The sequence below is a fragment of the Mixophyes fleayi genome, chromosome 2, assembly GCF_038048845.1.
Source record: "Mixophyes fleayi isolate aMixFle1 chromosome 2, aMixFle1.hap1, whole genome shotgun sequence".
Classification (NCBI taxonomy): domain Eukaryota; kingdom Metazoa; phylum Chordata; class Amphibia; order Anura; family Limnodynastidae; genus Mixophyes; species Mixophyes fleayi.
Window position 1 is genome coordinate 47,597,775 of NC_134403.1, and position 62,235 is coordinate 47,660,009.

A 62,235-nucleotide genomic window follows, 5' to 3' on the forward strand; every position below is an offset into this window, starting at 1 on the left:
AAAAACCTGTTTCACCACTCTCTTCCCTATTCCCTGTGTGGAAGCCCTCTGTGTTGGAACAGAGCTATGTTGTATGCAGCACCCTGATAATACACATGGAGCACTCAGATTAAAAAACGAAGCACTGGGACTCAATGAACATTAGTATATAGAGCCCAAAGTTGTTAAATATAAAATATTTTACATATATGTAAACTAAATGGTATGTACATTACAAATAGGCTGCATTTTTAATGTTAGTTTTTCTAAAACTACATACCAGAACACTCACATCTTTTAAAATATATATTCTTTATTGAAAGAATAATACATCTGAATTGTCTTAATATAACAGCAAGTGAAGAGGTAACTAATGAGACATAATTACTGTACCTCTACTGCTTTACTACAATTTAAATATTTCAAACTGTACAGATTATTTAACACTCAATAATTCTTTCTTCTGAAGCGCTTGCTAGCTCAGTAACCATCAATACCCTAATGTATACAATTAGGCAGCAGACACTGCCATATCTATTAATCAAGATCATTTGTCAAGTCAATTAAATCTATAACAGACTATTTCTGATTCTCTTCTGAAAACACTAAACTTAAAATAAAAATAAAATAAGGAATAAAATGAGGAATAAAGATATTAATGCAATTTATATGTTTGTAAAATACATTACAAAGAATACATGAAATGGTCACCTGCGCACTTTGAGGGCATGTAGAGTTGGATGCATTTGTGCCCCAAACGTATGCAGGAAAAGAAGCGCACATGAAAAAGCAAATGTATGAGCATATGTTCAGTCGGATGAATCTTCAGATGTTTCCGGCTGTACTATATCAGCATTGTGTCAAAAGCTGGACGCTCGGTTTTCCAGACCGAGGTCCGGTTCACTTACCTGCTCAACGCTGACCGCTGCATTCCTCTTCTGGTGGCCGCCATGTTACTTCCGGGTCTGCGCATGTGCATCCCCTTATCTCCTCCACTGCTAATTCATTTGGAGATTCATTCATTACCTATCCTATTTAAAGCACCTCCCTTCAATCCTAGGTGCCTGTTCTTTTAGTAAGCAATCCTGCATGTAAGATGTGGCTTCCTGCGCTCCCTTTTTGTTACCCTGTGTTCATCATCTAAGTGGTTACCTGTTCGCAGACTATCGTATCTGTGTGTATTGTCACAACTATACTGCGTACCTGCTATTGTTGGCGCAACTCAGAGGAAGGTGCAGAATCTAACGTGCCCCTGGTAGTCACCAGGGACCCCCACAAGGGGGTATGGACTCCGCTGCAGGGACACGCAGGTCGCGGCCCTCCCACGAGTCAACAGCGAGATACAAAGAGGTGTCGGACAGGATGGGTCGGTAACGTTCTGGTAGTAAGAAGTACACAAGGATATCCAGAGGGATGGTGAGACAAGCCGGGTCGGTAACGTTCTGGAAGCACAGTACAAGGGGAGATCCAAATTGGGGTGGTCAAACGGTCCGGGTCAGAAAGGTCACAGGAAAAACGAGGAAAGTCAGGAACAATGCAGGAACTGGTAACACACAAGAAACGCTGGAGGCAGGAAGACCTGATACTCTGGCACAGTGCATAGACAGGAAGTGCCTTATAAAGTCCAGGGGACCAATAGCAAAGTAGTGGGCGGCAGCGCTATTCAGCTGCTGCCGCGATTATCCCATAGCGTCCCGTTGCCTAGCAATGGGACACGCATGTGCAAAAGACCGCGCTGGGCGGCCGAAACTTCGCGCCTGGCAACCAGACGCGCTGGGCAGTGACGCAGACAGCCGTCCCGAGGAGACAGCGGGACGGCACCTGACAGTATTATCTCCACCATCCCAGTGGTTACCAGTCCACAGACTATTGCACCTCTCTTTACTGCTCCGCTATCCCAGTGTTTACCAGTCCACAGACTATTGCACCTCTCTTTACTGCTCCGCTATGCCAGTGGTTACCAGTCCGTAGACTATTGCACCTGTGTGTATTATCTCCACCATTCCAGTGGTTACCAGTCCACAGTCTACTGCACCGATGTATACTGCTCCACTATCCCAGTGGTTATCTGTGCGCAGTCTTTCGCACCTGTGTGTGTTCTTCCACCATCTCAGTGGTTACTAACCCACAGACTATTGCCTCATTGTGCGCCGGAGTGAATACAAGCCCTCCGTCACTTTTTCTGGAGTTCATTTCGGCTCAACACTCTTCTCTCCCTCCAAGTTGCTGCATGTTCTCTACAGGTCTCATCTGGTACTCCCTCAGAGGGTCACGACCTATCACGACCTACGGAGCAGAGGTCCAAACTTTCTTGTGGGCGTCCCTGGCGAAAACCATCTGCTTCGTTAGACTCTGCACCACTGTGAGGAGTAGCACCAAACCTGGTAGACTGATCCAACAATCCTAGTTTCTGTAACAAATTGGCACCCGGAGTACGTCAGGAGCAACTAGTGTGTAGAGCATAGTGGAAATATAGAGCTGTAGCTTCATTGAGTTAGTAGTTACCCTATTTGTGAATGTTCTGGGAACTCACTGATGAAGCAATGTAGCAGCGTACTTTAGGATCTAGGAACTTCAACAAAGGCTGTATTTAGCCATATTTATTCACATGTTTGCAGTCGAAGAAAGAGATTTATTACAAAACTGTTGTGCTTTTTTGCTGCATTCAGCGATATCCTAAACTGTTATTTATGAATAAATATGGCTAAATACAGCATTTGTTGAAGCTTGTGACTGCTCTGGTTGTCTTTCTAATTTGCATTTCCCTATTTGTACACAATATAATAATGTAATAATAGTGTAATGAAGTGTGTTAGGGATAACGTACAGCTTCACCAGGCGAGTCTCGGGATATTGTGTGACCCATCTAGCCTCTTCACGCATGTGCAGCAGAAGTGACCCAGACTTGGGCTTTCAATACCACGAATACAAAATAAATAAATGCATTGTAATTGTAAAACAATTGTAAAAAAGTCTATTAAACATATTAAGTAAAAATATTTGATAACCTTTCCACATTCGAATAGTAAAGCATTTTTTAATTATTTTTTTTTCTGTTATAACCATCCTGAGATGACAGAACAAGTCTTGTGGTGGTACATGTACTGCTGTTATACTTGTTAAGTAGGCTTTCCCATGCAAAGCTTATCACCCGCAGTGCGATAGTCGGTGGTAATTCTTAAAGAATAGGATAACCCCAAACTGCCGTTTTCTCCAGCCATAGGGCCTTTAAAAAAATGTGCCCCATATACACAAGAGTGAATAGTGTCTGGGTAGCAAAATTAATAAATGCTAAATTTACTCATTCCACATAAATTGTAATACACACATGCACAGAAACTCCAATGGGAATCTTCTTTCCTGCTGAAGTCCAAATGGAAATGTTAATTAAGTAATGGGAATAGACAGACTCAGCTTTAAATAATATAGTCACCATGCAAACGATTTAAGTACTATCAGCTGCAGGAGTCAATATGCAGACAGGCAATCAGTAACAGCTAGATAGTGCTGATGATACTAATCATCATCATTGCGTATCATTTCACCAACCCTCCAGCACCCACAAGAGATACACCTCCTGTAAGATGTAACTGGTTCTGTGTCCAGTTATACCTCAGTCACAATTACGTGAACACACCATGGCTTACTTACTCTTAAGCGAAACAAAACAGACGTACAAGCAACACTATAGGATCCCTGTTGGGAGCAGCCATTTTTTTTACTGTACCATGAAAAGGATATGAAAATGTACATGAACTGTATATGACTATGAACTCAGCCACTTTATTAGGAACCTGTAACATCATTAAGGCATGAGGTCCGAAGATCCTCATTCCTCTGTGATTTCACCAGATCTTAATGAATTGATAAGCCATATTCTCATGCCTAGTTCAGACAAAAAGTATGTAGGACATAGGTATCCATTGAAAGGTTGAAAAAATGCTTTCATTCCATTTAAAGTCTCTATACTCATCTCATCATCTCCCCCTATAACCTGTCCAGTTGACCCTATTCCCTCCCAACTTCTCAACTTCCTCTCCTCTACTACATGCCCACCTCTAGCTCACCTCTTCAACATGTCTCTCTCCACTGGCACATTTCCATCCTCCTTTAAACATGCGCTCATCTCACCAATTCTAATGACATCATCACTTGATCCTGCCTCCCTCTCCAACTGCTACCCAATTTCTCTCTTCCCCTTTGCCTCCAAACTACTTGAGCGATTTGTGTACAAACGCCTGTCTCATTTTCTCTTCTCTTCACTCCATTCTCGACTCTATGCAATCAGGCTTCCGTCCCCAACATTCCACTGCTCTCACAAAAGTGATCGATGATCTACTTACTTCAAAGTCTAAGGGTCATTTCTCCATACTCATTCTCCTGGACCCCTCTGCTGCTTTTGACACTGTTGATCACCTTCTTTTCCTACATACCCTTCACTCCATTGGCCTTCATGACACAGTTCTTTCCTGGTTCATTTCCTACCTATCAAACAGCTTCTTTAGTGTTTCTACCTCTGGCACATCCTCCCCTCCCCTCCCACTATCTGTTGGGCTTCCACAAGGCTCTGTTCTTGGCCCCTTTTTTTTTTTCATTGTACAGTTCTTCTCTTGGAGCACTAATTCACTCATTCGGCCTCCAGTACCACCTATACGCAGATGACACCCAAATCTATATCTGTTCCCCTGACCTCTCCCCTTCTGAATTGTCTCATGTAACCAACTGCCTTACAGCTCCACAGGGATATCCCAATGCTACCTAAAGCTCAATATACCCAATAACAGAGCTTATTATCTTCCCTCCTGCTAGAATCACTACCTCCCCTCAAATCTCCCTCACTGTCAATAACACCACAATTTTCTCAGTCTCCCAAGCCCGCTGCCTTGGTGTCACACTTTACTCCACCCTCTGCTTTATTCCTCATATCCAGACTCTCACCTAGTCCTTTGGATTCCACCTGAAAAACATTGCCAGTTTACACCCTTTTCTTACTCAACATACTACCAAAACTTTTATCCATTTTCTCATCATCTCCCGTCTTGACTACTGCAACCTCCTGCTATTTGGCATTCCTGACACTCATATATTCACACTTCAATCCATCCTAAATGCTGCTGCAAGACTGATCTTCCTCTCTCACCACTCCACATCTGCTGCACCACATTGCAAATTCCTACACTGGCTCCCTATGTTCTCCAGAATGCAATTCAAATTACTCACCCTTACCTATAAAGCCCTCAACATCACCACCCCTTCATACATCTCAAACCTCATATCAAAATACTCTACCTCCCGCCCTCTTAGATCTACCTCTGACCTGCTCCTTGCCTCGTCTCTGGTAACCACCTCTTACTCCTGCCTACAAGACTTCTCCCTGTGCTGTTCCCCACTTATGGAATTCCCTACCACTCCCAATCATCTCTTTTTTAAAGCTTACCCTATACCTGGTGATACTATCCACACTAATGCAAACTCAGAACTGTCCCAATCTCCACTCTGAGCCACACTCGCTCATCTTGTTTCAGCTGTGCCCTCTTCCACTTAGAATGTAAGCTCTTTAATGAGCAGGGTCCTCCATACCCTTTGCTTTCATGTCTGCATTTATTTTGTCTACCTTGTATGTCCTTGTTTTATGTATGTCCTGTTTAGTCTACTGTACGGCACTGTGGAGCACTGTGACACCTTACAAATGTACGGTAATAATAATAAAAATAAAGGAGAACTTCACCCAAAACTTAGAATTTTCTTTTGGATGGAGCTGATTAACATATTAAATACACATATTTATATTTATCTTGGGTGCTGCTAGTCCTCTTGAAGCCTTCAGTGGTCTTCTCCTACTAACGCAATTATAATTCAATTCTCCAGTGGAATTATTGACTCCCTTCCCCCCACGGTGGAGGGTTCCCTGACAATGGTGCTGCCAGTCAAGCATTAGCAGGAGAGAAAAGAGCAGCGCTGGGCTATTGGCACCTTCAGGGGGCGCTCAAAATCAGGGAAGAGTGCACTACAGCTAAGCACAATTTAACTATATTCCTTATATGAACTCCATCCAAAACTAAATGTTAAACTTGGGGTGAGGTTCTTCTTTGCACATGATTAAGGCAAACATCATCTTTGGATATATCTCTTAATTAAAACTATTTACTTAAAGCAGCTCTGGAGAATCACACAGAATTGAAGGTAAAATAAATACTGTTTTATTATTATTATTATTATTATTATTATTATTACTATTATTATTATTATTACTATTATTATTATTATTCAGTTCCAGCGAAGACATATTGATAAATAGACTTTTGAGGATGTCTGTTTAATTGTCTTGCCAGGAAAGTTAACGTATTTTGGTAACACATGACCTCCCCTGCTCTCTGCTCATGCTGTATGTAATCAAGGAGACGCTCAGTGTGTGTAGTGACATATGCTGTCACAGCTGATCTTTGCATTTCCTTAGGGAACTTTAATTTTCTTGATTTGTTAATCTGCTATGGTGTTTATCTATTGCAAACGCCAGCCTGTTTATTCTGCTATACAGACACTATACAATGCTTAAAACTGTCTGCCAAACAGGGAAGTGTCATATTGCAGAGGTTTGTTATTTGACACGGAGGGTCACTGCTTTGGACAAGCGTGGCGAAGAGTCATGTGAATGGTGCACTGTATGGCAAAAAGTAAATACTTACCATTTGTTGTATGGCCAAAAAAATGAGATACAAAGCACATAGTGCAGTGTTTAGCAGACACATGCTCACCATGTACAGCCCTATGGTCCCCATACAGAGCCCTATAAATACCATATACAGCCCCATGATAGTATAAAATCCTATACCTCCTCTTTGGTAATCGCCGAGTCCACATATGTAATGCCCGACTCCACCTTAATAAATGCACTCTGCCTTTATGTACTAACTGCCTCTTCTCTAAATTGGTGATTAGGGAATACCCCCTAACATCAATGATTCCCTGTCAGTTAAACTCTCCCACCAAGCATTTCCCCAATTGTCCTACCTTTTTTTGCCCACTCTCATTTGTGGTTAGTGGCCTGTCCACATTGCTGGAATTTGCCCTAGCTCCATAGTCATAGTTTGGCATCACCTGAACTGCAGATACATTAAGTGTTGTGTGGAGAACCAATAGAATGGAAGACTCCATGATTTCATCAATGGAACCAAAGAGCTTTTGGAATCAGCCAGAGAAATCACCATCATTATGAATAGCAAACCTACATAGGTTCTACAATGAACCCAGACAGATTCCGCTGGTGACAGCGATATGCTACTATTTTATGACCTACAGGAAGTGGCCTTGTGTGCTTATGAGCTGTGCAATGGACAGTGCTGCGCTAAATATCAATTCCTTAAGAAGTCTACATAGTGTGAAGTTGCTATATGGGCTCACCATTAATTACAATCACCTAACACAGGTTCAGATTTAATATTTGATTGTATCTTGAATATAAACTGTAAATGTTGCAATTATTCATAAAAACAGGAACAAGTAACTAAAGTATTGCAGTAAATGAAGAGCATTTATGAGTAAACAATATATCATATAATTATGTTTACTTAATAAAATAAGGGCTGTGTCAAAGTCAACTTTTTTGCTATGTTTTTTTTCTTCCAGCAGACTTTATTAAAGACACTGGACCTGATTCATTAAGGAAAGTTAAGCAAAAAATTGAGTTTACGTTTACTGGACAAAACCATGTTGCAATGCAAGGGGTATAAATGAGTTTATTATTTTGCACATAAGGAAAATACTGGCTGTTTTTTCATGTAGCACACAAATACTTGATAGCTTATTTGTACACTGAAATTTAAATTTGATCTAGGACACGCCTTACCCCAAATATAAATCTGCCATGACATTTTAAATTTACCTCCCCCTCCAATGCACCTTGGTTTTTCCTTACTCACTTACTTTTGCTTAACTTTCCTTAATGAATCAGGCCCAATGTCATCTTCTCATCTTAAATGCAAATACAGTTCAGGAATCATCCCCAATGCATATTCCAACTTCTTTTAAGACACTTCTCTTATAACACCTAACTTCTTATGACACGTGTAGCCTGTTCCTGTGATGCACAACTGTGTTCCGGCTTAAGAATCACTGGCTCAGAGGGTGTCTGCTACACTATTTGAAATTGATAGGAATTGCCTAGAGGGAGTCATACAAAGCATTTCCTGCTTTCACAGCTGTTAAAAAGCTGCAAACCATGTTTAAGGTTTGCTAAAGAGACCTTCATAAAAGTCTGTTATTTTTCCTCCACCTGTCACATAAGTGATTAAACAACTGATGAATAACTACTTGGATACTATTCAAAACTTTTCAGGCAACATTTTTCTGCCAGCAGAGGAATCCCTCTAAGACAGATTAAATTAGCTGTTTTTTTCTGCTTGAAAAGCTCTTGTGGACGTAACTCTAAGGGTACGCGAACAAAGAGGGGGGATACAATAAGACAGTTTTTTGAACAAAGGTTCTTCCTTAATGATTATTAAGCCATTGAGCTAATATTCTTATGTGGAACTAGAAATCAGCAACAGTGTGGAATGCAGAGATAATTCCCGGTTCTGGACTTATGGTGACATCATCAGACTCTAGCATTGTTTTCACCGAGGCTCGAATGAATGATATTGGCAAGGTGTTTTAACCTTAAATGTAAGTTGGAGCACAGTCTGGCCGCTTCTGATTGTCTGCTAGCGTATTGACCACTCCAACATAAAGTACATATATCATTTGTGTGACGGCTATATTATACAAAGTCGCGGCTGTCTATTCACGTTACTTAACTTATACTTAATTGATATCTCCATTTGGATTACTGCATGAAAGAAGATTGCGATTTGATTTTTAAAGGGCAAAGCAATAGGCCTGGTTCATGAAGGTACGCACACTGAGCGCCACTTGCTTTTGTTTAAAAACGTGCATAAATCAACTCTGCGTACTACCGAACTCTAGAAGGAGTGGATCCGAAGATACGTGCGCTGATGAATTTAGGTCTAAGTCTGCTCTGCTCTACTACAAGACTCTGCAGGATACGTCCAATACCTATGTGGATTATACATTCGCAAAAGAAGGCGCAGAAACAAAAGAACCATTAACTTTGCCTGTTAATAATATAAGAATTAATTAAAAAAGTTATTTTTTCCCCCATGAAATAAATTTATTAGGATGATCTTAATGTCTATTGAACATAAAATACATTTTTACAGTTGCTCCAGATAACACATTATAGCATGCATAGGAGACTGTCATCACTAGCAGTGGCGGATCCAAGGGGGGTGATTGGGGCAGTAAGTGAGCTTTGCGTATGTAGATGCAGTGAACATTGCTGCGTTCAGTTGCGTACATCCTGGTTCTGGGCATGCCCAGAGTGTTTTTGCGTGGAATTGTCCCATGAGTAACTGTACAGAGACTATTCTCTCTTTTGTATATGACACTTCATTACATTATTATATTGGGGAGATTTTTCATTCAGCACAATGTGTTTCTGGAAAAGTCCACGGAGACACATCGTGCCGATGTTTTAGACTGGAATCTCCTCCCATTTTTGTAGCTCCCAATAGAGAGATTACTTACCATAATGGCCGGCTATGTGCATAGCCAGATATCGCGCTGATGTCTAGCGGCACATTGTGGCAAAATAATCTCCCACATTGTGTTCAAATAGGGTAATGCAACTTTAGCATTTACTACTAACACTGTCAAGACACATCACTTTGCTTTTTTACACTATTGTGTGGTGTAAATATCTTGATATACACCTGAATGAAGTATGCATGTAAATGCACTTTTCCTTATGTACATTTGGGGCACAAATGCATCCAACTCTACATGCCCCAATGTGTTTAGTAAAACGTGCAGAAGGGCATGTACAAGCCCATTGTCATGGTCGTCTATATTTCTCGATCCGATTCGGGACCCTTGGGCCTTGCTGGAGCAGGACTGAAACAGAACCTAGCTGCCTGGATTAGCTTTCTGCTCACGTAGAGTCCTCAGAGTAGCACAAGCAGTATAGGCATATAAGGACCAGCACAGAGGCTTAGTGGTTAGCACTTCTGCCTTACAGCACTGGGGTCATGAGTTAAATTCCTGACCATGGCCTTATATCTGAGGAGATTGTATGTTCTTCCTGTGTTTGCATGGGTTTCCTCCGGGTGCTCCAGTTTCCTCCCACACTCCAAAAACATACTGGTAGGTTAATTGGCTGCTAATAAATTGACCCTATTCTGTGTGTCTGTCTGTGTGTGTATGTTAGGCAATTTAGACTATAAGCTCCAATGGAGCAGGGACTGATGTGAGTGAGTTCTCTGAGGATTAGTATATAAATAAATGGTGATGATGATCATGATGATAATGATGAAGGACCGGAGTCTGTGCCTGAGTACTGGACTGGAACACACTAATAAGAACTCAGATAGAGATGGAAACTCAAAACAGAGCAAACTGGAACTGGAGACAGGGACTAGGAACTCAGAACTGTGACACAGCATGGCGAACTCAGGACTGCGTGGCAGGCACAGACCTGGAACCCACACACAGATACACGGAACTGGAAATAAGCCCTAGAGACTCAGAACCAGCTGTAGCAACAGAACAGGTGAAACCAGTAAAGCCACTGGTACTGCAGAATAGGTACTGGATGATGCAAAATTCTTACTGAGGTGAGGACTCTTGCTGAATGTAGAATGCAGGATACTTGCAAAGTGTTATGTAGTTGGTAAAGCAGGATGTACATTGAAGAGGATCACTTTGTAAACACAGGGAATCAGGAACAACTGAAACCTGGAGCCAAGAACTATCCTCAAGAAAGAAGTGTGTTGTTCTGGCAATCAACAGATCTCAGCAACTATTGGCTGCATAGTTCATGTGATCACAGCTGCTGAATCTGGATGGTCTGGAATGATCACCTGACTGCATCCAAGATGGCCGCACCCATGCAGCAGAACAAATAGTTTGTGTTTGTTTACAAACGGAGATGTGATGGACAGGAATGCTGCAGGCGACCAGGAGGGACCCAGGTAGCCGTGATATGACAGCAGCGGATGAGGTAAGTGCGGCTTAGACCCCGATGTGTGACACCAATAACTTAAATAATATCATATCAATGTGAAAAAGGCCATTAATAATAACTAGCACATTGCACCTTGTATAAGCCCAAAAACACTCAACCAAAACATCAAAATCCATTGACATTGGATATAATGTAAACAGTAGAAGCAAACAATTGGTGCAGCAATGATGCCATGTTCTATGTGAGGTCACTGGCAGTCCTGGAAGTGTAGAGGCTTTTCATTGCAATCTTGCCGTTCAACTAGTCACCTAAATAGTTAAATCTGTGTAATCTGGTGCATGCTTGAATTATCACAACTGGATCACAGCATGTGTGTGATGTTTAATATACAGCCATGATAACTGCAAGGCTAGAAGATAATATAACAGAGGGATTGAATGAGACCGAGGTGATATAAACGCTGAGGGGGCAGGCAGTAGAAAAATTACAGGCATACCAGGAGTTAACTTATCTGGGTGGTAGTAGAAATCTGAGTTACCAATCAGTAGAACCGGAAGGCGAGGGGTTAGGTTCCCAGAGGAGGCTTATAACCTATAGGAAAAGGATATGACTTCCTCTTGCCTCTGGAGTTGTTACCCACCCACCCATCCCATATTTATAGTATTGGTATTGGTACTTGTGTTTGCAAGTGGCGGTAAGCAGCCCAATCAGCGGCCATTTTGTTACATTTAAGGCGTAGTAGGCACTCTCCCCTTAAAGGCATTGGGCAATTAGTCAGAATAGCCCTTCGGGGTTAAGGGACTCCGCTTAGGCGGGCGGGCCTCAGCTAATATGCCAAATGGGGGAGTTTGGCATGTTACGCCTAGTTGGGTCCAAATTAGTTTGGACGGAATTTACAACTGGTAGGTGTGGCCTGGATGCTGATTGGTCTGTTTATTTTGGCCACCAATTTTCCCCAGCAGGTTCGCCTTTAATAAATTCCTGACCTTTCAAACGCCAATTCAAGTCTCTGTGTCGTTATTATAGTTTGTAAGTTTACTCTGGTAAAGGTAAAAGATGCTATTGTATGTGGTCCACCATAAGCGGTTTATAGGTGCATTCCATTATATCACAGCGTATATTTGTACAAATGTGCAGCTCTGTATAGGGAAACATTATTCCTTCCTGCGGAGAAAATGACATAAGTAAACTTCGAGTGATATTTATTGGGGCCAAGAGAGAGAATTGCAGATATGGAGTTTGGAGTCTTTTAAAAAAAAGGAAATGATAGGAAATAGCCAACTAAATGTGCACTCTGCATGGATTCATCAATTCTTAATCACTTCCACTGTGTATGTACAAACAGCTGGCAATTTAGTCTAATTACCAGCAATACCAGTCTCTTCAATTAGATCTCTAAATTTAACTCTGCTATTTAAATGGGGCCTGAGCTAAATGTCAACAAGTGCTGAGTGATTGAATCTCTTCCTCTCCAATCAAGTTTTCATTGTCTGAAATCCTGCAAAGATATTTTAGTAGTCTTGAGACAACTTAAAAATAGAATCAGGGCTACATTTTATCCACTGACTAATCCCACAATTGTAATCACATACAATTTTTGATTACTCTTTAACCTTCCAATTTTAAATATCATTCTCAATATTCTGATTTCAAGAGTCTACTACATTCTGCACACTCAATTTTTAACCCACTACTCCTAGGAAACACCGTGAAAGAGATTATTATAAATGGATGATAAGACCTAAACGTGTAGGCATGGCACCTACTCTATAGACTTATCGGTAACAGAAAATGTGGTTTGTAGCTACAGTTTATATATTATGCATTTATATAATCTAGATGGTACATATGGATTGTGATACTACAGCAAATAGCCCCTATGCACTATTTTGACCCTTCTTATACTCCACTGATTCCCCACTAAGGGCTGCCAGGTCACCAGACCAAAAATACCAGGCAAGTGCTGTAATGAACACATTCTTTTGGGTGTGACTATGTAAATTAGGGAGTGTGGCTTTATTTGAGAGGCTGTACCAGGGGCAGGCTGGCATCTGCTCCCGTCCCTTAGTGGGCTATCTTGGGCTGGGTCACCAACATTTTTTTCCTTTGAAATGTTGAGTCTTGCCCCCCGGGCTAAAATTTGCCAGCCCTCCCCTTAACAGTACTTTTGGAGTGGATTGATAGTTATACTTATAAGGGATGTCTGTAAATATGAGGGTCTCGGATTGATTCCTTAATAATAGCTTTCTCACGTGTCAGTTCATAATTGGAACTGAGCTGGCTGGATAGTGGGCTTAGAAGCTGACCTTGACGTATTGGTGCCATAAGCCCCCATCTCTATAATAACAAACACATACGCTGAATGTACCCTTCATTTATTCCTGCAATAAAATATACCCTAAGGTGAGATCAATTAACAAATCAATGTTTGTTGCCACATTTCCCTTTTTGAACCTCACATAAGTGTAGTGTAAGCACAGGAAACACGTACACTGTGTATAGTGAAAGGTATTTAGTTATTTCATTACCACTACTTTGTCCTTTACTGTTCCGTCTTCCTGCCTGCGGAACATGTAGGTTACTGATATGTACTTATGTAGATGTCTCTGCTTCTGTAATGACATATGGACAAATATTTACTAGTTTGTTTTTTTCTGTCTGTGTTTTCCTTATTGTCTTACAACACCCAAACTACCAAATTGAGTAAACATTTTACAATGTGTGGCACCAACAAAAGCAACCAACAGCCCGCCTGACTGTGTTTGATCCTGCAGGATGGCAAGAAAGGTCGGCATATTTCCCCCATCAGCTTGTGTATAAAGTCACTTACTGAGTATGAAGCAGGGCAGGGTCTGCAACCAATTAGCATTGCAGTGTGATAAGCGGATTTTAAGCATACTTACCAACTTTCTGTTGGTGAAATCCGGGAGCCTGCAGAGGAGGTGGGCGTGACGGGGGGCGGGGCTCCAAGTGACGTCATTTTGGACCTGCCCCCCATGACGTGATGACGCAAAATGCGTCATTTGACAGCGGGGGGCGGGGCCAAACGCCGCGATTCACCGGGAATCGCGGCGTTTGGGACTTAATTCTGCCCACTTCACTAGGAAGTGGGCAGAATTATCCAGATGCGGGGGATTGCCACACTCGCCCGGGAGCCCGGGAGACTCTCGCAAAATGCGGGAGTCTCCCGGATATTTCGGGAGAGTTGGCAAGTCTGATTTTAAGATGTACTATTTAAACAGTCATATGTTTACATAGCAATGTACATGTTTAAAGTTCAACAGCTGCACTTGTACAGAGATTACAAATGCAATGGGCTAAAGAGTCAAACAGTTATAACCACAATATTTGGTTTAGAACTCACATTACTGCCAATGTCTTTAAGTGAGATGTTAATAGATAAACAAGATTGTTCATTAATGGAGAGTCTTCTACCCATTATGACCAAGGCATTTCCACATTGTTATGCATTGGATTAGCTGGGAATAATTTTTCTTAGTTTACCAAAATGCATTTTACAATTTTTATTTTATTTTATCGGGGGTGGATAAGGCTATTTTAGAGAAAATAAATGCACTTTTTACAAATCTGACTTCTTGCAAATTTTACACATTTAATGTAACCTATTGAATTAACTACAATGTATTAGTTAGTTTCCCTACCATAGTGATATGCAATATGTGTAACCAAGGGAGGGCTGGCAAATTTTAGCCCGGGGGGCAAGACTCAGCTCAGTTGCCTATTAGGAACATTTTAAAGGAACAAAAATGCAGGTGACCCAGTGACCATCCAAAGGTAGCCCACTGTGGGACCAGCAGATGGTCCCCCGCCTAAGGTAGCCCACAGTGGGACCAGCAGATGGTCCCCCGCCTAAGGTAGCCCACTGTGGGACCAGCAGATGGTCCCCCGCCTAAGGTAGCCCACTGTGGGACCAGCAGATGGCCCCCCACCTAAGGTAGCCCACTATGGGACCTGCAGATGTCCCCCGTCTCTCCAGCCTGCTCCTGTGTGTAACTTACTGTAGGTTTGATAGAGCTGTTTATTTTTATTTTATTAATTTTTTGTTTTGTTTTATAAGTATAATTGTAACCGAGGAAGAGCCTGCTTAGTTTAATGTGTCGCCTTTCTATCTGCACTAATAGATTTGGTGTGAACTAGATCTAATAGAAGCAAATAGAACTGCTTTCATTAGATCTCGTTTACTTGGAGCTAACAGGTAAGGCATATAGAGGAGACTGGATACAGGAGTCCTCTGAACTGCACTGGGAGAATCCTCTGCTTGGGAATGTCCTGGTACAGTCACTCCAGTGATGTTACTTCCTTCAAACACAGAAGTGCCCAGTGCTTTTGCATTTAGTTTGAAAGCCGTGTGCTGCAAACAGCATGCCAGAATGAATCAAATACTTCCTGTCACTCTTTCTTAATGCCCATGTTGTCATTGCTTAGACCAATAGCGGCAATGCCCTTTAGAGCACTACAACACCATTTTGTGCATACTGTTTATCTATGACACATAGGGGAAATTCAATTCACCCCAGAGTAACGCTGCGCTAAGCCTATTACCATTAATACGGTAATTTTAACCCTGCATTCTGCTCGAAATAGCCGGCGTTGAAATTACGGTGTTAACGGTAATTCCGTGCACTATTACCGTAATGTCGGTAATAATGCACGTAATTACTGCTAATAGTGTGCAGGCCGCGTTACTTTCAGCAGTAACATGGCCAATTGAATTCCCCCCATAGAGAGGAACTTGTTCTTCATCCCTGAAATATCCCAAAAGTAGGCTCAGATTGATTTTTATTTTAAAGGTTATTCCTAGCATGCTTAGGGCATTGGGCTGATTTTCCGATCCTTGCAGACACTTATGATAGCAACAAATGGAAATACAAAATATAAACATACAGAAAAGCAGAACAACAAAGTGATGAGCAGAGAGGTGTAACATCCCATTACTCAGGCCTCTTGGTTCAGTGATTGCATCCTACCAGTAGTGTGATTCAGCTTCCTCTATATCTGTGGCTATGTCACGAATAGCCACCTCTAGCTACTCCCAAATGTAATATCTTATCATATATTCACTCTGTCAAACAATATATCACCCCTAATTTACCAGGAAACCTCTCCTGACCCCCTTTATCTGTCACAAACCGCACTTGTGACTTGGAAGCTTACTGTAAGGGAATACAAAGGATTTCAGCCTAAACCTCACTCCCACCTATCTCTTAGGCTACAGATTTAGCTGGTCATTTTTCCAACACGGACACACGCTTCACACCTCTCCATAGCTGCCACCAGCTACTCATAAGGCCCGTAGCAAACCTAGTTAATCACCCAATTGCGCACACTCTGTGCTCTGGTAGCTAAACAGTTAACACTTCACACACTGGTTTCTAAAAAGTTAACCCAACCAAGCAATCTGTCTCTTTTTAGAGCAATAAGGACATCACTTATTTATTTATTAAAGATTTATTTTTGCAAAATCACATAAACAAAAGATTACGGCTGACAGATTGAATCCACATATTGGAGATAACAAGAAAATCATACAGGGTCTACGACCAGCACAGAACATTGAGTTCAACAAATCAACCAAATAAATAAAAATAAGGAAATTGAGTGACCCAAAGTTTTTATGCAGAGAGAAGAGGAGGATAAGAAAGAGGAAAAAGAGAGAAAAAGAATAGGAAAAGGAAGAGAAAAAAGGGGGGGGGGAAGGGGGAGAAGTGAGTAGGTCCAATGTGAGAGAAGGGAAAAGCTCTGAAAGGGAAGGAATTAGTAATACTGAGTTATGTAAAGGGTGGGCACGCTTGAAAAAAAAGGATAGATCCCAGACCTTGGTGAAGGCTCTCGAGGAGTTGTGGATAATACTGGTCACGTATTCCATCCATTGGGTCTGCCAAACTCTATTGATTATGGACTGCAAGGAAGGAGGGGATGGCAGTCGCCAGTCTGCCGCTATTTGGCATGTAGCTGCCAAGAGAATGTGCTTAATTAATTTATTCTGATGACGGGATGCCAAGGGAGCCCCCACAAGGAGAAGAAAAATTTTAAGCTACAAGGGAATGTCCACCTGAAGAATTGAGTAAATCAAGCTTTTGGTCTCCATCCCAAAACTTGACAGCTTTGGGCACGTCCACCATATATGAAGGAATGAGCCTTCGTGGGAACACCCCCGACCAACACCGGTCAGACGAGTCATGAAGAATTCTACGGAGACGCGAGGGCACATAGTACCAACGGAATAGCACCTTATAGATGTTCTCTTTAATTCTAACACATATAGGACTGGAGGCAGCATTCTCGTATAACTCAGACCATTCCTCATCTAATAGCTCTTCACCAAGGTTCCGCTCCCAGGCTAATTCATGGGGGCCTCTAAAATTCGAGGTGGAAGAAGCAAGCTCATAATAAAGAGTGGAAATTAGACCTTTTGTTGAAGATTAACATAAGTAGAGTGATTCAAAGGTAGAGAGAGGGCGGGATGAGATGCGGTCTTTGACAACACTATGAAAATGGCGTAATTGTAGAAACTGATAAAAGTGTTTTGAGGGAATATGAAAACGTGATTGGATGTCAGAGAATTGAGGAAAAGTCGTGGAGGAGGTTAGGTGATTGAGATATCTGGCTCCCCACAAATGCCACGGCCAAAATTAACTATGGTGAAGTCCTGGGAGAATATCTGGGGAATTAAACAATGGAATTACCGGGGAGGGAAGAGGCGATAGGCCAAATTTTTTAAGATGATAAGTCCCAGATGGATAGTGAATGTGATATAACTGGATGGAGTAAAAAGCGTTTGGGGCGACGAAACCTTGGGAGCCATAAGAGAGAGCTGTTATGGACTGGAATAATATCAGGCCTAGTGGGCGGTTCCCACGATGGCCTGTGCACGTGACTAGCTGATTCAGGACCATACAATGTTTAGAAAATAAGAACACAAGACGGTGGGTCTGCTTAATAAGTACTTCAATGAATATGAGCATAAGTACATATCAACACATGGAAACAATGCAGCAAAGTTCTGTATACAGTAGAGATGGTGAGATGGCAGCTCAGAATCTCACAATGATGAGCATCTGCACACTTGGCATAATAAACAAAGTCTTGTAAATTGATGCATAGAGATACTTGCAAACAGAGTCCCAAAGATGGTGCTACCAGCACTTGGTTGATAAAGCAGGTTCACCCACAGGAAATCCAACAGGAGAGTTCAGGAATGCACAGGAGTCCATGGAGACAGACTCGCAGACAAGTTGCACTGACAGTGAGCAGGTGTCAGTGCTGAGTTTAAATAGAGCAGGTTTGAATGGCACGCCCTGAAGTGAGTCATGTGATCCACAGGAGAACAGAGCAGACAGGAAAAGTAACAAACCTGGACTGGATTGTTACAAGAGGATAGTGAGCGCAACCCCAGACCTTCAGCCTCAATTATCGGACCACACCATAGAACACACTGAGCAAGTTGGGGGGAGAGATAGTATCTGCGGAAGTCAGGAATCCCCAGGCCCCCTCCACGTGGGGATCTCCTGACTTCCGCAGATACTTGGTCAGGCCGTCTGCCTCACCAAACAAATCTAGTAACATGAAATTGAAGAAATAGGATGGGATACGAATAGGTAGAGTCTGGAAATAATAAAGCAATCTGGGGAGAATATTCATTTTAACGGCATTAATGCGGCCAATCCAAGAGATGTAAAGGGCTCCTCCTACATTCCGAGTATATTGGCCTTGATAGGTTCAACACTAGAGATGTTAACTGACCCCCCTGTTTTGGTTTTGGTTGTGGATTTGGATTAAGTTTATGTTTTTGTTTTGGCAACACCGCCCTTACGTGTTTAGGTTTTGATTTTGAAATCTCATAATTTTGCTCCTACATTATTATCAACCTCAATAATACTAATTTCCAGTTATTTCCAGTCAATTTTGAACACCTCACAGGTCATAATATTATTTTCATCCACTTTCGGACAAAGACTGCAGCGAGCGGGCTGGATGCTAAGCAAAAGAGCAACGACACAAACACACGGCAGTTCATAGCTCATCTAGGAAACATTGCCACACAGCAGTGGCAAAAAAGAAAAGTGGTGCAAGATGGAATTGTCCAGCACCTGCAATCTACACCTCCAACACCGTCATCATCAATATCCTCACTAGTGATCAGAGTTAGTCCTGCATCCAAGTTGATAAGGTGAGATGACTCCTCCCCTATCCAGGAATCCTCAGAAGAATCCTTGAGCGTTAGGCCCACTGTTGTTGCTCCTGTTGCTGCTGGGGGTTGATCTTCAACCCAAAAACAGACCAAGATGAAGACTACTAGTAGTTTACAACAATTGACTGTTAAACAATCCTTTGCAAGAGGAAGCAAGTAGCAGCTGTCACCCAGTCTTACAGCTGATCACAGGCACCATGGCGACCTATGCTAGTATTAGATCTGCATCCAATATCCACCATTAATGCAGCAGGTTTTAAACAGTTAATTGAGGTCCTGTGTCCTCGTTACCAAATTCCATCTCAACACCATTTTACTAGACAAGCAATTCCTCACCTGTACCAGGAGATTACAAAAAAGAAAATCATTGGACTACAAAATGCCATTCTACCCACTGTACAGATATGTGGACAAGCGGAAATGGGAAAACTAAAGATTATATGACTGTGACAGCCCACTAGGCTGGTAAATCGCCTTCAGCAGCAGGAACAGCAGCAGCATTTAACAAACAACGCCAGATCTTTCAGAGGCGGGCTACTCTGTGTATCTTCTGCTTCACTAGGACGCTGACAATCTGTTTGAAAAACTAAGGGATGTCATTACAACATGGCTTATCTCGCTTGGACTCTCCTAAGCATATGTGATTTCTGATAATACCACCAATATTGTAACAACATTACGGTGGGGGGGGGGGGGATTCCATCACTGTTTTGTTCACCCAATCTACTTGGTGGTACAGAGCTTTCAAAAGAATGACAGTGACATGCAGGAGATGCTGTCTGTGTCATTTTCGGCATTCTGCAACAGCATGTAGAACGCAGCAGCTGTAAGAAGAGTACAATTTAGGGGGAATGTACTTTAGTCCAGCGCAGTGGAGAATACTTTCCGTGTTGTACAAGGTGCTGAAACCACTCAAAGTAGTCACCTGTGAAGAGAGTGCAGACACTGTTAGCTTTAGTCAAGTGATTCCCCTAATTAGACTTTTTGAAAAGCAGTTAGAGAAATTGAAGGAGGAAATGAGACTAAGCAATTCCGCTAACTATGTTGGACTTGTAGATCAAGTACTTTATTCACTTCGCCAGTATCCAAGTGTTACCAACATCTTGAAATCAGATCACTACATTTTGGCAACTGTGCTTTAAGAGCTATGTCTTCTCTTTCTTTCCAACTGATCCAGATCTCAAGAGATGCAATGAGCTCCTGGTCAGCAAGCTGACAGCTCAAGTGGTACATGACACAATGACTTCTCCTCCTTCAGTTTCTCTGGCAACTGCTGCTAGGAAAAAATTATCTTTCTCAAGACACCCAGTGGTGATGCAGGTGAGTCAGCACAACATTTTGACATTTGATCTGGTCTAAAAGAATTGCCCAAAAATCGTAACAGCTCTGCCGTAAAATGAACTACAAATTCCATGAGGAAGGCCATTACCGGCAATTACATCAAAGTACACAAACTTCTGTGATCATGTATTCCAGTGGGGATTAATTAGTATTGTTTGAGGATGATGTACACACTGATGAGGGTGAGGATGATGACTGTGTAGATTGCAGGTGCTGGGATCTAGCTGAGAGAAGGGAGCTAGCTGGTATGCCTGTTAATATTTTGGGTAGAATGGTATGTTGGCAATTTTGTGTTTTTCTACAGTAAACTTTCACCTATATCAAATGGGTGTATTGTTCTTTAAAAAGGTACAAGATTTTTTTTTACATTTTTGTTTCCCTGACTTACATGACGTAGAGGGATTAGTATCATCATGACTGAGACAGGAGAGTAACAAGAACAATGTGACTGAAGACTGGAGAGTGACAAGAACACTGCTACCCATGTGTCTGCCTGACCAACGGCACTGAGACTGGAGAGTGACAAGAACAATGTTACTGAAGACTGGAAAGTGACAAGGACACTGCCACCCCTCCAGTTTCTGTATGAGCTATGGCACAGTAGAATGTCACTGGAGGCATTTAAGAACACTGCCAGCCCTATTATTTGAATTTCTGTTTCAGCACTGAACAATGCCACCTCTCCTATATCTGGGTGAGCTATATCTCTTTATAATGTCACTTGAGCCTTTGAAGAACACTGCCAGTCCTATAATTTGTCTTTCAGCACTGAAAACTGCCACCTCTCCTGTTTCTGTGTGAACTATAACTCTGTAGAATGTCACTGGAGACTTAAAAGAACACTGCCACCCGTCCTCTTTCAGTTTAAGCTATGACGCTGCCCAACTACACTGGAGACTGCCAACATGTCTGCTACCCCTTCTGTGTCTCTCTGTGAAATGGTGCATGATCTTCGTGGAGGGCGGGTACTTATAAAATTCAAAATTTGGAAGAACCGACAACGTAACAATGACGTTTTGCCTCGTTTTCAGTTCCAAGGGCATGAGAAAATACCAAGACGGCTCAGCTCGGTACTTGGATCGGCTATGTTTGGGTGGGTTCGGGTTTTCCGAAAACCGAGCCCGAGCATCTTTATTAATCACCCTGGGTGGTTAGCACACAGTGGCAAATAATGTGAAATGTTTAATGTTGGTGTGTTAATGTGTGCTCAGCATGGTAACTAGACCTTCCACCTTTACTTCATCATCATCAACATTTATTTATATAGGGCCAGCAAATTCCATTGCGCTTTACAATTGGGGACATCTTACTTCAATGAATTGGGCCCGATTTATTAAGGAGAGTAAGGCAAAAAAAATTAGTAAATTGTCTCCTGAACAAACCATGTTACGAAGCAAGGGGTGCAAATTATTTCATTATTTTGCACATAAGTTAAATACTGGCTGTTTTTTCAGCACACAAATAGTTATGTTTGTTTTTACACTGAAACTTAAAGTTGATCTAGGACATGCCCTATCCCAACTATAAATCAGTCCCCACATTTTAAATTTACCTCCCCATCCAATACAACATGGTTTGGCTCATTATGTTCTCTTTTCTACTCTTAGCTAAGCTGGGTCCTATCCAGGTGAATTTAGTGTCCTGTTCTGGCTGAGGACCATCCCAGCTAACAGTCAGGGTTTTTATTATTTAGACTGAACAATTCAACTGTTCTCCATAGTCGAATATACATTATAAAGTGTCATTTATATAACTACTAGCTGAAGTACCTGCCATTGCCCGGGTATAAATCTTCAGGTTATTAAGTTATCAATGAGTTGGATGTAACTGTCATCCTATTAAAAATAATTAGCAGCTCTTTCAACACACCCATGAGGTGGCTGCTCAGTGTCATTTTTGTTTTTATATTAAATGTCATCCAAATCCATCCAGTGGAAGGCCCAGAACAGGCTCCCCGGGTCAATGTTCTGCCCAGTGTACACCAACGGGAGGTCCAACTGGGACTCTAACCCCCCTAAAACCTGGCTAGGATCTGAATGCATAACTGGACAGACAAGCAAACAAATAATAAATTTTATATATAAGATGTTTATTGCTTGATTCATTAGGTAGTATATTCATAATAGCGGTAATATATACAGAGCAATTACCAGTATCGGTATGAACACACCGTAAAGTTCAAGGTAGTAAGATGTTGCTGGTGGTTCATCTGAGTAATGGTTCATAGGTGAGGTTTTCCACCCACCAACGGTTGCCATTAGACAGACATCATGCATCCACCCGCATAATAGAAATATGACAACCAGTGGTTCATCTGACTTGTCAGTACACAGGCATTTGCTCAACACCCAAAAAACACAAAATTGATGGAAGACGGCGCTAAAAACAATAAGTCCTTGTATATCAATGAATAAATAAGCATAGTTCATTCAATTTCTCACTGCTATTTCAGTGCGGTGCTCTTCATAAAAGTCCTTTCTCGTATTTGAACTGTAAATCTTCTCTGTGTGATTCAGCATATCATATGTGAAAAAATAGAAAAACAGATCATGGTGCAGTATTTCTTAATGAGACATATCTATAACAGTGATTAATTTCCAATATAATAGTGATGGTGACATACCATATTCATATGGAAGATGTTTTTCACCAGAGAAATAAAAATTGGAGAATGTAAAATCACAAAAAAAGCTTTATTACCAGCATAATCGCTGGATAAAAATACACACAGAAAGGTATATGTCTAAAACAAAACAATCCCGGATTTAGGTACAGATATATTCTTACCACACCAAGATGGTAAATCAGCATATAGTCAAACACACAAACAATCCCCTTTAGATGGTTATTTCAGGGTGCGGGCTTCTGTGTCTATGACTGTCTGTGCAGTAAGCGATCACTGATCCTGACGTCTGCTCTCCACCACCAACGCGGTTCCATTATCAAAATCTTTTTCAAGGTATGGAGAGAATGCATTCACTTTGATATTTAAGCATCTCTTAGCCAATCCCCTGCTTTCCTCAAAGCAGGGGATTTATTTCAGTTGTTATTTGTTTTTATGCTCAACAATCTACTTCAATTTTCTCTTGGCCACCTTGCCCTCCAAAAGTCCACACCTACTGAGGTGATAACCCGTGGAGGGCAACAAACACAGGGCATCAGCTGGCAACTTCTGTCCATACCACTTGCAGCTTTAGTGAATTCCAACCTTAGAGATGTTGTTTCCTTACTCGTCCCACTCCCCCTATATTTGTAGTGTGGCGTAAACTCTAGTCTGGATTAAGAGTCATAAGAGCTTCTCATAACATCTTGTTTTATTGAGTGCGATGATCACTGTGAGCTCCTAAAAGTCTGTTACGTCTTATAAATAAGCCTGCGATTATTTATTTTGAACACATAGATTGTTCTGCAATGTTCACTCCTTGCTTGGATATTGGTGATTGACAGGTGTCCTAAGGCCAGAGCTCTCAAGATAGGGTCTGGTCTTCTTGTTGCTGTCCTTCTTGCTGTCAGCATCTGCATCTCTTTTAGCCAAAACTTCTCGTTACTGCTCATCAATGTGACCTACATGAATGTTTCTTTTAAAGCAGTCTGATACATTCTTTCCCATGCTTCAAACCAACCTGTAAGTCCTAATTTACCATTCATTGTTTTTCCATGTGGTCATCCATGTTAAATTCATAAACATTGCTCTATTAGCTGTTTAAATATATAAGGACGGCATCCGGGCTCTTATATGACCTAGGCTACATCCAGTACCTCTGTGTATTGGCTGGAGACACCTTCTCCTTCAGCTTCAATAATGGTTTCTATTGTTGGGTTCAGCTGAGCTTTAAGGCACCTGCGTGTTCTGGGCAAAGTGTAAACATATAAAAAAATATACTTTAAGAATCTAAAAATAGTAAATAAAAAGAGGAAGCAAAAAAGAAGTATATTTAAACTAAAAATTATATTATTATTTTAAAATGTACTTAATTTTTTGCACCAAGATTCATATTTCCTTTGCGCAAATGCACTTACTGTATGGGTAACTCTAAATCATGTCTCAATCTATCCAAATCTTAGCACTTTGTATCCACCCCCTACTTCCTGTTAGATCCCAAATAACATATGTGACCGAATGGCCTTACATTGCTTGCCACCCAGTCTGTTGAGGGAAGAAGGATGAAGGGCTCCTAGAACCGTTTACTTCTGGGCTAGCTGGAGTAAGTGGTGATAGGAGCCACAGCGCCACGGTGCTGCTACAGCATCTCTTTGCTGTGGGTTTGCTGGTACCTCCTGATCGCTTTCTATGGATCAGGACTGCAGGGTAGCGGGTAGAGCGTTGACACAGAGATGCTGAGTTCAACACAGGACAGCCAGGGAATGGATTAGAGTGTAAGCTCTTGTCTGTTGGTAACTGGACACAGCAGGCAATAGGCGTCAGGGCAGAATCTTCAAGCAGTGATGTTTATTTACTGAAGGGGTCCTTACAAGGACCATTACACAAAAGTTGGAGGTAGTAGTAGTTATACAGAAGTACAGATAGTATAATACATTACATGGTCAAACAGAGCTCTTTATATACTGTTTCTGACACACATGTTGCAGGAGGTAAACCAGCTCTCTTTCCTATCTGGCACCACAAAGTCCAATATAATAGTTAATGATTAGCATCAAAATGTAATAAATTGTCTAAACTTGGATTTAAATGCAAAATGAAATGTAACAAAATTTACATCAAGCTGTGATTTTCTAAATTACTTGCTGTTAGATTTCCTATCACTCTAAGACACAGGATGAAAGTCTAACTACTCCTCATGTCAGGGGCGGATCCAGAAGTTAATTGTACCGGGGGCGATTTAGGGGGGCCATTTAGCCCCGCCCCCTTTTTGACACCTAAGGCTGCTGACGGCTGCACACTATGTGCAGATCCGTTCAGCAGAGAGAGTTAGGGAGAGAGTCCTGCCCGGCTGCTCTGATTGTGTCAATCAGAGCAGTTGGGCAGGACTCTCTCCCTAACTCTCTCTGCTGAACGGATCTGCACATAGTGTGCAGCCGCCGGCAGCAAGCCCCTGCTAGGGGGGGCGATCGCCCCGATCGCCCCCCCCCTGGATCCGCCACTGCCTCATGTGTATTCAAGCTAAAAGAGGTCTTGGTCACTCACAAATGAAAAGGCCTAATTGGCATGGGATTTCCTTTCTTCCTTCAACATATACCTACTGCGTCAGAAATCAATATATTACTAATACAAAAATCAGTACATTTGCAATGCTATACATTGATGCACTGCACCTCTAATTTAAATAAATGTAAGCTTGCGAGCAGGGCCTTCTCACCTCTTTGCCTGTTTTACCCAGTTTGTTTATTAGTTTACTATGTTTGTCCCCAATTGAAAAGTGCTACGGAATATGTTGACGCTATATAAATGATGATGATGATGTACGCAATAAGTTATTTATAAATGATCTAGCCACAACATAAAACAATTATTGGCACCTATTCCTTAATGTCCTGTTAATTTCATTCTCTCTATCAGGAGTTTAAACCATGGTATAATGAAGAAAAATAGTCAATAATTTGGAATAAAAGCGAAAAGTCGAACTCATGGGGGTGTTGTATCCAATATGCCACAGAAGGAAAACACTATCTGTCCTGCAAAAAAATTAAATCTAAAATTCGTTTTAGTAAAATAGGAAAAATAAATTTATTTTCTACCAAGCCATCACAATGCACCACAATACATTCATTATTTCTATTATGTAAGAGTGTAAAACCTCTGTCTGTGAAGTGGGCACTTAATGTTTTTCTTTGTCTAGTAGTTGTGGAACAATGATAGTGTTTTACGAAAGTATAATACACATTGCTCCTTCCTGACAAAGAGGCCAGAGATCTGCTTACGTTCACTCTTTGTAATCTGACATTTTGATTTATTGCTGTATAAAAGTTAAACATAATGAAAGTCACACGACACAGCCACGATAATATCCCTGTTGCACTGTTTATTGATCACAGATTGAACCCGTAAATAGTGTTTGGTGTGAACATGACGGACACATAAAAGCTGCTGCAGCATCTCTGGAATAAATGGATACAAGAACCGCTATAATCACACTCATACACAATGTTGTGACGCGCGTCAGCCTCATCTCTGTCATGCCATTGGCCAATACGTGTCTCACCCTGTCTCTCCATTGGCTTCTTTACACGTCAATTGTATTCTAAGGGCTGGCAATGTAGGATGGAGCCCCGCCTCCCTGACTGGAGTTGGATGGTGTACTACGTCACGGAGCCTGGGTAAGCCCCGCCCACGGAGTCTGGGTAGGCCCCGCCCACGCTGCCTTGTGTGTGCGGCCAGTCAGCCGTGCAGAGGACAGTGATGGAGAGAGGGATTATCAGGGGGGAGAACACTGGCTCCGACCAGCTGGACCGTTAACCTTCATTGGAGGCGAGAGAACTCGGCCAGGGGACGCAGCAGCTGCTGCCTGAACGGTGCGTTGTCTTCTTACCTGATAGAATTGGGGACCCAGAGTGCCCTCCATCCCTAGCAAGGTCGCCCCTCCATTAATCCCCCCCGGGGACTAGCTGGCGGGGGGGTTGTTAATGCTGGTCCACTCAGGCCTTTGGCTAGCACCGCATGCACAATGCTTCATACCATGCAAACTAGCAACTCAGCATTGTTCTGCATGTTGAATGCGCTTGTTATTGATTTTGCATCTTTTTTTATCCTGGATACATTGTGACAGTTCGTTAATGTTTTGCATTCTGTTGTAGACTGCATGCGTTCAGCCTCTAGTGTAATGCAGTGATTTAAGTATAATGTGTTAAATCTCTAAAATGTTGAATAAACTGTATTATATCTGTATATGTATTTGCAAAGCACAAATTGCTGTAGATATTAAGTATCCTGCCTGTGAGTGCTTAAGCATCATGTGCTGAGATGAGGTTGATAGGGAATAAGAGGCAGCAGCAAGCACATTGTTTCACTACTTCAGGGAAATTAATCCCACTCTTGGCACCAATCGTTTGTCAGGGACAAGATCTGGCTGCATCATGGTCATTTTTATCACACTGTCTTCAGGAATTCCTCTCTTCCCTCACCCTGCTATGCATTTGCAGTTAATACTAGTTGTTCAGCTGTCCTACCGGTCATCCTTTTAACAACAATCCCATGTAGTGTCACATGGTACTCTGGAGCTCCCAGGCATGGGAAATGAAGCTACATGCAGTGTAAGGCACTTCAAACAAGCACATGGATTTTCTTGGCATCACTAATATTCTTTGCCTTGGTCTTTTGGCTGGATAAGAACATTTTTTTTTAAATTCTGTCCAAAAGACTTGGGGTGAGGGTTGGGGTTATGATTGTTGTTCTCCAAAGGAGTCTTGGCCTTATGGCTCAGGTTTGGGGAGTAAAGGGACATTTTTGGGAAGGGCCTAAAGTTCTGACACCCAAGGTGCACCCTTGCAATAGTTTGTGTGTTTTTGATTTTTTTTTTTTTTTACTGACACACTTGGTGAAGTGGACCTTAGGCCTAAAAATATATAGAATACAGCAAACGCATGATCTGTCAGTATTTATTTGTAGAGGAATGCATATCCTGGCTTGTCTCCTTTTGTCAGCAGGTTATAACATTTAGCAGTTTAAGGGTTAAAGTGGGAAAGGCTATTCCTGCCAGCAGGACTTGCATTGGATTCTGGGAAGTCTGGCATAGAAAGGTTTCTGCATCCCTTCATGTATGCAAGCAATTTGTGGAGCAAGCTGAAATCCTTTTAGTATATATGGATGTGGTGGAGCAGGTGCACTCTATGGTTTAAGCATTGATCCCTCCCACAGAGTATCATTACCACGCCAACCTCAGAAATCAAGGGAATTGAGAATGAACACCACAGATAAATCTGCCAAAATGCAACTTGTCACAATGCAGAAATCTGTGCCATAAATATTTAATTTCAAATTCATGACATTCGTGCTTCACAGTGATTGTAGTATGGAGAAGCTTAACATTACACTGTTTATTATTTGGCTGTTAATGCATTTACTTAAAAATTGGGAGTTTTAAGGTTTTATAGTACTTAAGGAAAGTGGTAATCCTGAGGTTTAGTTTTGTTATTCTAACAGTAGAGGGTGAATCTAAACACTTCCTGATATTTGTCTAATGTGAATTTGTTAAAAGAACAGTTTGTAGTATTTTTTTTTGTGCAACCTGCTATGTTGGAACATTTTTTTAAGTCAATTTTGTATAGCAGAAAAAATGTGTCATTTGTTAAAGTTCTAGTAGATTCTAGTTTGCAAATAAGCTGGAAACCGGTTCAACTAAGCTCTATCCATGTAAGAAGAACTATGACCATTGTCAGGGGAAGGATTAATTGCAGCGGTTCTTTTCACATTCACTAGACAAATTCTTATTCTATGATTAAAAGACATCAATGTTGCTTTATATATGGATGAGAAGTCCCACCCCCCCCAAACAATAAAATTGTACTGTGAACTGGTGAAGTTTTGCATTCACTTACAATGTGAGCAAATTTGCCATATGAGCCTATTCTGATACTAAAAATATGACGACTTTGTTATTTCTCACGATTTACACCTCTTTTAAAGTAGTTAAATGCAGATTTGCGCATTAAAAGCCAGTCATTAAGGAGAGCAAAGAAAGAAAAAAAAGAGTAAATTTTCTCCTGGACAAACCATGTTGTAATGCAAGAGGTGCATATTAGTTTATTTTGTACCTAAGGAAAATACTTTCATGTAGCACACAAATACTTGATAGCTTTATTCTTACACTAAAATTGAAAGTTTATCTAGGACATGTCCTACCCCAACTATAATTCGATCCCCATATTTTAAATTTACCTCCCCGTCCAATGCACCATTGTTTTGCCTGGGTGCAAAGTTATTCATTTTTTATGCTTTGCTCTCCTTAATGACTCAGGTCCTAAATCTTTTTGCTCTTTGTGTGTTTGTTCGGATCTTTCAAACTTAAGGTATCCATCTGCATGTTGATTTTGGACCTGCCACGTGGACATCCTTCAGCTGGCCAACTGATGTTTTGCATTATTCACAGCAACTGATAAACCGTGCTTTCTAGTTATTTTATGAGGAAATCCATAGCTGTAACTGTCAATGTGGCATCCAACAGCTGTTTCTAGCTCGCATGTATCTGTAGCTACTTAACTAGGGAATGCTATCTCTGGAAATCTAGGTATCAAAGGCATGCTTGCAGTGCCTGATTCTTCTTCAAATGCAACCTGCACGCAATTTGTGTGTTTAAAACGAGCACAATTCTTAAACGTACATGCGCCTGTCTTCAAATCCAAGTGGATCTCAATATACATTTCCATTTGAATCTGGGTATAAGTACGCTGTGCCTGACCAATACTTGTAGTATGTTAACAGACAGGACAGACTGCAGGATATACACATGCATAGTGTGCAATATAAAGTTCCATCAGAACACATGCAAAATAAAAATATATACATTAAATACATTTGTATTTCACCAAGTATAAGACGCACCCTAATTTTGGTGCCCAAAATCTGAAAAAAGATGTATTACACAAAGTAACTTAAGCTATTCCCGAGAGTTGCTGTGTTTTGTAAACTCACCTTCCCAAACTCATTAGCATCTTGTGTAGGCAGTGCAAAGCTCTCCCTCGCTGAACACACCGAGCGGGAGGCGCCTGAGGGACCTTTGTTCTTTTAGAATACCGAAACTAGGAAACAAAAGAGTTTGTTCACAGAGTGAGCTGATCGATTCTGCGGGTACAAGTACCGGGGTGAGTGAATGCTCATACTTGTCTTGGACAAATTGCAGGCAGCAGAGCGGACACCACCGTGTAGGACCCCGGCCATGTAAATCCCTTTGCTTCCTGTGAGGTGGCAGTGGCGGGGGCGGCGACTCCTCTCTTATCCTATCAGCGCTCAAGCCCCGTGATCGACACACCGCGAAGACCCGAAAAAGGTATCGGGAGAGGACACTGTTAGATTGATTAGTATTTATAGGGTGTATTGGGTACTCTTCGGTACCGGATCCGTGTCACCGCAGGCGGAGAGTGGTGGGATCAGTGTCCGGTTATTCCACTGTGGTTGGGGTTAGTAAGTGGTGCTAGTCCAACAGGGATCTTCTTCTTCATTCTGGAGGGATGTAAATAGCGCTGGCACTGTATAGGACGCACCCACTTTTTAGACCCAAATTTTTGGGAAAAAGGTGCGTCTTATACATGGGGAAATACAGTAATCCAGGTGTTCTTAATGCATATTGTACATACAATCCATTTTTATAGTTTATCTTGCTTGCATACACATGTTCTGTGCTATCTAGTGGCAAGCATATATTTTTTAATACAAACACTATGCTGTGAGAGGCATCACTATCAGTCTGCACATACACCTGCCCTGTAGCTGGTGCAAATGATACGACTAAAAAAAAAAATATATCTTTTGGGAAACAGACCTTGAATCTGCATTGGCACGCCCTTGCATTAGTCCGCCCCTTCCCACCCCTGTTCCGCCTCTCAAGTTTTAGGCTGTTGTAAGATTTCCTGCGTTCCGAAATGAATTGCATTCACTGGCGTAAGATCCGTTTCTGAGCATTATAGAGCTATTTCACGCAAAGGGATGAATCCGGTCTACAATGTGTTAACGTCCATGTTCAATATAACTTGATACCTTTATCATGAATTTGTCGGCAAGGTATTCCGCAGTGCTGTACAATCAGAACTTCATTCAGGTACATCCGACCTTATCCAAGTTGAGCTTACAATATAACTTCCCCCTGCCTCAAGCATACAGACTCAAGCACTGGGAACATTTTAGTTCGGAGCTAAGTAACATACCAGTGTGGCTTTGGACAGCACTTTTGAAAACCGGGAGAATGTACAACCTCAGTGCACATGGCATCCTGGTTGTAATCTAACCCAAACACCAGTGTTTCCAGGCGACAGTGCAAACTACTGTGCCGCTATGTAGCCAGTATTCATACACTGATGATATGTTATGAATAAACTTTAAAAACTAGGTAGCCAATATGCTTAAACAATTTCTGCTGGTGCCTAACATTTGCCAGTCATTTCTCTTTATGCCAGTGAATATACATTCTGTTAACCAAAGGGTTTTTTGGGGTGGATTCTTTTTTTTTTTTTTTTTTAAATCCCTTACTACTATCTTAGATAAAGTGCATCTAACTAGTACCTTTTTGATGCAGTGGGCATTATATACAATTTTTTGTCTCTGCATCGACCCCACCGCTATGTCAGCAGTGAGAACTGTGTGATGTGAGTCTTTGGGTAAGTTTTTCAAATTGATTCCCCCAGCCAAAAAAAACAAACCCAAAACAACAACAACACTCCACAATGGTGGTTTTATCAGTGAATAGTGTGCTCTCCAAATGATATTGTATACTATTCCAGTGATGTCATTGCTAATAATAGAGCTCCCATGTGCCTGGGTTTTCCCACGGCATTCCTGGTTTTTTTTTTGCTGCTGGAAATGCTACACTCTGAATGCTTGTTGTCATAGTATTCAGACTCATGCATCTTGGTAAGAACTGACAAATGAGAGCATTTTATTGCATTAGACACAGAAAACGTAGCAAGGGGTTGTCTGTTATAGCCTGAGCAAACTGCTTGTCACTTCGGTGTTCGTGCTCACTGTCGAAACAGCTACTGAAAGTTATAAGAGGTTTTTATCAGGTTTGACTATGCTCCAAATTGATGTCCAACAATTTCTCACAGTTATACAGAATGAATAACAATGTTCAGAAAAGGGATATCTGTTGTACTGCAGAATAATATCATACCATGGAGAACGTTTCTGAAATCTAGTGTAAAGGGAAAAAAAATTGCATTGTTGCCCATAGCAACCAATCAGATGTTTGATTTCATTTTCTAAACTGTACTGTTAAAGTTTTATAGCTAGGATTTGGATCCTATGGGCAACACCATTATCTTTCCTTTGCTCTAGTTTTTATTAATCCCCCATTAAATACCGCACAGATGTAAGTATGCATAAATGCTGGATAATAAGACCACTTTTTCATAAAAACCATATAGCAAAACTATTCATGACTGGTGGAAAGTAAAGACAAAAAGATGTAGTCAAAAGGCAAAATTATGGCATGCCTGCTTACCTTGTCAAGGTTTACCCAATTATCAGGAGCCTAACCATCATCATTTATTTATATAGCACCAGCAAATTCAGTAAAGCTAGGTACACACTACAGACATTTCCACCAACTTTTTATGGCAAGCGATTTTACATGCGCTTGATGGTCCGATCGCTCGGTCCATGGACTGAATACACACTAGCCTCGTTTTGGACGATAAAGGGAAGAGCGGCTGTCCCGTTCGCGACTTTTTACAGCTATGTTGTCGTGAGCAATGACTGTAATTTCGTACTTACTGTTGTGGATCGGTGGGAAGTTTATACACACTACACAACGGAAACGAGATTGGAACGAAAATATTAAACGGTACGACCAACCAAATGAGGCGACAAGCATCCATTTGGGCAGACTTTCGACCATTGTGTCACTACACACACTGACCCGACTTTTGAACGAGCGGTCGTATGTCGGCTGATTGAGCCGATTATTGGACGAAAACCGTGTAGTGTGTACCTAGCTTAATGCTTTACAATTGGAAACACACAGTAATAAAATAATACTGGGTAATACAGACAGACAGCGGTAGGAAGGTCCTGCTCACAAGCTTACAATCTGTGGGAGTTTGATCCATGAGGTTAAGATATATCAACCATATTGCATATAACATATAGGGTTATTGTCTTGTGTGAACTGTGTGACATGCTTGAAATATTATCCTTTTTAAAAGTATTTCAGTGTAGATACGAGTGTAGTTGTTACATAATAGACAGGTGTGTGCTGGGTTACAAACTAGATAGTGCAACGTAGAGTTGCTCTTGTAGTAATCGGGGGGGCTCTGGGCCATGTCTGCTACTGCAAGGAATTGGCCTTGTGATTTCTTTATTGTTGTATTGAAGGATAATGTATTTAGTAATTGTATTCATTTGGTTTGGATGTAGAAGTCTGCTGGTATAAAGACTATTTCTCCATGTTGGTGGCTTCCTGGGATAGATGTATAGTGTTAGATTGTAGGTGTGATACTTGCAACTGTAAATGATACAAAACTTGTCACTGGGGGTGCTTAGGGTGACCTGTGAGTGAGCAGGGCTAGCAGTTTAGTGCCTCTTATATTGCCAATGGGTTCATTCTTGGGCATGTTAATTGCTTATAGATGCCTTATTTTGTGTCTTGCCATGTACAGTAGAACTAAGGCAAAAAATGTTCCTAGCTGGCTCCTCCATTTTGCCATATTCCTGGGGGGCTCCTCCGGCAGATGGTTTTCCCATGAATTCTCTGTTTCTCTGATACCCTGACTAGAAAAATGGGGTGTGAGCTGGAGAATTCTGTATTTATACCCCTTTCACACTGAGGCATGAACCCAGGAATAACCCAGGTAGTGTCGGTGTGAATGGGTCAACCCAGGTCATGTGACCCTGGTCACGACCAGGGTTATTCCCGTGTTGGAGCTGGATACGTTGCGGTATGAAAGCTGTTCCTGGGTTCTGTTAAAAGCAGCTCTGCTACGTCATCTGTATGAGCCTCTGCTGTCCCCTTTTTAATGACTCTTCTTGATAATGCAGACACGGCGGTGAAAGGCGACAACCTGGGATTTACCCAGGACCAAAGTGCGGTGTGAATAGATGCAACGCGGATTGAAACTGTTCATTATCACTGGATTTTGGCGAGAGGTGTATTACAGTACCCAGAGCTCAGGGGAAGACTGCATGTAGGTGTCCCCTGGACTCTAGCTAGGAAGGGGGCCTTACTGTAGGAATAATGTTTGTAATGATAATGAAGCTTTAAGTACTGTACATGAAGGGGATCTTGACACAAACAAATTACGTACAGGGACATGATACAGAAAATGAAGATAAACTGATGGTGTCATTTACATCTTTGGAACCATTCTGTTAGCCAAGGAGGTTGGAAATTTAAAACCTCTAATATAATCAGAGGGCATTATAAGGTGTGCTTATTTTCTTATGCTGTACTGAGCGGTCATCCATTTTGCTGTGTTCTCTAGGAGGTTTTATATTGATTTTTTTCTATGCTGTCTTGTAATCAAAGTTTGTGGTGACATAGAACAAACTAATCTGGCATATCAAAGAAAAGCCATCTGTCAGGTTATAACATTTTGGTTGATTGATGACCAGATTGCTGTTTTTAAGAATTCTGACACATTATAAATCTTCAGTGTAGCAGACTGTGTATCTATCTTTACAAGTATATAGCTAAGCATACACTGCGCTGTTTGCTTGACGGTAATTAAATAATAGAACAATGGACTTTCAATTTATCTAGTAAGGAGTAAAGGACATAATGATTGTTATAGAATTACACATGTGATCCTGCTCACACCGCCCAATTTGGGTAGCCATTTGTATGCAATCTGGCTGTATGGTGCTTAGGACACATTTGGCATCAGTAGAGCCTGTTGGTGCAGTCGGAAGATGACCTTGTGCCCATAGGCCAATAATTGTCATCTGACCACGTTAACCAACATGCCCAATAATGTTCCTATTCATTTCAATGTGATCATTATTGGGTATTGCAGTTGGTTTTTAGGCTACACATGAATATCATTGTGTGTGGCCCCATTATTCTGAGAAGTTGGTATTGCCTCGGCTCGACCCCATTATTCTGAGAAGTTGGTATTGCCTCAGCTCTGTTTTCAAAAGACTTTGGAAGCATGAAATAGCATTTTACTGATTATATAGTAATTTGTGGTTGATATTTACGCTGCTTAACCCCTTCGCCGCTGACGCTTTTCTCACACCTGTGCTGAACCTATTTTGGTACTTTTTGGGCTGGTCACATTCCAACATCAGTAATTTGTTTATACAAACTGTAGACCTACCTTATTTCCTTTCAGAATACTTTGAGTTTTCAGAAAATACCATTGGCTTATATCTCCTGACACGACAAAGGAAATCTTCCCAAAATGGCTAAAAAAGTGTTTTGTTTTATTTCTAATTGAAGTTGCAAGAAAGTGAACTAAAAGCAAATGGTGTTTTTCTTTGTTTGTTTATAAACTCAGGGTGTTATTGTCTGGTTATGACACATGAGTATCTAGGTGCCAGGATGGGGGTGATCGGGCACTTCTTGTATTTCTGTAGTATAGGTTGTTCTCTGGTGATACCAGACAATATCTTAGAGGCCACATAATTTAGAGGGTCTCCCCCCTCTTTCAACTGAGTGTAACCCTGAGTTTATTTGTCATCCCCCATCCCTGGACTTCTCAATGATTTGTGTTGGGATAATTGTCTGATAATGACTAGACAGTGACTTCATAGCGGGCGGATTGTTTGACAGAGAGAATTCCTGTCATTCAAACAAGGATATCCCATAGTATGCTAAGGACGAGTGGGGCATATTTGAGGTGTATGTGCAGGACAAGGCCCAGTCTTCATTGGCACTGAAAGGGTTAAAAAAACAAGTAAGGCACAGCGCTACTTGTTTGCATATTGCTTTGTGCTATCATTGTATATTTCTTTACTGTGACTCCACTTGCATGGTCAGCTCAGTACCTGCTATCACAATTGGATCTCCTTTTGTTGCATTTATTTTTGTTTTTCCTCAATTTACTGCTCATTTAGCTATAATTTATGTAGCCTACAGCAGCTGATTGGACAATCCATGCCAACTGTGCCAACCTTGTTCATAACTGTTTTCTTGGGTTGTTTGTTTTTTTTCTATTCGCAAACATTGGTCATCATGGTGACTGTAGCGTTTCCCTGTTCTATGCTCTGACTGTGATGGCCAGCTCTACATCTCATTGGTTGCCGCTTGGTGATCTTGTGTAGTATTCTGTAACATTGTACTACTATGCACTTGCCGAAAACTCCAGTGACCTCATAACTGATGTTTTCTAAGCGTGGCTCTGTCATCAGTAATAACTGTACTTTATAAAAAGTTGTGCTATCAATGCCACAATAATACTGCCTGATGCATGGAATGATATAACGGATGTGCAGGTGGTCACAAGTTAATATATCGGTGGGAGTGGAAGGTCACAGGTTTGTACACTACTGTGCTTGTCACAGGCTGGTGTACGGTGTGATGAGGGGCATAGGCTTGTATATCAGTGTGTTGGCATTATGTGGGCATAAGGGATTACCTGCCTGGTACAAGTATGGAATCTTTTATACGGGAGCCTTTTACCCAGACTGTTACAAAAAATACAAAGGGTAAGGGAGGGAGGAAGGGAGGGAGGGGAGGGGAGGGAAGGGGGGGGGGGGTACATTATTGCTACTGTTAAGTGATTTTTGACATCCGCACACACATGATCACCATGTTGGAGAGGAACAGAATGGTGGTGAAGTTTTGCAGAACAGACCTATTCAGAGGTACAATGCTCTGGCAGTACAATCTTCAAGGTCTACTTTTGCCATTCTGCATTGTATTTGTAAGTTTGGATTTCACGGAATCACTAGAGCTGGGATGATGGACAATTCACAATCCTTTCTTAACCACACAGTAGAATGAACACTTGAGGCCAAATTCCGCTGGCGAAATAAGTAAAGTGGAAAGATGAATATTTTGTGGAATAGTTTCGAAAATTCTGGTCATGTCTACACCATGTATTTCTTCCTACATTTACCAAGAGCTCTGCTAAACAACCTAATTAAGTGAAAGGCTGGTAATTTCATGTTGTGATATTTTTTTTTTAAGTGCTTAATGAAATTTTGTACAGGAGTTCATTAAAGAAAAGGGCAGGGTGTGGGTGGGTGAGTCTAGGGGTAACAGATACATGCATTCTCCGTTAATATCCATATCATACATCATTTGATGTACTTTCATCTCAGTCAGGTTTATATACTTCGTCAGTTCAGAAAGAGCTAGTAGCTAGCCCATAAGTGATCCATACCAGCCCTGGGTAAAGGAGCAAGTCTGTCAGTTGGGACACTGAGTGGCAGATTCGGAGTACGAAAGTTCGCTAAATGTGGTTTGTGGACCAGGCTTGCAGTTGTAATATGGTTTGGTATATTTTTGCAAGGACACTGGTAAAATAGACTGCAGGGTGTGTGATCTGGTCCAGTTGATGTATTTTGTATGGCCGTACCACTGACAGTCCATTTTCAGCCCCAAATTGATGGATAATCATCGATGATTAATACAGCAGTACATCTAGAGGTCATTTCTTCATTTTAATATCAAATGTATTGTGTAAAAATTCTAAAACATGACCTTTCAGTTAGATATTGGGTGTGTTTAGGTTTTCTCTTTAGAACAGAAAGTGACCAAGCTGAATGGACAGAAATTCCAGTAAATAGCTGACCTTATTTGTTAGTGGGCAGTTGGGTTATTTTGATGTACAGCTACAAGTCTCTATCAGATTTGTATACGCATCCACTGTATCTATCTATTGAAAACTTTTATGTGGAGAATAGGGGTACTTGAAAATATATGAAGGAAATTTGCTGATTCTCAGTATATGCTGAATTTGTTTTTTGGCAATCAATGTGTTTTATGTGCTACACCCGTAAAGAGTATTGAACTGTACCAATATTCAAGGAGTTACTAATTTCAAATAAGACTAAAGTGAGCGAGATGGAAAGAACAGACCAGTTTTAGACTTCGCTATAGCCTATATATCATCTCCATATGTCTTGCTGTCACTCTTTCCTTTCTGTTGCCTGGTCTCTACGGTGGAGGTAGTTATCCAACCCTAGTGTTTTGTACACAGCTTGCACAATTTGCAGTACAAAACTGCTGGCCCATTACTGACTGACTGCTGGTCCTGTATCATAAATCTTGCATAGATTTGTCCAGAACTGGTGAGGTGTCTGATATGTTTGTTTTTAGTTAGAGGATGTATATGAATTAGTCTCGGCTGTTTGTGGTACACTTATGAACTCCTCCTTTTTCCCAAAAAGCAATCATTGATTTTTGAATGGCAAGGTTTCCGGTCGGCTCATTAATTATTTTTCACTATGGACGTTAATAATTCATCAGCAGTGTCTTTCATCTTCTCTGATTCTCGCTCTATCAGACTGTTCTTGAAGGGAACAGTGGTCAAAGTCGTTTTTTGTTTTTTTTTGTAAGGTTTACACAGTAATTTGAAATAAAAAAATGTACTGTGAGTAACCTTTCTGAACTGGTTATACTTATGTACAATATTTTATCCCCGTGCATATTGTCAGTGTATCAGCTTATCAAAGTCTGGAGTGAGACACTTGTCATACGTGTGGCATAAGTGTGAATTAAGGCATACGTGTGAATGTTAGAAAAGGCAGTGGTGTGAAATACAATGGAATAACATTTAATCTCCTAAATAATAATAAATAAAAAAAAATCCTTCCATCGTGTGTCTAGTGTGCATTTCGAGGAGAATTTACAGAGCTTCACTAGAGATTTTAGTGTTACGATTGTGGGTGACAAATCACGACTTATAATCAGTTACCATGTGCTTTACAAGCTGCGGAGACTCGTTAAGCACATCCTGACCATACTCTTAGAGTTTATTATTAATCGTAAAATGAAGAAGCCCTAAAAGTCACGTGGAGCAGGTCCAGTAGGATTCAAATGGTTATGAAGTATGATTTTGTTTCATACAAACCTTAATTAATTCTGCCTAGAATATATGTTTAGACACTTGTTGTTATTTGTCTGTGCATTCTAAAGACAAACTTAGATGTGTCTATTACCTCTTAACTACTGTTGGACCCAGACACATAGTTGTCACACTTCTCTTCCCACTAGGTCTCTACACCAACTATTGTTGATTGGTGGGATACTTCTGGGAGGGGTATGGTCTCACCTCTTCATTATAGACCAATGAATTCCCCCACCACACCCAATTTTTAGGACAGCATTGTAATGGGATATGTTAATGGACAGAAGTCGATATTTTAATGAGTAAAAATGCTGTAACGTTACTGGTTGTGCCTCAGTGAATCCACCTATCCACACTGGGTTTCTGCAAGCCGACAAGTTCATCATTCACAGTGTGCTTGTCTGATATAGACATACCTGCTGTAGACAGATGAAACCCTGCATGATGGACATATTTGGATAAATAAACACTTTAAGCCTTTTTTTGGTATATTATTCAGTTTACAAATACAGTTTTTGATGTACACATTTATAAACTTGACTTGCCCTTTAAACGTGGATTCACATTCTACTGGATGGTTTGGAGAAATAAAAGGGCGCCACATCCCTACTCTCACTGAAGATAACCAAATGTTTCCTTATCAAGTACCAAAATTCTTTATTTGCATAAAGCACTGTTCAGGGTTCTGTCTGCAGTGCCCCACCACAGTGGCTGTCTTACTGTAGGCAGTGTTATATTAACACATAATGTGTCATTTATTTCTTATCAGACATATAACTTAATTTTCTCCTAATTTTTACTTTTCTCTTTGTTAAACTAAAGTGATTGTAAAGTGTTGTTGTTCTGTGCTGTCCATGAGCAGGTGTTTGCTAATGAATCATAGTGATGTCTAAAGTCTGTTCCTCACATTATCTCCATGGTAACCACTAGTTAATCAGCACGTGTATATAAACACTGATCAGTCGGGCTGGGTACCTTAATCCGATTGAGATAAATCCGACACCGCATACCCAGACAGGAACACACTGATGGTGTGTTCCCCGACAGGCTCTTGACAGCGACTGCTTCTAATACATACTTGAAAGGATTCCGATTAATGAACATAACGGCCGCCTACAATGACGTCTATTTCAAGAGCGACTTTATTAATGTGTTAATTTATGGTAGTTTGGTTCGACAATGTACAAGCCCTTGTAAAGCACATTGTAGAGCCGGCACCTCCTTAAATTAACAAGTTAACACCAACATTAACACAGTCGCTCTTGAAATAGACGTCCTTGTAAGCGGCCGCCATGTTCATTAATCGGAATCCTTTCAAGTGTGTATTAGAAGCAGTCGCTGTCAAGAGCCTGTCTGGGTATGTAGTGTCCAATTTGTGTGCACCGTTATTAGGACTACCACCGGATCAGTAACAACATTAAAACCAAGGACAAGTGAATAACATTGATGATTATGTTACAATGGCACCAGTCAAGGGGTGGGATATATTAGGCAGCAAGTGAACAGTAAGTTCTTGAAGTTGATGTGTTAGAAGCAGGAAAAATGGGCAAGTGCAAGGATATGAGCAACTTCGACAGTGGCCAAATTGTGATTGCTGGACAACTGGGTCAGAGCATCTCCAAAACGGCAGGTCTTTTGGGGTGTTCCCAGTATGCAGTGGTTAGAACCTACCCGAAGTGGTCCAAAGAAGGACAACTGATGACCCGACAACAAGGTCACGGGCACCCAAGGGCCATTGATGCGTGTGGGGAGCAAGACCGCCTGGTCCAATTCCACAGAAGAGCTGCAGTAGTACAAATTGCTAAAAAAGTTAATGCTGGCTATGATGGAAAGGTGTCAGAACACAGTCCATTGCAGCTTGCTGCATAGACACAGACCGATCAGAGTGTCCATGCTGGCCACTGCCAAAAGCCCCTACAACGAGTACCTGAGTGCCAGAACTGGACCATGGAGCAATGAAAGAAGATATACAATAATAGTAGAGTGTGCTTTAGCTTGCATATATTGTAGAGGTTTGAAGGATTTATTTTTTTCCACAGCTAGCAGCAACCTGACGGGGTGTGTCTGCAGTGAGCGTAAACAGAACACCTGCAGAGAACTCCTTTTTAAAGACAAGTTGGGATTGTCATCTTTCCATCAAATTAGGGCGCTGGGATGAGTGTAAACTATTTAAACCTGGCATTTTCTTTTGTACAGTTTTACCAATGCCAGAGTGTGGCCGGTGTCTAGAGTTGGTCTCGGTCTATTTAGCATTAGGGTCACAAGAAAGTGTGTGGAGCTTTATGTTGTTTACTTTGCCATACTGACAATAAAGCAAAGTAAAAAAGCAAGAGGTTGTGTGTGTGCATCATCAGAAGGGTGCCAATGCCACAAGAGACAAATAGATATACGGTATTACACCTGTCTGATCCACTCTCCTCCTCCTCATCCTTTCAAAGCCTATGGTTATTCTTTATCTATGGAGCACTGATACTGCCATGCTATCTGTACTTTTAATTATAGTGCGTAATATATTTTTTTCATGAAAGTAATGTTTGTTTTCAACAGTCTTCAAAATAAGTCTAACATTTGATTTTATTTCTTAATATATAATGAAGCTTAAAACTTACTTTATTTTTGTTCTGATGATTTGCATTGTATTTTGACTTCACTTCAACTTTTGTTCAGCAACATTAGCCAGTGGCCTTTGTATAAATAGAATGAGTGAAGATTAGCTATCCGATTTAATTTTTTTCTAAACTGTGATATAGAACACCTGCAAAGTCAGTTCTGCCTTCTGCCGTAGTGGAGAACTGGGCTCGCCAACTAATTTCAGTGGTTTCTTGTTGCACATCATGTGTATGTATTTTAACATCTGCTTCATACATAAAATGTGGATGATTTTGTTTTCTCCTCTCTCCTCCTGGTGGTGTTGGTCTTTCAAACATCCATCGCAGAATGCTGTTAGAGATGGGTGCTTGAATCGGCTAGAGCTGTCGTTTGACGTTGTGGGGTCGAATTTTGTATAACTGTTGCCCCTACAACATAAATGGTTACCAAAGGAAACGGGAAGCAGCTGTTGGATACACTTTGTTAGAGAGTGGATCTCCCCAACTGTTAATGATTTTAATCTGTTCAGGATAGCTTGTTGGTGGCATTTTGTTATTTCAGTCCTCTTAATTTGTGATAAAATAGTTTTAAAGCTTTTTCTGAGACCACTTGTATGATCAGAGCTTTGTAATAGTAATAAGGCTGTTTCTGTGCAGGTGAAGGAAGCACACATCTCCTAGACTTCTTGGTTGAGCCATCTGGATCGCCAAGTTCAATATGAGCATTCGTCTCCATAAGAAGAGGATTAACATGTCAGCAGCTTCTTTTACTAATACTTTAATCTAGTTGGTGTTGCAGGAAGAGAACAAGTCAACAGACAGACCTTTAAATATTTCAAGCCAAAAAGCAATGTAACAGAATGAGTTATTGAGTTAAAACACAGCATACTGCAGAAAGGGCTGTGTACACTCAGTAAATAGAGTGCGGTATCCTTCATGATATGTAAACCGCAGACATTACATCACCTTTGGCTGCAGTAAGGGCCGTGCTATCATACTTGCAGTTCCATTCCATTTATTATTTATTAACCTTCATATAGTGCCAACATTTTGCACAGCACTCTACAGAGAATGTATGATTATTCACGTCTGTCCTAGCCCTGTGCGGCTTACAGTTTAAACTCTACCACACACACTAAATTATCAATATTGTTTGAACTCTGGGAGGAAACCGGGGCACCCAGAGGAAACCCAGTGGCAGGTACGAGTGGTGCTCTGTACTTTGCAGAGCACCAATGAACAGACTTTTCCACCCATGGAACAAAACTGAGCCCTCAAGTCAGTATGTTCTGTATAAGATATTTAGGTTTATTCTTGGTATATAGTTATTTACATATGCATTTGTGAATGCTGCAAGATGTTCCTCTGGATCAAGTACTGAAACTGTTGTGGTTCCCTTTTTTCCCGATGAGTGTATAGTATGTCACTGACAATGACACGAATAAGAAAGCATTTGTGGAGAATATGGCTAGTGTTGGTGTTTTACCACATATCTTAGAAATGTGGAATGAAAAAAATAAATTGTATAGTTTCATTCTCCTTTCTAGAAGGAGATGCAAGAAAAAAATTGGAATGTATAAATATGAATTATTTGTTGATTAATGCAACAGGTCATGCTATTTGATGATTGGCACTTATTCCTTGGGTATTTTTATTTAACTCTCCTGGAAATGTATTTTCGTTTGCAGAATCTTTCTGAGCCTCATGCTTCGTTTTGTGGGGAAATAAAAAAAATCATGAAACTCTATATTCCGTATTTCCCCATTGATAAGGCGCTCCCATGTATAAGACTCACCTTAATTTTGGCCCCGAAATTTTAAAAAATATATTACGGTAGCTTTCAAAAAGTGTGCGGAGATTGGAGGGGCCTGCTGCCGGCGGCTACACACTATGTGCAGGTCTGTTCCGCAGAGACAGGCAGGGAGAGTGTGCTGCCCGGCTGCTCTGATTGTGTTTTAAACACAATCGGAGCTGCTCTGATGGTGTGCAGCCGCCGGCAATCGCACCTCTCCACTGCCACTGTAACGCTTCCCCCCGGATCCCCGCTACCACTGTATAAGACGCACCCAGTTTTTAGACCCCAAATTTTTGGGAAAAAGGTGCGTCTTATACATGTGAAAATCTGGTAAGCTTCTTTATAGCTTGTGGATGTAAGAAGTCTCAGGTATATCCGCGGCGTTAAAACTACTACCGTTATAACGGTAGTAGTCAGGGAGCGGCGAGCTGAAATCCAGCGAGAAAACTACCGGAATAACCATTTTTCTGCGTACTATTACCGGAATAATGGTAATAGTGTGCGGACTGCGAGATTTTCTGTGTTTCCATCGACAATTGAATATGCCCTAGTTAAAGAAATATTGCGTATAGTGTGTGTGTGTAAAATATATAGATAATTTTACACAACATTCCTATAACTCTGAGACTACTTGCAGCCACAAGCTATAAAGATTATATATGGAGTTTCATGATGTTTGTTTCAGCGTCAAAGCTGCTATTGGTTGAGCTCTAGCATATTAGTCCCGCTACCATCATGCTTGGTTTATCTTCACCATAACAGCTCTGTTGTCTTTTCAGCTTCCAGTGTTCATGAACCTGCATGGTTATATGCACATTTATTTGTTCCTCCGTGTCAGATGCAATGTAGTTTAGGTTGTCAGATTGATTTTATTCTTTACTATACTGTGCAGTTTTGCAGACACAGCTAATCCAACTAATTAATTAAATCCTGAATATGTTTTCCACAGTGCTTTTGACAGAGCTTTAAGATTTCAAATTATATATACATATATTTTTTTTCTTTTTTCTCATTTGGCCCAGATAGACTACAATCTAGGGTATGTCACACAATAGCCTGTGTATAGCTGGGAACTTCTGTAAAAAACATGGCAGCTAATGTATGTGTTTGGGTGAAAGTGAATCTTTGTTTTCTTTAAATAGCAAGTATAGCACCTCCTTTTTTTTTATTTTTTTACTTGTATCTGTCACTTTTATTAACTGTCCTATGAATCATTATTTCCTTTTACAATGCACAGAAGAGACAGAGCTCAGAGGGGGATTCCAAAGCCTACTCACTACAGTTATGTGCCATGTGACTGGTTGCCACAGTAGTCCATGTCATTGTGCGGAATTCTAAATCCTTAATAGCAGCCTAAAGAAACAAGCCAATGGAATAGGATAAATACTAAAAGTCGTGTTATAGCATGTCAGTGATTTATGTAAAATAAACACACCATTTCTGTTAATAGGCTTGCTACTTTAACTTCTTCATAGTAGGGTTCTATTGGTGGAGTAAGTATTTTTGTATTTTAACTCTGTAAAAGGTGTACATAGTGGTGTTATTCTCTTTAGAGTATTGTATTCGGATATGGAGATCAAACTTTTTTCTGGGGGGTATAGATGAACTAGAGAGGGTACAAAAGAAGGGCTACCAAGTATTCCACCTTCTAGATCGTAGTCCTTTTTGGAGGCTCTAATCCGGAACACCTTGAACCTTGCAGAGGCATTTTGACAACCAATAGTGCTGTACATGTAGGTTTGCAAGAAAAGGCAACATCTGACTGTAATTCTTGGATGCCAATTGGCAGCTTCACCTAACATCTGCCTTCACCAACAGTTTGTTGAATTTGTCCCTGTGCTTCCAAGTTCTATAGTGGGTCCCAATGACAGATATAAGAATAGTGGGGTCCCATAAGAGGACAGCCCATCTGAGGTCTCTCTGGAAGGAGGGCAGACTTGGACGTGGGAGTTCAGAAGTATGTATACTTGAGTTGAGTCCTCCAACGAGAGATTGCTAAGCTTATGATGTGTATTAAGAAACTTTTCATTAACCCCCCCCAAAAGTTTGACTACTGTTTTGATTTGTGTGTAGTATTCTTAGTGATGTGACTATTTTAGATTCATTCCAGACTGTTGCTACATAGATATTGATGAAGCTGAGTAATTATTCTCCAGCCTCATCCCTTTATTCAGGCACATAATTAAAAATCTGATTTCTGTAGAGATCTATAATCTGCCTGCTGAGATACAAAGGAAAGTAATTCCAGCCCTGGAAAGGGTTTTAGTTAGAAGGCACTCTCATTTTAAGCTGGCAAATATCTCTGATAATGACAAACCTGTCCTGTATTTTGGCAGTTTCATGTTCATGCTGATTTTTTTTTTTTTTCCCCAGTTATTGAACCATGCCGCTGGTCAAGAGGAACATAGATCCTAGGCACCTCTGCCGGGGAGCAGTGCCGGATGGGATCACCAGTGAACTGGAATGTGTAACCAATAGTACACTTGCTGCAATCATCCGACAGCTGAGCAGTCTGAGTAAGCACAATTTGTTGTTGTTTTTTTCATTTAATAAATGTACAAATCAGAACGGTTATATTTGGAGGGGGGGGGCTTCCAATTACATCAGGCAAATTCTAAAAAAAAAATTTGTCTCCTAAATTATTAACTTTCTTTCCATTGAGTGCAAATTATTTTCTCTCCTTTTCCTGCATCACCCTCCCCTGTGTTTAATTTCTGACCACTGGTGCTTATACTTGTGACCCTCCCCTGTATTTTGAAACCCCCTGCCCCTTGCCTTGTAACCTCTGCTCCCCCAATGGAAATTTGCCTTTTAAGATTTATTATGTCACATGTTTGAGGAGTTAATTTGAAGAAGTTATTGATCAAATGAAGGTTAAAACACGGAGCGGTCGCGAAGTCAATCCAAGGCGATGTAACATCGTGGATATCTCCTCCCCCCCCCTCCCCCTTTCCCCTCCATACGAGGAGAAATCCGCTATGTTCAGGTACCATAGCACCGGAAACCGCGATGTGCTAAGCATCACAAACAGATGTGGTAAACTTCTTTGGTCTTTAACCAATTTGTTCCAGAACCACTTCATATGTGGGCCCTAAACTGTTGTTCAGTGTCCCATCAGGAAGGATTAAAGAATTTAATCAGCAGACTTTTTAAATGATCATCTCATTAGTCAGTGACTGACTGAACTGCTTCAGCAGCCTCTGGTGCTGGTATGTGGTCTGAAGGGCATGGGTGTCCAAATATGGCCGTTTGCCCACGTGTAACTATAACTGACACCGAGCTGGTCATTTTGAGGCTAAATTAATATATACAATTTTCTTTTGAGTATTTTTAAATGGACTGCAGTGCAAAATTTAACTTGTAATGTGCCAGACAGTGTAGTTGAAGTTTTAAAGGGAACGGACGCGCAATAAATGTAAAATACATGATTTCTGACCACATTGTATCAAACTGTGTACAACAATTGACTACATGACAGGAGAAAGTTATTAATGGGTGGCTACATGTCAGCTGCAGAGATTGAGTTCATAATCATTTGAAGCGTTACTTGTTTGCTGTATTGTAACGTTATACCATGTACTGTCTTGTTTGCCTTCTGTACGATGCAGCCGACCTCATGTGCCGCCCTATAAATTAAGTTTAATAATGAGGATAATAAAAGCAGAGACTAGAATAGACTATGAATTAAGAACAAAACTGTTTCCAGTGCTTAAAAATACTGTAAACTGCAGTGTACTTCTATAAAATATAAACTAGCATCACAATCTTAAGTTATTCGGTAGAAAAGAACAGACCTTTATATATTTGTACATATATTCATATGTAATCCTATACAGCGACCCAATCTAATGTAATCCTATATAACTGGGCACAGTTAAATACATTCAACACAGGACACTTTAAAAATAACGTTATTCAATGGCAAATAATAAATAATTCCTAAAACCTTGTACCAGTGGTTCCCAAAACCAGTCCTAAAGCCCCCTAGCAGTCCAGGTTTTAATGATATCCATGGTTTTATCAAAATGACTGAATGTAGTTCCCTGATATCTGTATATACTATCGGGAAAGGTGACATCTGTCCTGCGGGCTGATAGAAATAGAATCAAACTAGATGTTCCAGCTTCTTGTTGAAATAACAAATGCAATATGCAGCATCATAACTCAATGGTGTATTTTTATTGTTCTGGTCATCAGTCCTTGTATAAAGCATTGCAATAATTAAAGGGACAATACGCCATTTATTACTGTACAACATTTTCACACTTATGCTTTTCTTAGCCTGGCCGAATCAGAATACTGGGCATCACATGGTGCTTGGGGGCAATAAATCTCTGGGGAATCTATGAACACGTTGGCAGTCAGATGAGCACACTTTGAGAGCGAATGTGTTGACATATTTTCTCCATTTGGCAGGCAAACATGCAGAAGACATATTTGGAGAGTTGTTTAATGAGGCGAATACTTTCTACATCAGAGCGAATTCCCTTCAAGACAGAATTGATCGGCTCGCTGTCAAAGTCACCCAGCTGGATTCAACGGTGGAAGAGGGTGGGTGCCCGTACAGAAGCTGCTCTATTAGAAGTACAATACATACAAATGCTATTAATTACCCAGCGGCAGCTGCCTCCTAGCAGGAGCTCGTCACTGTCCTCCCAAGAAGCTGAGCGTGTCGTTGCTATATAAAACGTTAATTGGCCAGTAACATATTGCAACAAACTGCGTATCTACCATAATTTGTATGACAACTTGTTCATACTTCGGGAACGGCCAAGTTTACTCCCACACAAATGTGTTTAATGACTCTTTATGGGTTATAATTGCATTTATAGCAGTGTGTAATTGTTCTGGCTTGTAGAACTAAATTATTCACTAGTGCCTTAGATCAGTGGTTCTCAAACTGCGAGGAGGGGGGTTAATGGAGAGTGATGCCTACAATATCTTACCTGTGCCTGGACACACATGATTTTCCCTCTTGCATTTTTGCTTTTCAAGTCAAATTAGGAGAAGTGGAAGGAAACAAACACACCAGAAAGTTGGCACATTGTTTTTTTGCATTTCAAAACAGCACAAACAACAAAGATGGAAAAGAAGTGTTGTGTGTCCAAGGCCTTAATGTAGTAATAACCACGAAAATCCAGGAATAGGGGAAAGCATGACAGATGCACAGGGCACTAAATAATAAATATATATATTATGAACCTGTGTGCGTAGGCTATTTTAATATGTAATTTTAATAAATGTTGAACAAGAAGAATACAGTGATAGGTTCGGAGACAGTATTATATTGCTTATAACCTGGTATTCAACTCGAATACATACACAAAATAATAAAATGTAACAACATGCATATATGAAGGAAACATCTAACACATCCCCTGAAGTGGTGGTATATGGGGAAGATGGATCAGAGTAATGTGGGATGTGCTGTAGGCGGATGGTGTTGGTTTTCCTACCCTTCTCTGTGATTACCGGGATCTCTGTTATAGGTGAGGCTTTGTTCTGTCTGGTAATGTGTGAAACCCGCTGAGGAAAGTGCTGTGCATGCACTGTTGCAGGTTTTGCACAGAATGACAATGTGTATTATATATGTGTTCTGTGTCTGAGAGCTGGTGCATTGTAGCGCCCTGCAGGTGATCCCAGAAGTTATCCTCTGAAATACTTGTCCGGTAGATGCCGTTTGTGAATGCAGAGTGTAGATTAGCAGCAGGGAGCTCTCACATCTGTGGGAAGGTAGATACAGAAGCTTTCAGTAGTAACCTCAAGCTGTGAATTGAAATTAGGAGGTGAAAGGCACCCTGCTGGCAAGTTTGGCTTGTTCACTATATACAAAAGAGAAGACGGATGGAGGCAATAGGAAGCAGGAGGATGGAGAGGAGAAATTACAGCATATATAATACGTGTAAGATGGCAATAGGACTGTGTGTAATCATTGGAGTCAGATTCTGAGGCTGGGAAACTGCAGTTCTCTACGGTCTTTGTAAATCTATTTCCTGTGCCCCAGAAAAAGATTAAGAGCCTGAGTCACTAAGGAGAGCAAAGCATAAAAAAGGAGTAAATTTGCATCTGGGCAAAACCATGTTGCATTGGAGGGGGTGGTAAACTTAAAATGTGGATACAGATTTATAGTTGGGGATCGGGCAGGTCCTAGATCAATTTTAAATTTCAGTGTAAAAATAAATCTATCAAGTATTTGTGCGCTACCTGGAAAAGCAGCCAGCCGTTTCCTTACGTGTAAAATATTAACTAATTTACACCCCTTGCATTGTAACATGGCCTGGCCAGGAGCACACTTACACTTTTTTTTTTTTTGTTAGTTTGTTTTTAGCTTTGATCTCCTTAATGATTCAGGCCCTGAATGTCTTGTTAGACAGTGGGCGGGGACTAGTCCATAAGACAAAAGATTTTAGACACATTTGCAAAAAAAAATGTTGAAGCTGGTGGCTTAAAAAAACAACCACAAAGAAGACAGTACAAGACCCCCCCTCAGCTAGCAGAACTGTGGAGGTCTCTTATCCAGGCTTCTGCTAGTTTGGAGATGCCTCTTTGTCTCCAGCTGCAGCAGCCAAGGGGTTGCTTTAATGACTTCCGCTGCTGTCCTCTGCAGCTGAATAGATGGCCAGCAGTGATATCATCTACAGGTGTTATGGGAAAGGTGTGTTCATGTTGTATATCTGTTTCTTAACACTATTTTTTAATATTTCTCATTCTTTAGTTTCCCTTCAAGACATTAACATGAGGAAAGCTTTCAAAAGTTCCACCATCCAAGACCAGCAAGTGGTATCCAAGAACAGCATTCCTCACCCGATCATTGACCTCTACAACACCTGTGACAAGCCCCCTCCCCTCAATATACTCTCGCCCTACAGGTGAGTGACGTCAGGACATGCTCTTGTGTAAGCAGCCTGAAGTGAGTCGTAGTCTCTCCCCACTTCCTGGACGATGAGCCGGTTGAGTAGAAGTGGAAGGGAAGCTGGAAGCTAAATAAGTGGCTGTCTCAGCAACAGCTAATTATATTTCACTGCTCCCTATAGCTGCATTCACGGGGCTTCCGGGGGACGGTTTTTGAAGCTGCTTTATGTTGTTCCCAGGGAGATGACCACGAATACAAGTTTGGCTGAGCTCTAGATGGTTTTAGAGTTGCCTTGCAGTATATATTTTTTTCTCCCAGGTTGTAAGGCAGTGCTATACATATACAGCAAGTCTGATATTGTTTACGTGCCACTCTTTTTCTATGGTGCATTAAATATCCCATGACCTAGTGCCACCAGTGTTATGGAGTAGCTGCCTTCTGTTCAATGTATATTAGAAGTGAACTTCACTTTTTTTTTTTTTTGTTTTAAATCTTGACCATTTAAAATTCATACAATGTCTTCTAACTTCCAAAATCCATGTGTGTCTAGTTTTACTTAAGAGATTTAGCGGTAGATTTATCAAACCTTCTAAAAAGGAAGAGTGGAGATGTTGCCCATGGCAACCATCAGATTCTAGCTGTCATTTATTTAATATATTCTAGAAAATTACAGCTAGAGTTTGGTTAGTTGCTATGGGCATCGCCTTCATTTTCCTTTTTTACTCCTTATGGGTAAATTTATTAAGCTGCGGGTTTGAAAAAGTGGAGATGTTGCCTATAGCAACCAGTCAGATTCTAGCTGTCATTTTGTAGAATGTGCTAAATAAATAATTAGAATCTGGTTGCTATAGGCAACATCTCCGCTTTTTCAGGCCCACAGCTTGATAAATGTACCCCTTAGTGTAAATTAGGGTGCTAAGATGGTGAGAACCTCACTAGGAGAAAACGGCCATAGGGCAACTCTATCAATATGTCTGCCATTCTGTATTAGGATTCCACCAAACCATCCAGTTCTGTACTCTTGTGTTCTCAGAGATGACAAGAAGGATGGCTTGAAGATTTACACAGATCCTTCCTATTTCTTTGATCTCTGGAAAGAAAAAATGTTACAAGATACAGAGGATAAAAGGAAAGAGAGAAGACGGCAGAAGGTAATGGTTGTTTAAATACATGTTTGTTACTCTTTAAGATCAGTATGCAGCCGGTCTGCCCTGTCGGCATGCTGGGCCTTGTAGTTCAACTGTACACTGTAAGTTCTATCAAGAGCAGGGTCCCTGTGATGATGGGTCCAATTTAAACTTATCATGTTAAACATGTGAACCTGTTTTTTTAATATAACATATTTTTATATATAATATATATTATATTCTTTGTTTCTTTTATTTGTATAGTTTTATATAACCTGTGGATTCTTGTACTAGACACAATTAAGAAATGAACGTTTGAGACTTGAATGCCTTTTTTAATTTTTGTCGTGTTTTTTTTTTTTTTTCATTTTTTATATTTTAAACAGTTACTGTTTAATCCTTATAGCACCAATATATTTTAACTGCACTATAAAAAGTACATACTGCTACTATTAGATATTATTACTGAAGGCTCGGGCATGTATCTGGGTGTGCCCGTTCTCTCTAATGCCTTATCTTTGCACTGTTAGGAACAGAAGCGTGTGGATGGCGTGGATGGCACCACACGGGAAGTGAAAAAGGTCAGGAAAGCCAGGAACAGACGTCAGGAGTGGAACATGATGGCCTATGACAAAGAACTCAGACCTGACAACAGGTTGTCTCCTAGCATATACCAAGGAGCCTCTTCCGAAGGATCCATGTCTCCTGACACTAGGTCTGTCCTTCCCTCTGTCAGATCTCCTCCACAGAACCTATGTATTACACTATGCTGCTCTGACACCACCACAACTGTTCACTGACTGTTTCTGATACATCTTGTTTTTCTACCTTTTTATAACTGATTTTTATTTTATATATTTAATGTTGTGTTTTGCTTTGTTTTTTTTTTAATTAAAAGATGAACTATTTATGATTGGAGAATAGGAACATGTGAGCCAATACACTGTATCGGCTCACACAAAATGACCTGTGTTCGCCTGGCGGAATGTCCCATAACTCACTATTGTGTTTTTTTCCGTTTGGATGCGTTTGTCTTGTGTTTCTTCCAAACGCATCATGTTGTGTACTGGCATTAAACAGAGAATACTCACATGTAGGTTTGTTTTGCCTTTGGTACCAGTTATGCATTTTATTATGAACCTCTTTAAGAAAAGACACAATTGATCATCACCTTTTTGAGGTTGTTTCAGAGAACTGGATGAGGCAGGGGGCATTACAGAAGACCAAATATTAGGCTGGTTGGTTCTATTTCTTTTATTGTTAATGCTGTGCCTGCCTATGCAGTGTTAGTAGTGTAAGTGGAAGATATTCTACAACAGTGGTGGAAATCGTGGTTAGATTACTCCATATCCTGTAAACACGCACACGTTTACCTCTTTCACCAGAAACGTGGTGGTATATGTTTTGTGAGGTCTGGAGTACATATTTACCCCCACTGCTGGGGAATATCCCCCCCACAGCATGTAGAAACAGCATGGTGTTCACATTTTATTTTAATTGAACTAATTTTGACTGCTTAAATAAGATAAATACAGTTCTCTTTTTATACTGACAAAGTTGTCTTAAATTGGCATTATAAAGAGGGGCATTAATCATTTCATACACATTTTCTATGGAAACTTCTTTTGGTGTAATGAGGAACCATTGTCCTCCCCAAAACTCACCATATTTATTGATATTTTTAGAATTCCTTTAAGCTAAGTAAAGGTATTTTCACAGGGTAACATGCATGTTGCATACTTTACTAAACCATGTTATTTAACTAAAAGTTTGTAAACTTGGGATATATTACGCGTGTGTGTCTGTGTTTACTTTTGTTGCTAAATGACTTACGATATTCATTATAGTGTGGTATTGATGGTGCTTTACTTTTCTTTTAGAGGAGGTGGTGAGAGAGGAGAAAGGACTATTTGTTAATAAAGCGTTTTTATTTTCTCCCCCTTTTAAGGTCTCACGTGTCTGACCTTACAGAATACTCCTATCCTGCAACTCCAAACCACCACCAACATTCCATGACGCCAACCTATGTTGGGTCAGGAGAGTCATTGCATCATGTAGGCACCAATCAGGTTCATGAACATGACTACAGGTCCTCTTCTGGAACACTAAGACACGGCACTCTAAACAGACCACAACAACCTCCACCACCGCCTCCACAAAGTATGGATGGGCCACAGCAACCCCCAATGGTATCTTCTGAATGCAGGTAATCAAATGTGATGTATATTCTCTAACCATCAAAGGAACTTACAGTATTTCAATATTTTTTCACCATATATTTTTTTATTTATTTTTAAACTCAAGTTGTCGTGTTCTCCTTTGTTAGTCAACACCTCTCTGCATTTCTTGCCTCCCTTGTTGCAAATAGGGAAGGTGGCATTCGCAGCACCCACCCGTTACCTGTTGCTGTAAGTTGGTCTAAACTGCGTATGATCAGGCAGGGGGAGTCATTCCGACCAGTTTGCAGCAGCGGGTATCTTGTGTATAGGATAACTCCCACCCCTCCCTCTTTTCTATATGGGGCAGGACATGTAGTAAATGGAGGACAGTGTAAACCTCCTAGAGGTAATAATGAGTTAAGGAGTAGTAAAAAAACATATACCTTGGGGAACAGTACAGCGTTTGATTGCAAAATTGGGTAGCAGTCGGTAGAATAGTGCATTTTAGAGTGCCCAGTGGCTTAATTACTCTTCTGTTCTCTGCCCCAGAACTTCAGTGGGTGGTTTACCAAATGCAAGGTCACAGCTAAATGTTCTCTTATGGAAGCAGCTAGTAAAATGTTTTGCTACAACAGCATTTGTCAGTCTTCTCTGTAATGGCAAAAATGTTGAAATTGATATTCCTCTTTGTGAGCTCTGCCTTTGAGAACTCCCTGCATTTGTAATGTGTGTATGATTTCAGCAAACTGCTGTTTGTAAGGTGTAACACAAATGACAAAATGTCTAATTAATTTGAAATCTTTCTAAGGAGGGTGCTGCCGCCTCAGATGATGGAATACTACCCACCTGGATCGCCACCTCCTCCTCCGCCAGTCATTCCTTCAGCTCAAACTGCTTTTGTTAGTCCTCTTCAGCACCTGGTCCCCGGATCCCCAGGGGGTCAGATATCTGGGTTTTCATATACGCCTTCTCCCCCTCCCATTGGCGTCGGTGCTACAGCTACTCCTGGACCTCCCCCTCCTCCACCAGGACCTCCTGCAGCGGCTTTGTGTCTCTCCTCCTCCCCAATGCACTTCTCCAAAGTGTTAGAAGCCAAACGACATGACGGTGCCCATCTGCTTGGCCTGACCAGTGATGCCCGAAGCGATCTTCTTTCTGCCATCAGGATGGGTGCGTAAAACTGTAGAAAGTACTTGATTGTCTTTGCATGAAAATTAGCCATATAAACTTTTTAGGGAGAATGTAATTGTGCGTAAAGTCCTGTCAGAGCCTTGGATGATGTGCCGCACACTTCCGAGCATTGCGGTATGTAAAACATTGTGTCAGTCTGCAATGTTTTAGTGCTGTAACATCCCGCGGAACCTCATCACAGGACGCACTACCCTTCTTTTTTTTTTTTTTTTTTTTTTTTTTTTTGTTGCTGTTGCCCTTTTGATAGTTTTATGTTGCCTAATGTGGAACTGGTTAAATTGTCAGTTTCAGCCTTGAGAAATGTGAAGCTTTAACGCCTTGATGCCAGCTTTGGTTACACAGGACGTTCAGCATTCTGACTGAAAACTAGGAGACCTTATAAAACTTGGGAGCAGAGTAGAAATAGCGTGAGGTAAATGCTGGAGGCGTCACCACAGCATACATAATTGTGGAATGATGTGGGTGTCTGTCTTGGATGTGTTTTGTTATAGTTGGGTTACACATTGAGAGGAAGGCAGAAACATAAATATAAAGATGGGAAAAATAAAAATAGCCTTATTGGTTATTTTAAGCCGACAACATTGATAAAGGGTATGTGGTCATTAAGTTATGAGGAAAGGTTAGCCAGTTTAGGCATGTTTACTTTAGAAAAGAGGCGTCTAAGGGGAGATATGATTACTATGTACAAATACATTAGGGGTCAATACAGAGAGCTTTCATGGGAACTTTTCACCCCAAGGACCATACACAGGACACGTGGTCACCCCCTGAGGTTAGAGGAGAGGAAATTTCACAACCAGCAAAGGAAGGGGTTCTTTACAGTAAGGGCAGTCAAGATATGGAATTCATTGCCAGGGAAGGTTGTGATGGCAGATTCAATAGATATGTTTAAGAAAGGGTTAGACAAATTTTTAGCGGAAAAGTGTATCCAGGGATACGTTAATTTAAATTTAAATTAAAATGAAGGATAGTAGTGGATATAGAGTAAAAATTTCAAAAGCTTAATTGAAAAAATTTGGGTCGTCTTGGTATGTTGTATCGGTACTGTAGTTGTTGTATCCAAAAAAGTGATGAAGTGTAATAAAATGGATGTGATGTAAAGGTTTTGGCCAAGGGGTTCAACAAGAGGGTATTATGAGAACCAAAGGGGTGCGAAGCTACAGGTGTTTGTTTGTTTTTTAAATTATTTTACTCTAACGCTTTTGATAAGATATTTTGGTATAGATATGGCCTTGGTATACCTAATCTAAAGAATGAACCTTTGTGTCCCTAAATCTGTATGAAATAAATTGCCCATTTAAAGGCGACCTTTCTGAAGATTCTCCATACTTGTATGTCTCATACATTTTAAGGCAGCACTAACATCACACCTTTGCACTAGGATCTCTTGGCGTCACTGAGGAATGGATAGGCTGCATTCTAAAGAATAATTGGTTCAGCCTACGATGTGGCTGCTTTCTATGAGCATTCGTCGGTCTTCACAACTGTTGTGAGTTCAAAACTGTTATGTTAAACATAAAACATGTTTTATATCAACAGGAATCCAACTGAAAAAAGTACAAGAGCAACGTGAACAGGAAGCCAAGCGTGAACCAGTTGGAAACGATGTAGCGACGATTCTGTCCAGGCGTATTGCAGTAGAGTACAGCGATTCTGAAGACGATTCAGAATTGGAAGAGAATGACTGGTCTGACTGAAATCCATTCATGTAAAACGGATGTAATTCATCTGCTCCCAAAATGATAATTTGAGAGCGTACGTGTTGGCTGTTGGATCAGCCAGTGAGAGCCACCAACAGCTGAGTGCAGTGTTCTCCTGCCATCTGTGTGTCCCTGGCTCGAGCAACGTGCACATACACAGGAAGACACCCAGATTTTGGCTTGCAGAACAGCCCTTCAATGTACTAGATTGCATGCATCAGCCAATAGGTAAAGAGGACAGATTACACTTTAGCGAACTATAGGTTGTGTACTGAAATATTTGTAAATGTAACGGGAATCACACAATTTTGTAGCCACTTTGACGTTTGTAAAAGTAGTTTAACCGCCACAGTGCAAAATACTATTGAAACTCAGGGACACTTTAAGATAGTACTTGGTTGTTCTAGTACTTACACTGTATTGTAACCTCTAGTTGTATTTTACTGTTTTACAGACCTAAAGTGAACACATCACCCCCACACAGAGGCAGTTGTCACATATTCCAGATAATGCAGTCAATCAATTCACTTTCAATTAATTAAAACACTTTGAACGTTCCTAGTGATTTGATAGGCTAAATTATCACAAATATATATATATTGCCTGTCTCCACTGTGTGTAGGCTACTGGTATATTTCGCGTAAACAAGTAAATGAATCAGTCCTTAGTACCTTGCAAATGAACACATTTGTTTATAACTGTTCCCCGTGTATTATATTGTAAAGAAGTTCCACACAATGAGCAAAAGTTAAAACCCATCAAAATAAATATTGTCCATGTTTTTCCTACCGAAGTAGTTTGTTTAAAGTCAATCACTGGCTGAAAGTGATAGAAATGTATTGTGGTATTTTTGAGAAACTGACTACTGTAAAACACTGATGGGTATTTTGGAAATCCTACATTTTATGAGATATTACAACCTTTGCAGTGTCTGAATATACCAGTGCAATGCTGTATTCTGCTGAGATTTTTATTCTACTTTTTTATAATATATCCTCATAGTACTTTTTATGCTAATTTACGTGCATGGATTTAATTTTATCCATGTTCTGTGTTTTAATTGATTTCTAATATGTTTACAGTAGACACAAATATTGGGGCACTTAAAAGTGTATGTGTTACCTACACAAATGGTCTGATGTCATTAGTAACTGGTGTAGTGATCTGCTCATACATCCCCACTGTCCTGATTACGGCAGGACTGGTTCCGCCTTCTCGACTGCTAGGTAGTTTGGAGGTATTCCCGCTGGTGTGCAGAACAGCGGTGAGCAATGTGCCACTGGTACACGTGACAGTGCAAGAATGTTTGTGGGGGGCAGAAAAGTGGGTTGGGGATGGCCCTACCTCTTTAGGGATGCAAGGCAAGCCCCATAGTAATGCAACCAAACCCCCTGTCCCAATTCCAAAAATTGAAATGTTTTTCGGATGTTGGCCCAATGTACCGAAGTCACTACTAAATCCTGTCATGGTTTTACTAGATTGTATAAAAGGGCTAATTTTTACTGCATTACTGTAGGCTCTTAGAAACAACATATGAAATGGTAAATCATGTTATGATGATTTTTTAATAAATTTTTGTTTTAGTGAAACAATTATTGAGGATTTTTACATTTTTATTTTTTCATTGATTTTAGTACTGTTCTATTAAAAAAAAATAGTTTTTCCAGTCTTTTGAATAAATATCTTTGCATTTTCTGGAGCATCGGTGACACAGGGCAAAAAAATAAAAGCGTAAAAATGTTACATTGATATTGAACCGTGGGTGGTAGTCACAAAATATTGAGAAGTATCATTGTAAGTTCCCAGCTGAAAGTGAATGACCACATATCCTCTGTACAGAGCTGCGTAATATGATTGGTGCTATATAAGTAGGAATAAATAAACTCACTATAGTTGATTAGCCCCCAACCACCCCGACTTTGGAGGAACAGTCCCATTTTGAAGGCTCTGTCCCACCCTTACGATTTGGGACAGCTTTGTCGCAATTGGAGGGAAAGTTGTAAAGATTTGTCTGTTCTCACCATGGCAGAACAGCGGTGAATGGGGGCCGTGCACATCCAATGAAAGTGCCAGGCACGCCCCTTCCCCCATCGTGACATGATCACACCCCCATTGTGATATGGCTACGCCTCTGTCCAGATGCTGCCTACCCAGGTATATGGTGGGGGATAGAGGTAAACAACAGTATTGACTGCAATTTAGTGTAAAATCAGAGGGTTAATTAAATCCTTGATAAAAAGGAATAACCTGAACAGCTTTATTTTATTTTTTTATTTTATTTGTATTAACATTTTGCTTGGTGCGTGCACCTATTGTTCCTCTTTTTAATGTAAGGCCACTTTTTAAACTTGCGGTTTAATGTCCAATTGCACTTGCTTGTGAAAGATGAACCAATACCTGGTTTTTGTTTTTAACTCCATTCCTGAGACCTGGTTTGATCATTTAAGGATTGGTATGCTGGTACTAGTTATATCATCTTTATAAGTATGGCTCGTACAATAAGCTTTCAACTAATAACATTGTACTGATCCGCTCCAAGCTGTAAGCCTGGAGAATTGGGAGTGTATCTCCCTAATGTAAGATCTCTGGCGTGGCACTACCTGACCTTTCCTCACCTAAACGGATCAAACTAAAAGCCACAAATACTGATTTGCGCGCAATGTTTACACCAAATACATTTGTCTATAACTAAATTCAGGGATCTGAAAAACCCTTCAATGATGTGTGCATTTGCTTATTAAGAACAAATGTTTGGGACTGTATACAATTTATTAGAACTGAATTTTTCCATTTTGCACTTTGCTGCATATAGAAGGATGTGTGTGCGGTCCTTAATCCCTATTGTCGGGGACACAAGCCTTATTCCTAAAATAGAACTTTTGAGTCCACTAAATCTAAAACCATGTTTTCTATTCTGAAAAGTCATTTTAACACTTCTAAATCTGTATGTAAAAATATTAAAATATGTCCCTTCTAAAAACTATTATCCTCCTATGTACCTTTTTGTGGGGAATCCCAGTATAAATTGTTTTGTCTTGCATCATTTAACAAATTTTGGCCTGTTCCTCCTTGCTGCCATGCTTAGGACCATTTGTATTGTTGTATAATCCAGTTTTGGACAGACTGGAGTTATTAGTCAGATGGTCTCACATTTGCCCCTCATAGTGGACTCAACAATTGCAAAGCTTACAAACCCAAAATCACCCAAAACATCACCCCCTCTACCACTGTGCTTGACAGGAGGTTCTTGTAATAATACAGTTTGGTTTCACTAAACATGCCAAGACCAGACACCTCCACTTTGGTAATCTAGATTTTAAATTAAGAGCAATCTTATATCAAATATCCTATATGTATACTATCACAAATCTGTAATCGTGCCAACTCATAATAAACAATGTGTCCGTTTTTAATTCAATGAGTACAGGAACCAAATGTAAATATCAAAATACTTATATTTGGTTGTTGAATATATCTGTGTCACAGCTTGGTGGTCTTCCCCTTTGTGTTAATTCAAAGTGATATACAATATGTGGAAAAATAAAAATACAACATAGTGTGACATCGTTTAGTCCATAATACCACATAAAATGTGAACATTTGAAATGACAAAAGTTGTTAATATAATTCAATCCATATAATTTATTCCACCACGGTGTACCTCCTTCAACCTCTTGAGACAGGTCTTTTTCAAGGATCTACTATATAAATGCCTAGTGGCATGTGTGGAAAAAAAAACAAGCTGCAGCGCCACCTGCTGGGCAGAGTTATACACTGACCTATATATTTCTTGAAGGAGAAGTGACAGTTGGGAGTGGTTGGTGGTTGCCGGGGGTGACAGTGGGGAGTTTTTAACACCTTAAGTAGCTTGATGAAGGATGAGGTGATGGAGAAAAATGATGAGGTGGTGACATGTGGACAAAACCACGTTAAAAAAGGGCGCTCGCGTCGGGAAGTAACGCTCTTCCCCTGAGGAGGCCTGGGCTAGGCCCAAATGCATGACAAGAACCTTTTTAACACCTTAAGTAGCTTGGTTTGACTAGAATGCATGAGTATCGTGCACGGGTTAACTTGTATATATGTTCATCAACCAAATATAAGTATTTTGATATTTACGTTTGGTTCCTGTACACATTGTTTCTAATTTAATCATCACCTTAATCATCACATTGTTTGTTGTGAGTTAGCACTATTACTGATTTGTGATAGTATACTTGTGAAGATACGGGGTTTTCTGGCCCACTTCTACTCACTTCACTCTTGCTGGTCACCCAGGGGTGCCTTCCTAGGCCACGGAAGCCTACCAGTACCTTCTACGGTTCTTATTAGTCACTTAGGCAAATTCAATTGGAAAGTAAAGCAATACATTTATTGTAATAAAAACAATCACTAGATTATTATGTACACACAGTAAATAAATGCCAGGCAGGATTACCACATCATCTGTTCCTTACTCCACTATCTTAAGGAGCTACAGTTACCTGGATGTCCTGACTTAAAGGTCCATGGAGTTCTTCTTAGCTGCAACTGTAGTCCATCGGTAGAGAATGAAAACTCACAACCAGCTACACTGCACCTTCCATGACTCAATTCTCAGAATGAATATCTCCTCCCACCCCCCGAGTGGCTCCTTATAATCTAGGGTCTAATTTCCACAGTGTTTTCCCCCTCCCTGGGCAAATCCCTGTGTCTATCCTTCTTACCCATTTGTGGGTGCTGTATCAGGGGGTTGGAGAGGGAGTGAAGATGAGCTGTACTTCGACAGAAGGTCCCCTGCCTGGCTCTAGAGAAAATTTCTGAACTAGTCATGTGGAGAACAATGGATACTAATTGGCCTCCCCCACCTCCAAAGATAGGGTAGCAGTCAGCCCATCCTAAAATTAACACCTTACACTACTTTGTGATGTCAAAGTATCCCCAGCTGTACCATGCTTCCTGTAGAGAAGGGAGGGGGGCGAATGAATGCAGCTCCAGCCCCCTCACCTGTATCATGGACATCACCTGATCTTTACCCATAACCCACCTGGCTTCAATTTAAGGACAATGAATAACAACATCAAATGCCACATCATTAATGTACAATATACATATTTACAATGAGCTACAATGTCCCCTTATCCACATGTAATTAGACACTGCAGTTGTAGTCTGTTGAGCTGGACAACAAAAGCAAGGGCTATAAAAAGTACATGCTATAATCCACATTTTGTGAGAAACGAGGGACAGACTGGTTAGGGTGATATTAATCCCTTGTTTCACCACAATACTTATAGGGATATGTGAACACAAACAATGGCACTGATTACTCTTAAAAAGAACCACACAAACGTTCTCATGCAACTGTTAATAGCCCAGTTTGTTTCTTTTTACATTTTTTAACTCCAATTTGGTGTTATGTGGCCAGAGCACATCGTTTCTGAAATTCATTCAGATACAAGTTTGCAAACCTAAGTTGTACTGTCATTTTAGGGGAAGGGGCTTTCTCCTGTCTACCCTTCCATGAAAGTCATACTTGGTCAGTTGTGGGGGTTTGTGGAGCGTCGTATAGATTATCTTTGGATAATTTTGGGGAAATTGGCAACTGTCTGCAGTATTCTCCATTTGTAAATTTTTCTTGCTGTAGAGTGAAATACTGCAAATTCATCAGCATTTATT

General features: G+C 40.7%; 1 protein-coding gene across 1 annotated transcript; it reads left to right on the forward strand.

Annotated features, from left to right (window-relative positions):
• The first annotated feature begins 26,828 nt into the window (after positions 1 to 26,828).
• Positions 26,829 to 57,369, forward strand: WASF3 (WASP family member 3). The gene is made up of 9 exons (XM_075198924.1): positions 26,829 to 27,020; positions 45,924 to 46,066; positions 47,967 to 48,101; positions 50,266 to 50,419; positions 51,437 to 51,554; positions 52,061 to 52,245; positions 53,479 to 53,736; positions 54,498 to 54,859; positions 56,420 to 57,369. The coding sequence occupies exons 2-9, from the start codon at positions 45,934 to 45,936 to the stop codon at positions 56,575 to 56,577; spliced, it is 1,503 nt and encodes a 500-aa protein (XP_075055025.1). The 5' UTR covers positions 26,829 to 27,020; positions 45,924 to 45,933; the 3' UTR covers positions 56,578 to 57,369.
• The last annotated feature ends 4,866 nt before the right edge of the window (positions 57,370 to 62,235 follow it).

Excerpts from the sequence above, each read along its gene's own strand:
- WASF3 (XM_075198924.1), top strand. The coding sequence starts at position 45,934 with ATGCCGCTGGTCAAGAGGAACATAGATCCTAGGCACCTCTGCCGGGGA. Across the intron at positions 50,420-51,436 it reads AATATACTCTCGCCCTACAG|AGATGACAAGAAGGATGGCT; the intron begins GTGAGTGACGTC and ends TTGTGTTCTCAG. Across the intron at positions 52,246-53,478 it reads TCCATGTCTCCTGACACTAG|GTCTCACGTGTCTGACCTTA; the intron begins GTCTGTCCTTCC and ends CCCCCTTTTAAG.